The following is a 70,544-nucleotide window of genomic DNA, read 5'->3' on the forward strand; positions in this document are numbered from 1 at the left end:
AGATGTGTCTTACCTGTGCTGCAGCTCCAAGTCATCCTCAAACACACCATATGATCTCAGACTTTGGATCAGTTTTCTGGTCTGGATCAAATCAGCGTCGTCCGGCAGATCCTCACTGATAGGACCAGTGATCCCGTAAGACTTGGGCATGTATGTGGATGATGGAGGCTGGCTCTTCATCGGACTGCAAAGGGATGTTTACATGTTGGTACGCTATTCATGAAACGACCGTGAAACAAAAAGTATACACAGCACAGACACCCCAGTAGGAAGGAAAGGCTGGAAGTCTGTTAAATATGAGGTGGCTTGGGCCTGTCATTGTTAAGAAATCTGAAATCAGTTTTGTCAGCTACACGTACACTACTCCCATCATAAGGCAAAACATTCACGAAATCACAAGTTAAGCTACAGGAAATATAACAAGTGTGAGCTGCAGATATTCTGCACCGCTCATTTACCTGTTTTACCTTCGCTACATCTGTGAATAAACAAGAAAAAACAAGATATAAGTACTTACCGTGACATTGTCGCGACAGTTACTCACTTCTTTCTTCAGGTCAAGTCAAAAATGTTTTCTTTTCACTGGGTAGAAACGCAGGGAAACTAATGCAATCCACACACTCCGGGTGTCGAGATGTACACTGAATGTTAGAACGCGCGCTCTCGAAGTTGCAGAAATTCCATTGGTCAATTCCCGAATCCAACGCAAGAGGGTGACACGTGAGCGGGGGGGGGAATAACACGTGACGCCGAGGTGTGTGGGTTTTCATGCTGCGCTCACCTCATATCGGCACAGTTTCTTTTGATAAAATGTAGAGATGCTACCCAGGGAAATATCTTTGTCTAAATATTTGTTATTTCGATTCTACTCGTGCTATATTTGTAAAATATATTAATAAATATTTGAACGTTTGTTTTGGGATTACACTTAAGAGTAAAATATTTCGGAGTGATATGATTAACTTTTTTTTTTTTCCAATGAAAAAAGTTTATCTGTTGATTTGAAATATAATGTTTGAAGTAGGAAGCGATGATCTCAAAGACATCCATACTAAAACATTTTAAACCAAAATCCAGAATGAGCCCATTTATACCTGTGGTTTAGTCTAGACTCAGTTGCAAATCACCCACCAGATGTTTTAAAGTTAAACTTTCTGCACACATGGGTTTGAAGAAAAAAAAACAACAACAAAAAAAAAAACGTCATAACTGTAATTCCAGTTTCCAAGACATTTCAAGCAATTGCTTGGAAGTAGACTTATCTCAAGAAAAAAATATTTTGTTTTCTCAAAATGATTAAGCCATAATCAAATATGTTATACTGAGATAATGAGTTACCTAGTTTGTGATATGAAACATGATACAAAAAACATGACTCCCACCATTACAATATTGCAAGCAGCAAATCTATTTCACTATTTTCTCTATGGTGAATACAGAAGTGGATATTTAAAGAAAATGAAAATACTGAATGACAACATCATTATGTGGCCTTCCTCTGGATCAGCTGCACACGGTGGATTTTAAAGCTTCTCTGATCAATATTTGTATGTGAACAATTGATCAGATGACTATATGTAATGTGACGAACCTACAGGAAACTATCACCTAACTCCGCAGTTCCCCTCAGCTCCAAAAAGAGTTTTTAGCGTCTTTCAATTCTTTATTGATTTAATTTACATCCTGCAACTTTACAGCTTTGGTTCACTCTCAGCGCTCTTATCAGTGTCGTCTTCATTTCCGGCCACAGCTTATTGCATAATTCTTTCATTAGCCATTGTTAATACATACAAACTGGATCAAGAATCTTAAAGACTTAAAGACAGCTGCAAATGTCTTAGAGGTAGGGGCCGTCATACAGTGATGAAAAAAATGGATTCTGGGCTGAGAAGATACATGTTTGTTCTGTATGTGTTCATAATATATCTGCGCCTAACACACTGCAGTTGTCCTCGTTCTTTGCATTTCTGGAGGACTGCAGCAAGTTCCTCATGGTCTCTACAGTACAGTAGCCTTTTGTTGCATCTAAAACCACTAGCATTGGAAATGTTTATTCCCGTTTCACCCTGACAAGTTTCTTCTGTTTTTTTGGAAAGAGGAGATTCCCTTTTGCATATTGTTGTGCAAACTTACACTGCAGATAGGGCACCAGTTTCCTGTGCTGATCCCTTTCTGTGTAATTCTGTCAGTTATAACAATGACCATATCCTATAAGAAGGCCTGAGGCTTTGTATATACCAGGAATGGGTGTTTTATGTTTTCGTATTATTATCATCCTCTGAGTCAACCTTTGTGATTATGAGAAAAAAAACATTTAACAATGGGCCTTATTTGTGCCCATGCCATACTTTATTTAATAAAAAAAGTAATGTAGCTACAATATGGCACACTTGAGCGATGTCAGTCAATTTCAAATGGCATGGTAATGTGTTTTAGTTATACAAAGCATGCTTGTACATTAAACACTTAATAAATACAGTTTTTCCTCTTTTTGTGGTGAACACTTAAAAAAAAAAAAAAAATCAACTTCTCTGGGGCAAATTGTAAAACAAGTCTTAAAAACATAATGTGGTAGAGGGGTGGACACCAGTATTCTCCAGACCAAACACTAAGAAATACAAAACTGTTTTACAAACAAACAGGTAGACAGCATGCATACAAAAATAGACAACTATTCTGATCATTCTTTTGTAATTTACAATACTACTTCATTATTGCCAAGCGCTATATTTTTGTGCCTGTTTTGAGGAAGAGCCTGCTTTCTATATTTATCCTCCCTCGTCTGTCTTGGAACAGTACAATGTACATTCACAATCACTGAGGCACAGCACTTGATTTAAAATTGTACACTGTAAGTACCCCAAAACATTGTGTAGTCACTATTGTATGTAATATGTTGTAATGTAATATTAAATATATATATGTTTAACACCCTGTACACTCATAGAAGAAACATACCCATTAATCATAAACGCATGCATAACAAAATGTTGTGTACATCCAAAATAGCTTTGCTTTTAATTCCTCCCTTAAAGCTTACTGAGTGGCTGTACACAACTCCAGCATAATGTTCAAAATGATTCAGCAGAAGCGAAGGGAGGTGGCCATGCGTGTGAACGATGAATTACATAGCTCTCCGACAAGTCTCTGACATAGACGCAAAGTGCTTATTCTGTCGGCCAGAAACCCTGTGAGTCTACAAGTTCCTTTATCGAACCAGACATCTTTTTTGCCTTTTGTGACAGCCCTCAATTGAAAGAGCGAGTTCGGGCAGAGGAGGACACCAAGTCTTCGTGCTCCTGCACAGTGAGCGAGGTTGAAGGAGCAGTAAAAGGAGAGGAGATGGAGAGCTGAGCAGGGAAAAGATGGTTTTTGGTGCCTTTGACCTCCAGCAAGGGGATGCCGGCTGTGGGAGGCACAGTCAGAGGCAATATGGTCAAGGTTTTATCAACACACTGATCCTCACAGGCTACCCTAGAAAACCCAATGACCGGTTTGTGTCTTGAAGAGGGACATTCTGCAAGGAAATTAAGGTACTAATTAGTAGTTGGCAAATATAACACATATATGGAAATAAGTAAATGTTTAAAACATATTGTTATACCTTCAGTGAGCTATGGAGGATGCGGAGGCGATGAAGCTTGTCATTTAGCAGGGGGTCATTAACTCGGCGGACAAATGAGCGCTTATACTCCAGGCGGCTGGTTGATCTGTGGTCAGCTGAAGTGGACAGACTTGTCTGCTCCAGAGCCCGGTACAAATCCCCCAGAGAGTCTGCCTGCATCCTGCAGTCCCGTCCATGGCCTGGTAGGAAGGACAAGCATTGATTAACATAGATTTTACCTTAAACTGAACTTCTTTTTTACAGCAAAACACAAGTAAACAGTTTCCACGCTGAGAATTCTTCTTCATTCTCTACTTTTTTAAACTGAATAAACACACTTCAGAGATATAGACTTTATCAAAACAATTTTAGCAGTGAATCTCTCACCATTCAATCACATGAAACTGTGACCTTTTCATGCTGTGACAATAAAAAAAAAGAAAGAAAAATAACAGAACCACATTCAACCCTGGGGCAGTTTTAGCGATTTGAGGGCCAGAAGCAAAGACTGAGATGAAGATGTGTCTGTGTGTTGCATACAATGGTGGAGGAAGTATCCAGATTGTTTTCTTAAGTAAAAGTACTAACGCCACTGTGTAAAAATACACCTTTGCAAGTAAAACTCCTGCACTGAAGGTGTTAAAGCATGTACAAGTAAAGGTATGTAAGTAAAATCTGGAAAATTTAGTTGGTTGACATGCAGCTAATGTTTAACCATTTTATACAGGACTGCAATTATTGATTACTTTTCTTATAGATTAATCTTCTGATTATTTTCTTGAATAGTTAATTGACTGTTCGGTTTTTGAAACTTCAGAAAATAGGGAGAAATGCTCATCATAGTTGCTAAGAACCAAAGTGACACCTTCACATTGCTTGTTTTTTCTGACATTAAAAAGATCTCAAAATGATTTAGTTTATTGTAATTTAAGACAAAGAAAAGCAGCTAATCATCATTTTTGAGATGCTGGAACCATGAAGTCTTTGGCATGTTTTCTGAATTTGATTAATCCATTATTAAAATAGTTTTCATTTTCTATTGATCGACTAATCAATCAACTGACTTTTCATTTCAGCTCTAAGTTTATATACTGGGTAGTATATACTATATACTGGGTGGGGTAGTGTAATCTGTAAAAATTCAATTTTAAAAATTTCATAAGCTTTCATATATGAAATAACTAGTAACTACAGTTGTCAACTAATTGCAATGGAATAAAAAGTACAATATTTCCACCCGAATTGTAAAGGTATAAAGTTGCATAAAATACCCAAGTAAAGTACCTCAAATTTGTAGTTAAACACAGTACTTAAGTAAATGTCCAATAATACTATATGAGTAAATACACAGTATATTCTACCATTGGCTGCATAACACTGCTTGCTAAAGTGACAAAGATGGGAATGAGTTTTTATTTTTTAGTATTTAGTCATGCTGCCCAGAACAATAGAGATCTCAAAACCTCCGCGAATAAAACCAAAACAATCGGCAAAATGAAATCTGCCTCACAGACTCTCAGGACGCACATTTCTGTTCTTTTTATCATTATTCTGTGGTACGTCTCTTCTTTATGGTCTTTTCTTCACGATAAGTAATAAGGGAAGAAATTTGACCTCAAACCTACAAAACAAGGTGCACAGCTCATACATCATTCTAATGAACTACCAAGACCCTACTTGTCTCTCCCGTTTACATACACTGCCCTCTCCTGGCATGATACTAACATTACAATAGAGCTCTGAATCTGTTCGTCGTCACTCTATTTTGTGTTTTGGAAGTAGGGTGGCACGTTCCCGAAGCTTTGGGGCTGTGCTTTGAAATGTATCATGCTTTATTTGCCGCCTGTTTTGTGTTTGTCTCTCGTCTTTACAGGCAGTGCTGGAGAGAGTGAGCAGTAGAGCAGTAGATAAATGAGGACAAGAAGGAGGACCCTTGGGCGTGTTTCTTTATCCTGTTCGGAATTCAACATTAACACGGGCTGAAAGGATTCCTCCTCGCTTCACCATCCAAACCGTGCCAAGAGGCACCATGACAAGAGAGAGAGAAAAAAGAGGGAGAAAGAAAAAGAGTGAGCATGAGTGTGTGTGTGTGTGTGTGTGTGTGAGAGGGTGAACTGCCAAGATAAATCAGTATCAAATAAGACACTAAATTTCATCTCACTTAGACAAGTGCCCTGGAGGTCGTTGAGGGACGGCAAATGGGCTGGCTTCAAATCCAATCCAATAAAGCAATAATAGTCAGTATTCAACCTCTGACATTTGCTGGCTCTGACTGCCCGTTAGCAGCTTTGATAAAATAACTGACGACAAATGAGTACACTCGCTCAACACCATGCAGATGAAAAGACTTATCTACAAATAACAGTAAGCAGGTCATTACATCAGGACAAGTCAGGATGAGCTCAGGGATATTGTTAGTGTGATACCTTGATCCTCTCTAATTGTCCACTGCAGTGCTTGCCAACCTTTCTTGTCCGACCTTTCAATGTTTGAAATGTGCTCATTTGAAGTGAGTTTAAAATGGATGTCATTTAACACTGATGATCATATAAAAGTTTCTATTGTTGCACTTATTTTTTTCATACCACACCCAGCGATCCTCGAATTCTAACGGTTCATCCAATACTCCTAGCAATCTGTTTTGACTTCTCTGCTCACTTGCAAATGAGTTTTCACACAGTCTCAATCGCAGCACGTGGTGTTTTTTTTTTAACCAAATCATAATTTCTAACTTTTCAGTTGAACTGAGCTTTTGTTGCAACTGCAGGAGTACCACTTGAGTTACATGTATGAACAAATGAAGGGTCTAATGTGAGCATATTTCTGAACTAAAAAAGAAAAAAAGCTTCATTATTATGTGTGTAATGTAGGGTTTGCAACTAATAATTATTTTTATAGTTTTTCTCTTCTGTTGGTTATTTTTTGCAATTAATCAATGTATCCTGTAGTCAAAAAATTGTGAAAATGTCCATTACAATTTCCCAAAGTGACCAAATTTTTTTCATTAATGACTTAAATGTATAACTGACTATCAAAACTGTTGTTCTTTAATTTTCTGTCGATTAACTTACTGATTAGTCGGCTGATTTTTTTAGTTCTAGTATGATGCAATATTATCTCAAACTTGGTTATAATTTTAAATGTCTATACTTTTGGTACATGTGAGTCTGACCTGTGTCTCTTGGCTGGTCCAGCTGGTAGTGCTGGGTCTCTCTCGGAGCTGATACAGAGGCAGTGGCGGCCAGGATAGCGTGGAGCCCACTGTCCCTGGGTAGCGTGAAACTGCGGGGTTTCCCTCCCACCTCTGAATCAATACTGGCTCTGAGGGGCAGAGGCAGGGCTCTGTATTGTTCTTGCAGCAGGCTGCGTGGTGCAGGCAGGGTGGACTGCCTGCGGTACTCCATCGCCAGTTGGTCTCTGTCTTCAGATAGCAGGGATTCCTCCATGGGAAACGTCTGGAGGTAGTGCATCCTCACGTTGCTCTCCATATGGTCCTGCCACGAGTTTCGATGGCTGCTCGTCTTCTGCCTGGGGGAGACGCTGTTGTTGCTGCTGCTACCTTCATGAGGCTCAGAGTGGAACTCTTCGTGAGAAGAGCGGGACTGGAACGTGTCGGAGGAGGAGAGATGGCCACGTTTTGGTTCCAGGTATGGACTCACCTACATACAAACAGAAGGTTAGTAAGTAAAAAAAAAGAGACGTCTGCCATGTAACATGATATCTACTGTATCTATTCAACTACAGGCTGACAGACTCACTGAGGATGCTCTGGGATAGGTGTCATAAGGTGGTGGTGGACTGTCCTGTTTTGGCATTGAGGGCATCTCCATGTCCTCATGATCACTCTCACTCCAGTAATCTGTCATGAAGGAACAGGACTGTGTCATGTTTTATTTCTATAACAGAGGCAAAACCAAGCTATTTAAATGCTTCAGAAAGGACTATGAGACTATAGTACAGATTTTTATAGCTGGTACAAACCATAAACACATACAATTTCTGACTGAAATTAAAATTGAACTGTTGTGTCAATTCAAAATTATCAATCCCGCACGTGGATAAGCGTTCTGAAAGGTGTAGCTGCGGTGTCGGTGTAAAGTAGGTGTGATGTAGTCCGAGCCTGAGTGCTGTTGAGGGTGAGGATGAATCAAAGATGCGAGAACTTCCTGTTAAGTCTTCTAGAGGTGTTAAGGGGGTCTAATTTAGCAGTTGTCTTTGAAGGAAGAAGCCCCCTCTTCATAAAACTAATGATAAACCTGCTCTCACCCACCCACCTTTGCTAGGTTTCTACATAGGCTCCTCTAAATAACCCAGGGGTGTGACAGGGTTGTTAATTCCTGTCCATTTGTAAGAAGCCAAAGAACACCAGCGTATGAGAATAAAAAGCATGCCTTCTACCCCTGAAATCAGCATTTCTGTACAGCACAAAGAAGAGATGCTTGAATCAGATGTGAAGTGAAAGTGAAACCAGAGAAAGGTGTTAAAAGCCTCTACAAACAAAATCTATTTGTTGAGTCCTCTACATCAGGACTTGTTTTGCCAGGTTATTGCATCAAATCACACAGTACGCCCAAAGGTTATAATTTAAGCAATTCCATTCCATATTTATTTCCTTATAACCCCTCTAACTTTGACAGTCAACTCACAACAGAGAGGAGACGATATTCTTTAAACCTGAAGTCGAAAAAAGAGTGAGAGTTTGTCTGTCAATGGAAAGATTCAGGACAAAAAGTAGCTCCTCACTTTAAATTAAATGTGCAAAATGAAAGAAGCAACAAACGCAGCTAAAACACATGCACACTTGATATGCTGACTTTTACAGACCTGACATGATATTAAATATTCACAGCAATTTGGTCATGTACCAGATTTAATATTTGTGTATCAACCATTATTTAGGGAACAGTGCTTTCTAGAGACATATTAAGCGGTAAAATGTACTAATTGGCAGATTTAATTGTTTTGGTTGGGTGTTAAAGTCATGAAGCCTGTAGCTCTGAGCTGCTTGTTTGCAGCCTGAATAAGATTGAGCTGAAGGTGCAGATCCACTGTGATGGAAATCACTGCTGTGAACCTGTGGTAGAAAATTCAAACCTCACCAAGTGAAGACTAGGCAAAATAATTGTCCATGCTTTCATCAATACTTATTTCTGTATGATTCCTTGATCTGAAACTAACAGCGTGATGTCTCACTGCTTAATGTCAACAGTGTTATTTAACCGATGAGACCAGCGACCTGTAACAGACGAAGAAGCGTTCGCAGCGCCATGAGCAGAGCCTGTGACTAATCTCACCTTGGTCCTGGCGAATTTTCTCCTGCTCGGAGTAGCCTGCCACTGCCATACTGAGACGACTCAGCCACCTGTGTGGGAGAATAACAGTCATGACGCACAGCAGCTTGACATCCATTAAAACATCTTGTGCTTGTGCCTGTGTGTGTGGATGTGTGTGTTTGTGTATCTGCCTGTTTGACCAATCACATTACAAAACTGCTCAGTTTCAAGGAGAGTGGGCAGTCCCGTAGGGGGAATTCAATTTCAGGCCAACGGGGGTTTAAAGGTGGTACAGATGTGAGATTGGGAGTTTACAGCATGACTATCACAGCCTCATAAACTCACCGGGACATATCGTCTACATTTTCTGCAGCAAAGTAGAAGGTCTTTATCTTCGGATGGCAAGCCTTGAAAGCACTGAAAGGGAACCGAGGGTATATTTGATCAAATGTAAGCACAACCAAAGGGACATATAGCACACATTAACATATGAATACAGACAACTGCAAAGATAAACTAGCACATGATTACACACATACTTGTTCATAGTAAGACAAAACAACAAGACTTTGCATCATAAGATAAACAGCTCTCTTTATTTTTGGCATGTTTGAAACATGTATACCATAACGTATACATAACTATGAAACCTAACGCTCTCATAATAATTTTCCAAAATCCCGTATTTGCTGGCATTTAACCTATTAATGAACAATAAAGCCACTAAATGTGCTAACAGCTATTTTCCACCAAGTACACTGTATACAGTAGCAGATGGTTTTTATTTGAGCCACACTGAGCTTTTTATACTTACTGACCATTGATCTTTTGTTTTATCCTTATAGTGGCAATACACAACCCCCCCCCAATACCTGGAGAAAGCTATCGATAGCTACTGGGAAAAACAGAAGTGCTGTCCTCTTCCTTTTTTGGTTGCACAGTGGCAGAGGAATTTTCTTTGTTCCCCAGGAGTTTTCATACCCGGTGGCAGACAGAATTGCATAATGAAAGCGAGGCTTATAAGGAACCAAACTAAACAACGGCCATGTTATTATTCTATAACCATTAATAATAAGTTGAAGCAAAATAATTGTCTACTGCCACTTTAAAAACTAACGCCTGCTAGCTTTAATTCAACCATGAGGCCACTACAGAAGAGCCAGGGAGGGTAGGTATGCACCATTTTTCCCCATTTAGTCCAAGTAGTCTGTCTCTTTCCTCAGTAGCAAAGGGATTTGTGTCAAATTGATAAAGATTTATGTTTCTTGCAAAACATAAAAACCCATCCATGCAAATATATACACACACACACACACACACACACACACACACACACACACACACACACACACACACACACCCAACCACTCCTGGTCAAAATTTCTGTTACTGTGAATCTGTGTATAGCTTAGCAAATAAAAGATGAATTAATTTCCAAAAGACATGAAGTAAAGATGACATTTTTTTTTCATATTTTAAGCAGGATTACTTTTTATTTCGTTCTTCTACTTTTCAAAATAACTAAAAAGGAAAAGGGGCTGAAATAAAAGTTTCGGCACCCTGCATGGACAGTACTTAGTAACACTCCCTTTCACAAGTATCACATCTTGTAAACGCTTTTTGTAGCAGCTGAGAGTCTTTCAGTTCTTGTTTGGGGAATTTTTGCCCAATCTTTCTTGCAAAAGGCTTCTAGTTCTTTGAGATTCTTGGGCCGTCTTGCATGCACTGCTCTTTTGAGGTCTATCCACAGATTTTCAATGATGTTTAGATGGGGGGATTGTGATGTTGAAAAGAATATTTCATCTTTAATTTTATGCCTTTTGGAGTTCAGTTCATCTTCTACTTAACTATTCACAGTAATGGAAATTTTGACCAGGGTGCCCAATGCCCATGCCACACGTACACACTTTCATCAACCTCTCCATCCTACTAAACTCTCCATCACTAAAGGCATCAACACTCATTCTCAACAGATTTACCGCCCTCCTTCTTGACACTACGCACAGGTCTGAAAAGCACCCATGGTTGTCCTAGAATTGGTTAAAATATCACTTATAAAATGAGATCTGCATATTTCTTGTTTTAAATGTTTTAATTTTGACTCTATTTATTACTTTATTATACTATGTGCTTTTAGATCATTTCAGTCTTCAGTCAGCTACTATAATTAGTACCTCTGCTGCTTCTGCTATTATAGCTTTTTATTCTTAAACTCAGATTTAAATTCATATATTATACAAAATTGAAGACTTCGAAAACTTTGCGGGTTCATAGTGCAAATGCATACTGTTTTTGAGTCAGGCATCCTCTGCAAATTGTCTGTTTGCATAGGCAATCGAAAGGTAAAAAGGTATTAAATATATCTGCCTTTTTATTCTGCCAAGAACCAATTTGCACAAGTTTATCTCAGCGCTGATAATACATTTGTAGGACTGTATCTTCATATGCATCATGAAGTCTCTGCTGTTAGCTCTGTGAATTGTATTCAAGATTCTTGTATCTAGTTTTGTTTAATTTTGAGGCTAAATGGCTGAAAGCAAGGTAAATCTAAGAAGTATGTTGTTTGGTGTCCAGACAAAAATCATTACTCACAACTTCCTTCTGCACTCAGTGGCACGATCAATCTTGAACTCTGGGAGGCTGACAAAGCCCTCTGCCTTTTCATCCTGTGACAAGCAAAAGCAGAGTGAAAACAAAGCGCCACATAATGAACAAAGCCTCAATGCTCTGATTTGCTCTTTTGTAAAACTTATCATATTCACCTCCTCATTCATGTACCAGTACAGGCACGTATCTTTCAGGATGAACCAGTACTTCTTCCACTTCTGCGAAAAATACGTTTTAGCGTCCTTCTTTTTCCACAGCCAGCCCTCACAGTCCCCCTGACCCAAGTCCCTGCAGGAAATCCGCCGCTTACTGATTGAAGACATGGGGCTTTCAGCTGCAGGCGCCAGCAGGGGGGGCAGAACAGACGAGGGGGTCAGAAAACACTCCTCCTGAAACACCTGCTCAAGTTTGGGTTTGAGTACACGTGAACGCTCAAGTCAAACTCCTTGAAGCAGTGTGCTCCTACCTTTACTCTTTTTCTTTGATCTTGACAGCAGTGAGGACCGCTCAAACACCTGCAATGTAAAACAAAACAGAATGATGGGACGCAGAGGGAGTCAGTGCCGGTGCACGCTCTTGCTTCTACGCTAGCCCCTATCAAAAAATGAGAGTTTTCACAGACACAAGGGACTGACATGGTAGATGGATGCAGAGTCAGAGCTGGATGTGGACAGGGAGACTTCCATCTGGAGGGCGGGGACGAGCGTGTAATGGGTGGGGCTCCCTCCTCGCTCTGTCTTCCTCCTGTTCTGACTCAGGCTGCGTCCCAGCAGGAAGTCCTCTCCTGACGTTTTATCCTCACTTGCAAAACGCAGCAGGGAATTCTCTGCAGGGACACAACAGAGGCAAACTCAGTACTGCACACACTTTATGAAATTAAATTATTCTTTAAATATATACAATTTCAATACTAAGTGCTTTGTTCCATAGACTACATCTGTATCATAATGCTGCACCATTTCAGTAGCCTCAAGAAGCAGCTGAATTTTCTATCCAAACCGGGACCTTTCACCACATATGAGTTGCTACAATAGTTTATGTGGAAGAACTGATAAGGCTTTGTCTATTTAATCAACTGTAAGAGCAGTCAGCTACCTGTGATCAGTGGATGCCTACATTTCAAAAGAGTTCCACTACAGTATTTGAAAGGCATTAAAAAAATCTACAGAGGAAGGCTGTTGTCAGGCAGAAAGGCCTCAAAATTCCTAAATACTGTCTCTACTGTAGATAAAAATAGCACCATCACTTATTTGAAAAGCCCAAAGGAGCAACATATCAATACCATCCCCAGAGGAAACAAACACATCACTCAAGACCCTCCTTGAGACTGAAATAAAGCAATTCAGTCTCCTCCCACTCCATTTACCACCTAGCTCAACAGTCACCAACAAAATGTGAAAATCTCAGGAAAATATTTCTACCGTTGCCAAAGCAACAGTGTACCTTATATACCTAAACAAAGAGAAACAGCAAAACTGAGCGCAAGAAAGAGAGAAACAGGGAGAGAGGGATGAAGGGGAAAAAAGGAGCAGTGATAGATTAAGAAGACACGGATGAGATGGAGGCAGGAACTGATACCCAGCATGTTATCAATTTTGACAGGCCAGCTCATCCTTCTACTTTTTGGCTCGGAGATCTGAGGGTGAGGATATTATGAGATATCTACCCACTCACCTCAGTTCCCTCTGTCCCTCTCTGTCCTCCTTCTTTCTGTACCTCCCTTTCTTTTTTTCTCTCCCTCTCCCACTGCCTCCCACTCACCTCTCCGGCTCTCTCTCTTCAGCTTGGCCAGGTCTTCGTTTTCTCCCACCCAGTTGTATTCCACTGGCATTGAGACGGGCCTCAGCCTGCCTGGAGCACAGGGAACGTCAATATTACACAGCTGCCCCCACACACACACACACACACGCACGCACGCACGCACACACACATCAAACAGCTGCAGACGTCTCAAAAACAAACAGACGTCATATTGACGGGGCTTTGAGCTCTAGGCTGTCACGATAACAGCAGTGAGTCCTCAGAGTGGGGAGTGGGATGGGGTGTGTGGGTGGGTGGTGGTGGTGGTGGAGGTGGGAGGGTGTGTGTTTGTGTGTGGGGGGGGGGGCAAAGTCTTACCATAGGTGGGTGTGCTCCCCCTGCGGACTGATGACACCTCTTGGTTCTGGTCATACTCGTAACAGTACAGTATAGCATCCTCCTCCACCAGAGGAAATCGCCGCCGACACTCCTGGTCCAGATAGGAGTTGGGTGACTCAGACCCCTCTGCGACATGAATGTCCAATTGAGGATCGTCACCTGGGAGATTTCCCTTGTCATCTCTGCCGTAACATAAAGTAGGAAGTAATTTTTATGTCAGCCAAGATCTGGACTAATATGACAGAAAAGAACAAAGCAATGGCACTATCATAATGTACTGTAGGGTGAACACCTAACATCCTCAGCATCTAAACTGTAAAAAAACAGCCAAGTTTTTATTTTAAAGGATAGAGCCAATTATGTCCTATATATTAGTTGTCATTATTTTTTTTTAAGGGCTAAATGATCTCCGAAAAAACATGGGCACTTTAGTTTTTAGCAAACATTACTCGAACAGAACCACATAGTGCATTTGTTGGGGTTTTGAGCTGCAAATTAATACACATTTGGTGCTCTAGTGAATGGTTACGGCAGCAGGACAGTGTCTGTGGTATATGTGCATTTACTCAAAATGATTATAGATTATCTGATTTATCTGTATAAAATTTCATGCCAATCCATTGTCAAGATATTTTAGTCTGCACCAAAGTGGTGGACCGACTGAGAAGTTGATGTTTACACACAATGTGCCTTATGGAAGTTTCTTAGTTAGTATCTATAGTTTATATTGTTTAAATTCAGTATTTCTCACCTAAATGCACTGTTTGTATCCACGAGGCCTGACAAATTTGATGAATGTATTTCCCTCCTCATATAACACCTACAAAGCCGATTTTTAAAATACTTTAAATCGTGCATTGTTTACATCCATGTTTGCGCACTGCAGCATCTGTCTTCTTCACTGCCTTTGTGGGTGCATTGTTCCACTTCTTCGTGAGTTACTGCCAACACCTTTCAACCAGTGGAATAATATGAAAGTGGTGGCAGGAATGTGTATCAAGCTGCCCGTGTGCTTGCTCTTGTGCATCCGTGTCCTTGTGCAAGTGTACAATACAAACAAAAGGGGGATCCACTAGTAAAAAACATGGTGCCATAGTGCTGCGAGTGGTCAAAAACTCCACAGAACACCTTTAATATCTGGTAAAGCGAGCACTATGTGTGAACTTCTATGTGTTTTACGTGTGCCAGTGTGTTCACCTGGGGGTGTATGGCTCCGGTGGAGGGGGGGGTATGTAGAGGTCCTGCAGGGCACAGCTACTCCTCCTGGATGGAGTGCTTAAAGTGCTGGTGGGCGTGGCGACACTACTGCCGGGGCTCTGAGGGAAGATTGGCTGTGTGTGAGTGAGTGATTGTGTGTGTGTGTGTGTGTGTGTGTGTGTGTGTGTGTGTGTGTGTGTGTGTATGTGTGAGCATGAGTGAAAGAGAGACAGAGAGAGACAGGCAGACAGAGAGAAGGAAGAAGAGGAACGGTTACAGCGATTGACACATTGAAAGTTGGGAGTTCACAGCAGTTCAGTCAGTCAGTTAGTCAGTCAGGCGCCGTTGCTGCGGTTCAGACTGTGCTGCTGAGTATCTCAACCATGAAATGAGCAGTGTACTGTATGTTTCCTCTGATGCTCCAGTTCTAACTGGTGCACACAAGAGGACATGTTGGTGTGCAGTCTAGTCATCCCTCTCATTCAGGTCAAGGAAAATCTGGTCATAGCCTAAATAGTCTTTTAAACACATTGCATGGAGATAGATTGGTTCTTGTTTATTTACGATACCTTTGTTACAAAATATGTATGTAATATTTTTTTGATCACCTTCTTGTCACATTTATTATATCAAAACAGGGGGCTGAAAAATCATTAACCTAACTTGAATATACTGAGTTGTCACTGCTCAAACTATGCTAATATGTTGCGTAACTCGCAGCAGACTAACATCAGAGATGTATAATCAGGAGATGTGCTCCATCATAAAGACACTATGCATGTCAGAGTTACTACAGGGCTTCAGTAGCACAATGTTCTTCTCAATAACTTAACGGTTTACCTTGGCATTCTTAATTTTAGTTAGTTTCCATGTTTTTTTTTTCCCTTTCTGTCTTTAAAAATGCCAGCAGGACAGAATATTCGATTTAGGTGGAGAAGAAGAATGTGAGAATGTGATGGGGGAGGAGGCTGCGCAGGACTGCGCTTCAGGGCCTCAGGGGGACAAAACATTTTCTCTGGCCTGGGACTCAAAGAAAAGCTGGGCTACTTTAATACACATCCCTCTCATTTCCAACCATTCTGGCTCAGGCAAATGCTCCTAAGTAGGACAGCAGATGCCACTTAAAGCTGAAATGTCAAACTTGTGAAGGAATGATGCTGGAACTTTCAACCAATTAGTCACAAGTTTTGGTACAAAAAAAGAGGGGGATGCAGAAAAAGCAATACCTGTACAATACAGTGCAGTTCCCATTGCTACGGCGTAATAGCCCTAAATTGTCTGTATGAAAATGGTTTAAGAGAAATTCAGTTTTACAATACTAATATTTGTTTCAGGGCTCTAGTTTTAGATTGCATGCTATTATAAAAGCCAATTTTCACTTTGTACTCTTCTGTTAATTTTGTATCTTGGCCATTTATAGAATGACCTAGGATTTTGGCGGCTAGCGCCAGGAGTCTGTAGAGTCTTATTTTTAACATGAGCAGTGACATGAGCACAAAGATATACACTAACAAGAAACAGAGTTGATATTCACAGAGAAACAGGCAATGGACCAACATATCTGTGGAGCATGAAAGCAGTCATCATACTTGCAGAGCCAGCGGTTTCCATCTCATGTTTTTGAGCAGAGCAGGGGTTGAGGTGAGCGTGCTCTGTGGGCGTTTCTTCAGCGTCAGGGTCACACCTGCAGGGTCGCCGCGCAACAAGTTCACCAAGTTCTTCAACTGCCAGCCCACCTAACAAGCAGTAACAGCAGCATGATAGGGTCTTCCTCAACCCACAAACACAGGCAGCAGAAATAATAAGCTGATATTTCAATATTAACTTCTATTTAGTGACTAGAACAGGGATTCAACGTACATCCAGTTCATAAAAATGTTACATTTGCTCTTCTTAATACTCGGGTGTTTGTTTTTCACATAGTTTTCTTTCACACATGATTTGGACGACTTTTCGTTGTGCCTAACCCACTTTAGCCTGAGGTTCAGCTCGCCAAGCAGCCATTTAGTTCAAGGTGCTGTGGTGGTCTTTTTTTTTTTTTTTTTTCATGATACATGTGGTTCCTGATGGTTAGGAACCGAGGCACATCCCGCAGCCTCTGCACTTCATGTTTATGGGGACATTGAATTCAAAGCTGGGTGTCTAAGGGCATCTTGTGCAACACCTCCTGTCACATCAGTCTACAGGCGCTTTCATAATGTGGTAAGCTCCGAAGTTTTGGGTTGTGAGCAGCTGCACGCCTTTTAAATAGTCTTTAACCCAGATTTGATGACATTTGGCACAAAAAACATCCCGCCCAGAGAAACACATTCTGCTGCTGAACCAAATATGCCAGGTCCAGTTTGGGGAGAAAATATCTTCTCTTGCTTGGCTGGCTCCTCTTAATTTCAGTACATCTTGCGTACTCCAATGCAGCCTGAGAAACCGGGCATTTTTCAGGCTCTGACCTCCCAATTGCTTTGTAGCTTTCCAAGTAATTTTTCACCTTGACAGCCACTACACAGAAATTCTTCAAACAGAAAGTGCATTAAAGAGACAGACAGGCTGAAACAGACACTTTTAGAATCCCACGCCTGCTTTATTCCATGATAAAAAGGATGGTTTCGCTATGTCTGGCTAAAACAATGTGTTTATTTAAAGCACTAAAACCCCTGATTTTTGTCATCGTGTCACTGTTTTTTTCTTTCTGTTTCATTTCCCTTAGTGAATTCTGTTAACACTCTCCAGTGTTAAGATTTACTGTCCTGCATGGAGCCTTTTTCTGTGTTTCAAGGCTTCCCCATTCATTGACCATCCCTGGACCAGAAATTAAATCAATCATTGCTGCCTGGAATTATTTATTTCCGTCATGCTGTCTCTATTTTTTATAGCCTTCCAATCTTGTGCTCAAATATTGTTCAAATATCTTCAGCTTGTTATACACGTTATAACATTTTCAAAGCTTTTGTCTCAGAGGATTTTTCCCTCATTCATTTCCTTTGGTCAGTGTAACTCCTTTGCCTCAGCAAACGTTCTTATGTCTGCTTCCCATGGAAAGGGATGCTCAAATCCAGTTAACATTGGTCTGTGTCTTACTGCTGGACTATTCCCTGTTGCCCTAATTATAAATCCCTGAATAGTTTCTCCCAAGCCTCAACATTTTTTCCCTTGCTTTACTTTTAAGTACTTGTCTTCTGCTTTGTTATATTCTTGTGAGAAGAGATGGTGCAAGAAATCCTGGGCCGCCACAGACACATCTACTGTCCAGTGCATTTATCCCCTTGTTTCTCCAAAGGTTTCACCTAGGCTAATAAGAATTTCCTATTACCTATGGGTCACATTAAATTAAATGAATTAACAGTAATCAAGCTGGTTGTGGCAGCTATTATGACTGACAGAGCAGTTTTGGATCAGCAGAAATGTCAGCTGAGTTTGCAGATTGACATCACCTACTTAAGCTGTCAAACTCACTCAGCTGCTGCTCCTTTCAGCAACAGCCGCAGCAGGACAACTTGCCTTCACCTACAACCCCTCCGGCATCCTCCTCTGAACACTTGTGACGCAGTTCCATACTAATACTAATTAGTAAATAAAATATAATAATCTTCATCTATTCCAGCTAGTATACAAGAAGTTAATGTGGAAAGAACAGGTTTAATAATAACATAAATCATAGGTCTGTTCCATTTAGGCCTTTCATTTCCAGTGTGCATGCATGGTCTACTGAGCCATCATAATTTTATTAATTCCACGTGTGCTTTTCTCTCAGTGACATGTCAAAATGACTGCTGTGAAAAAGGTCTGCAGGAATACAGTATATTTCTTTTGTTTTCCCATGAGGAGCACGTCCTGACGCCTCCCTGCTCTAACTATTGCCAGCCTTTAAACTATGCTTTACATTGACCTCGACTAGTCTGACTGAAATGAGCTGTGTAATTATCATATATTTCCCACACAAATAGCAATTATTTAAGAAAAAAGGGTGCTATATTTATTTCTGCACCACAGGAAGTTTTTGCTTTCATTCCCACTGAACTTATACTATGCTATGTACACCCTCAGGAACAGGCGGTTTGTGCAGTTTTGTCGTACTGGCAAAACCAGTGTGAGGACATTTATTTGGGATTACACCTCTGCTCAAGTTGAAGTTGCCATGCTGAGAGTAATATAAGGTCTCCAGACCCCTAAATTGAAATTAGAAGGATAAATGTGGGGTGCCCTGGTGGCTAAAGGCTTAAGGCACCAACCATGGACCTTTGTTGCATGTTGTTCCCAATCCCTCTTCGCTTTGTTTCCTGTTATCCCTCAACTGTGTATCTCCACTAAAGGCATTAAAAATGCCCCAAGAACACAACAAAAAATGAGGGCAAAGATTTTAACTTGTCCTACTCTATCAGGTGCAGCAGAACTAACTGGAGTGGCCACGAGAGAGCAAAAAATATGGTCTTACCACTGTCTGATGATTAACCTGAATGACTTCATCTCCAGCATGGATTTTCTTACAGCGGTCTGCCAGGGACTGATGGATAGACAGAGAGGCAGAGTCATTAACGGCTGCTCCATTTCACTGTCATGACAGAGATTACTGTGGTACAACCGTAAGTAACACACCTCACTGAAGATTTACATAGGTGAACACAAAGAGGCTTGTACTTACTCCCTCTGTCGTCCCGGTGATTACATGCAAACCATCATATGTTGATTTGATATACATGCCCTGTGGGAAGACAGTAGGAATATAAATTTACATTTGCATTTTAAAGCAAACTCAAACACAAGGCCCACTAAACACAATGAATCTCAGCTCAGCAAGACAGCCATTTGCAGAACAGACCAGGGTCATGGCATATTTGCAAATCTTAGCATTTGTTTTAATCTGCTTGTTGTGCAGAATGAATAGGAATTTGGATTTATCTCAATTATTTTCTAGCAGCAGGGAAAGATGTATATTTTTATATTGATCTTAGATTTGCCTTATCAGAAAAAAAATGTTTAAATTGCTACAGGAACGTCCTTATATGCACTATGGTGCACTTTTTTTAAACATACCCGGTACAGTCTGAATTAATGTCATGAAGAGAGTCCCACTCAAATGCTCCTCCAAGCAGATTGAATCAAACATGGAGGATTATTTATCTGCAAATACTGTTTGTCTGTTGCAAAAAAAAAAAAGCTAAAACTCAAAGCTTCCACTAAAAGGGGTCTAAAGTGCACAACAAACACACACCCAGACACACATTTGCACGCAGGTGTGCATGAGTACACAATCTCTCTATCTCTCTCACACACACACACACACACACACACACACACACACACACACACACACACACACACACACACGCACATACACACACACACACACACACACACACTAAAGTAGAATGCCAGTCTTCAAGATCAGAGTAAGAGGTTTATTTTTAGGCCACTTGGCCCACTGTTGTGTTCAGGTTTCACTGAACGGATGAGAGAACTTCCATGCCCCCTGCTAGCATTTGTGTGGGGGGTGGGGCTCTTATTGTGGCCCCAAGCAGGGAGCTCATGCCAGAGTATAGGCAAGTGCGAAGACGGAGTCCAACAAAGCGCTGATGGATAGACAGTGGCAGCAAAAATAAGTGTGTTCTTTTCTATGTAACAGAGTATCTACAGTTTGTCCCAAAAGTAAGTGCATACAAAGTAGGTTGTTGAATTGCAATTTGCACATTTTAATTTGCTCGTTTTAACATCCACAACACGCTCACTTCATGTTGCTTTTTATCAGCTGACTCATATGCCCACCAGCTCAGCAAAACCCAGTTCTGGGACAGCTTCAGTGGCTTCCAAGCGATACTAGAAAGCAGCCACAGTGTATTTGTTTTACCTCAATATTCCTACTACTTTGAAATATGAAATAATACCATGACTGATGTTTAAAGTGCCAGGTTAAAAATTCAAAAGCCCCTTGTCTTTTCAGAAACAACATACTGGATACTCTGGATAACCTGATGAAAACAGTTAACAGGAAGGTCTTTGGATGAACCCTAGCAACAGGGACACTGTTTCTGGAAAGAGATGTTTCTGTTTTTTTCATGCATTTTTTTCAATGCTGTGAGCACCTCAAATGCAATTCAGTTCACCTGCATTGAACTGGGGTTAAGGCCGAAATCTCAGAGAAGTACATCTGAAAACCTGCAGAATAAAACCAAAAACTACTTGCACAGCGTGATACGACTAGAGGCAGATGAGCAAATTTCTTTGTTTTTTGTAATTTGGGTCAACCGCCCCTTTGTCCCTTTGAGACCCTTTGAAACATTGTGTACTTGGTCGTTTCTGGGTCCCAAAAAACCTATGTACATGAGTTGTTTGAATCTTACAAGAGAGAGTCAAACAATTGTAATATTGATAAAGTTTTTCACAAATCAGAAAAAGAAGCAAATCAAGCAAAGTTAGTATTAGTGATTGAGCAACTGAATTTGCTGTTTTTGCAGTGAGATACATGCTACAAAATAATTTGCACATGCCATATTTGAATCAAACAGAATTCAATATGCTGTCAAGAGTCATGCTGTTGTGATTTCTGTAATTAGTAGCTTTCACCATCATCCAGCATTATTAGTAGTTGTGTACTTTACTTTTTTGGCACAGTAGCTTTTTCCTGCGTTCATTTCATCAAACCTGGAAAACAATTTAACATCTTGATATTATAAGTTTATTAAACCGTATTCCTGTATAATGAAAAATATACTGAAAGCCTGCTCATGTGCATTTACCACATAGTGTAATGGGCTTATATGCTTCTTACAGATTGTTTTCTTTACTGTGAGAGAGTGCAGTCTGGGCAGTCTGATGCTGTTAAGTAATTGAAACCTAACACTAACAATTTTTTTTTTTTTTGGTCCACGGTTAGCTACCCATCATGTGATTGGATGTTTGACTCCATATCTGAAGATGTCAGTCTTGATCATTAGTATGAGTTCGTTAGCTACATAGCTAAATTCGGATGACCTCTTAATCTACTGGCTGCTCAATCACATACATACTGCAATGTCATGAGAGGGAATTTGCAATTTCGTAGTATTTACCTTTTCATTCATTATATGGAAACTAACAGTATATTTCTTTTAAACAGGACACGCTACACTTTACAGGCCACAGGAAGGCAATTACAGTGAAATGTCTACACATTTACTGAGTCCTCTTTTTTATGTGGCACTTGCCGGTTTATGTCAAAGAAACAATGGTAATTGTGGGTTAGTTATAGTGAAAGTTGTAAATAGTTGTAGTAACAGTACTCACCTATATTATGGAAGCTGTGGTGCCGACCTTGTACTGGCCAGCACTTAAATTCAATACACTTCAATACACAAAGTTTTTCTGTTTAAATTTTACTCTTAATTACTGATTAATTCCTCAGTTATTGCACTACAACCATTTCCTGTTACACTGATATTACCGTGTAATTGTTTCGTTATTTCTTGCAATTACTACGTAATTAAGCAGCCTGTACTTTAAGGTGTCTGTTAACCTAAACAAAACCTTACTGAAATCTTCTAAAAAGAGTGCTCTTCTGCCATTTAAGCTTATTTTTACTGACATATTTTAGCAGGTTTGGATGCATCAGTAACACCAACTAACCACACAATCTCGGAGCTGCAGTGCGTTCTTTCATCTTTCGAACAAAGCCAATAATAACTTCACGTGTGTATGGTGCTTGTACTCTATATAGCAAAAACAGAGCTCCAGAGCTCCAGGAACACCACAGAAACACACAGAGCATCTACTGGGTAGGATGGCAAATTAGACTCCCAAAAAAAGAGTGTGGTTCTTTAAGTCTGACTGAGGGATAGTCTTACCAATCCTTCAGTGGATTTTATGTTGGCTAGCTGCACAACCTCCAAATGTGCAGCCTGGGACACCATGGGATCCGAGGACAGAGAGATAATGTGGTCGCACACTCCAGACAGAGTTTTACACTGGGGATGACATATTAGGGATGATTACAACCTCAAAAGTGTGTGCATTATAGCTTCAATTTCATTAGATACAGTAGAATAAAGTCAGCAACTCACCACATGCAGGATTTTGTTTTCTGTTTCGTACACAGAGCAGTCCTGGGGAACATTCAGAGAGCACTGTTACCTCAAGAGAATGTGTCAAAATGGAGTTATTATTGGTATTTCTGCTGTAGGTGGATGTAAGCAAAAACTGAGCTGCTTGGCACCTATAACCCCCAACACTCCCACACAGGCATGCACAAACACAAAACAAATGAATCACCAATGCGGAGGCATGTCTCTCTCTCTTTCTCTCTCTCTCTGCCAGTTTTCCTCTCTCGGCCTTCAACTCTTTCCTTTTTGCCCTCTTTCACGCCCACTTTTAATTTTGCCCACTTAAACTTTTCTCTTAACTCCATATAAACATTATCCTCCAACGTGATCATGCTAAAAATGATTAGGTATCACTTCTCCCATTATTTACTGATCATTCAGGGTTTTACAGATTGTGAGTGTCATCATTTACAGGCCTGCTTGCAAAGAGAAATACACTGACATTAAAATCATTATAATCTGTGATACCTTTCCAACATTTGATCTGACCTGCCTGTGTCTTCACTTTTGAAAATATTTTTACATGCCATTCAACTGCAGTCGAATGAGTTGAAGCTTTATATGGCAGCATATCTGACAGGTGGGAAACAAGTCATGATTTTTTTTTTAGCAAAGTCAAACTTAAATACTTGCATTTCTTATAAGCACTGATATTTTTTAAATACACAGAATTAAGTTAATTCCTTCTCATGTCAGTGATTAGCTAACCTGAAATACCTATATATGCATATGTAGATGACATTTTAACAGTTAAATGGATTGGAGAACTTCACTGTATGTCTTCTGTTGTTTAAACCTTTCATTTTTACTGTTTGAATATGTATATGGATGCAATGTGTGCAAAAAATAAGAGCTGTGTTAGGGTACTACATGCTCTAGACCTGATGTTTATACAAGGAATTAAGTGAAATGCTTTGAACTTCAGCTTTTAAAAAACATAAGCACATATACAGTACTGTCTCTGTATCATGTACAGATATTTCTAAAACTATCAAATACATAAAAACATTTTTGGACACTTGTGCACAATCGTATTTCACAACTGAGACAAGGTATAGTGCATTTTGGCATCACCATATTACTGTCATGTGGGGAATGAGATTACTCTTATATTTTGATCTAAAATTAAATTGGGATAAAAAAACTTTACAGGGCTTGAGCTGGATATTATATTATAAATTATACCATTTATTTACCTGTTGTACAATTGTGGTGAGCTCAAGACACAGCTGGATCACATTGTTTCTGGTCACGGAGTAATCTGCCACCGCAGCAAATGGAGACCTGAAAAAGAAGGAGCACCTGGAATGAACCATTAGATCATTCTTCCTTTGAGACTAAATCATTGGTAAATCTGTGGGAACATTTCCAAGCACACAATCATGTGCGTCACTGCGCATACAAATACACAAACATTAGGAATCTTTCATTTCTATCCATGTTATAGAGTTTTCTATGGGACATAAACTCAGATTTTAGAGACAAAAACAACATTAAGTGTTTAATATACATACAGTATATAAAAATAGCATCCTTACTCATCATATGTTAAAAAGGCCAACAATAGCTGACACTGTATAAAGATGTTAAGTTAACTTATTCCCTAAACACCCTTGGTATGAATACCAAATATGAGAGCTAATGGACTAAAACAAATTTTTATTTTAATTTCCACCTTTAAAAATCCATATTTTTTCTCTGCACTCCATAGCACAACCCTATCATATTTAAACTGCGAAGTGTCTTTTAGTCAACAATTATGCATTTTCAAATGAAAGTGAAGCATAGATTATTAAATTTTAATTTGAATAGATGCTGTAGAATGTGGCTGCCTGTATTGGAAAAGAAAGAGCATATCACTTTATTTCTGTTGAATGTTGTCTGCTTTGAACTTCCAAATTCATCAAACACACGCAGACACAAAAAGAAACAAACAAGCACACTGGCACGATCCCATAGAGAAGCAAGGGGATATATAAAGCCACATAAAAATAGACCTCCTCAGTGCCTTTTTGGCCACCCTGTCAAAATCTACTTATATAAGGCCTTTACTCATCTTTTCTTGTCAGCTGACTGGTCGTGGACATAACATAAAAAACAAAACTGGTCTGTGTGTGGTAAGAATTGGAGTCTCCACAAAGCACAAGAAGAATCAATGCATCATGCCAGATAAACAAGATTGTCTCATCCTTTTGGAAGCAAGTTTATCTATATTTAATCAGCTGCATTACAGCAGCACAGCTGGTGTTTTTTTTTTTTTTTCAACCAACGTATAATGTAAAGAAACCCAGAGTTTCTATATTTGCTTAATGTCCAAGGATCAAATTTTCAATAAACAAGGTTCAAAATCTGAGACAAAACCGGCGCTGCTACTGTAAAAGCAAACTAAAGGGATACTCTGTTTGTGCATGAATGTATCAGTGTGTGTACATGGACATGGAATTATGTGTGTATCTAAGTGTCTGCACATACCTTTTAACATGTTTAAATGTATAACAGTGGTACCTTTTTGCAAATCTCACCTGTCCAGCCATGCCAGAAGGCTTTTGGCTGCAGCGATCAGGTCCACCACAGAGGTAAGAAAGTCATTGGGTAGCTTACGGGTGGCTCGCCCATCGTAATGGCCGCTGCGCCGCCTGCCTGTGATGAAGTTCTGCAGGTTCTTGGCAGATGCATTGAGCTTATGAGAAAGTGTCTTCAGATTCTCAGTCTCCAGCCCGTAATTCTAGAGGAGAGATGAAAGTAAATTTCCTTTTTTTTGACCAGTTTGTCAGCGTTTGTTTTAACTGTGACGCATTCCAAGAATGTCTCCAGTGTGGAGACTGAAATGCAATTGTTGTAGTGACACTGCTCTGTAAATAAAAAGACCCCTCGCAGACCAGCCCACCTTGCTGCGCTACCAAAGATGCTGCTCATATGACGAACATGTGAGGAATAAAACCAGTGACCCATCCACCCAGCCCTGCTCTCCTCCAGCTGTCACTTTGCATGTCTAGGGATAACAGAACACTCATTACCCTGAACACCAAACTGCACGTGAGGGCCTGTGGGCATCAGAGTTTCTTGGGAGAAGAGAGCGCGGCAGGAGGGCCACTAATCATATTTAATACAGCAGTGCCTGAGAGACTTAAAACTAAATCCCAGTTACGTAAGGAGCTTTGGGGCTGAAGCAGGGCCCCCCGTTTAGCAATGCGGGATGAGAGGACTTTAGATTCAGATTGCATCTGTGACCTCAGTCCACTAAATCTCCATCCAGCCTCTCTGTGTGTCTCTCGGGCTAACACATACCCATGTTCATCTCTACCCCACCCTCTCTCCTTCATTCCTACTTCTCATTCATCCTTTCCCATCCTCTCATTTTATATTCCTTCAGTGCGTCACACCTTTCACACCACTATAGACTTTGGTTTATTTTTTTATTCAAATTATTAAAACATTGTCTACTTTCTGATTGTTCCACTGATTGTCCTTTCAGTGCACTAATTAAAATAGGATCTGACAAGGAAGGAAATAATAGCATCTTAAGAAATGATTCAGTAGGGTGCTACAGGTGGATGTTACACTTACAAACAATTCAACTAATATGCTTCTTATACTAAAGAGAGGTTTATCAGTTTACATTTACATGGAAATCCAGGTAAGCTGCACTTGTTAAAAGCTGTGAAGGACTAAATTCCTTAACTGGTGGAAAGTTAATGGACAGCATAGCAGGAGCTGGCAATTAGATGCAGAGCATTAGATGTAGAGTAAGGCCCTAAATGTATATGTAGCCATGGAGTCTATTAATTGTTCAAAAAATGATTCAGGAACTATTTCGACAAACAATTAATCATACGAGTAATTTTTTAAGCATAGATACCAAATATTGCCTAGTTTTAGCTTCTCAGATGTGAGGATGTGGTGCTTCTCTCTGTTTCACACCTTTGTAAGCTTAATGTATCTTTGGGGTTTAGACTGTTTTGTCTAACAAAATTCTTTTGAAGTATTTGAAGACGTTATCTTGGGCTCTGGGAAATTGCAACGGGCATTTTCCCCTGTTTTCTGACATTTTATGTTCCAAACGATGAATCGTGTAATTGACAAAACAATCTGCAAATGAACCTATAATGAAAACAATCTTGATTTGCAGGCCAACTTAGATGACATGTGAGTTTTGAACGTTTGTGAGTTAACAGATACCTAAATCAACCAACAAAGATCCCGACCTGCAATATGAACAAAGAAGAACAAAGAAATATAACACCCCAATGAAAAACTGGAAAACTAATGACAGAAAACTTTTCCAGAGTTACATTCTTCTATCAAGAACTAATGGGTTCCACACGCTTAATATTATGCTCTCACTACTTCAGCAGCACGTTAGCCCAATCAGCAGAACAGCAGTCTGTCGTGCTGAGACACACAAAACGTGTGTTTCTGAGATGAAGAGCAGAAATCACTTCAAGAGGAGGCTGTAATCCATTTCAGTGCTAATGACAGCTGTAAGATTTGCCTGTGGAGGATATTTTGGCTAGATTACCAACTGGATTTGTTGATGTTTAAAAAAAATTTGAGGCCTTAAGCAATTTCCCTGTTGTGAAGTCTAAAGAATATTGCGTTTCTTTTGATAAAGCAACCAAAATTAAATTATTCCTGGAGTGACTGACATTGCTCGCTGATTAGCAGACTTCATGGATGATAACTTTATGCAAAAAATACAACTAACAGATGATAACTATCAGTTGAAATCTTAGATATACAAAATGTCAACTTTTCAGGACTGAAAAAACAACCTTATTTTCTAGCTTGATGACAACACTTCAAATTATTTGATAAACTGAGGAGGCACAAAATGTGCCACAAAACTTCGACAGCAGTGGTCCGCAACTCTTTCAAGTGACAGTACAAAGTAGTGGGTAGACAGCGTGGGAAGCTTGGACTCACCAGAGCGCAGAGTAAGTCCACAGCCTCCAGTATAAGCTCCTGGTGGCCGATTCGGGACACTCCCAAATCCTCCAGCTCCTGGTGGGTGATACGCAGCAGTTGGTCCCCCCCTACTTTCTCCTTTTCGAAGGTCTTGATGTACTGCTGCAGGCAGTCGTCCAAGCCTGAGGGAACCACACAGAATGACAAGAAAACTTTCAGTACAGCACGACAAGGTGACAATTTTGTTCGCTGGCAGTAAAAGACTTCCTGATTTCTTGTGAAACCTCTATTTGCATTACGTGTTCTAATAGGGCTTGATATTGCTTTCCTTGTCAGAATCTGTGCTGTAAATCTATAACGTGTGAGCACAGGTTGTGTTTTGTTGTGTCCTATGAAACAGTCGATGTCAGACAAGACATCTGACAGATTCCTCCTCGTCAACAGTCCAAAGGTGCATTTTCAGATTAAAACTCGGAAAGGGTTTGAACTAAAAAGGGGCTGTTTGTCTTTCACTGCTGTAGAAGGTGTAAAGTCTTTCAGCGAAGCAGTTAATGAGGTGCAGCTGACTAAACCATACTTACTGATTCTGCATCTCCTGTCAGCATCAGCCTTACGGTGCCTTATAATCTGAGTTTTATAAATGGAGACTGTTTTAACACATGTATAGATATAATATACAAGAACTGCCACAGACTTCAATGAAACCTCGCTCTGACATAGAAGTCAACAAAAATTGCATGGTGGTATTGATTTCAGGAACATAGTATTGAACTGCATTTTGGGTGTTAATGATATAGCATTTACTCTCTGTACTCAGCCCTAATCATGTAGAATTACATTGAAACCAGGTACATTGGGTGATGTTACAAAACACTCAGGAGCAAATAGATATTTGCTCTGTAAATACATTCTGAGTTGATAATTGATATATCTGCATCGGGGTTTCTTGACTTTAGGAATGTATTTACAGTTTTATCCACTCTCATATCAAGCAAACACACTAATTAGCTGGAAAAACTCACACTAATTTTTACATATGTCATAGCTGGATGTCACTAGAAAGTGCTCTGCATGCTAGATGGCTATCCTTTTACCAGTGGGGACACAGAGAGTAGCCTTTGTAAGGCTTTTTTCTACACACTCGGTCTGTTTTCATTTTCTCAGTGAGTTAGGGACACACACATACACACACACACACACACACACACACACACACACACACACACACACACTCACAACTCTTCGCTCATCTTGTCTTTTCATCGCTGTGGACCAATCATATACATGTGACTCGGTGCTGTGCCTAAACCTGATCAAGCATTCACATCGGCTTTAGCTGGCGGCTAAACGGTGGAGAGGAAACATAGGGAGTTTCATGGTTTTGCATAAAATTTAAAGGCTTAACTAATCAGCCTCTTTAGCAAGTTAATTGAGACTCATTATGTCAATGAAGCATTCCCCACGTTGCCATAGAAACCATGAAGTAGGGTTTTGGCAGGGATTCTCCTCGACCATGGGATAAATAAAAGAAAAAAGTGAAGAGAGGGCATGATGCTTTCCAAAAAGTGTCTACATTATAGCATGAGACATCCAGCTAAGTTAGCTCTCCGCTAATTTCATTAGCACTAATTCAAAAGCTCCCACAGGATTTTACATTTTTAAACGTCATTGCAAAGCCTCAAGTTTCACTACTTTGATGGCTGCTGTATAAATAAAGGTTATTACTATAACTGAAATGGAAGCGTTAAGTCTCACATCAGAGAGTGACACAAAAAGTAAGATTCACATACTGTTCATGAATGCTAAAGTTTGGTGGTTTTAACTGAACTGCTATATCTTGTTACATGATTCTCCTCTGCTGAAAGGAGAATTGTGCAATAGAAAGCCCCTCTAGGATGAAGCATACTTTGCTGATTGCACTACATAATCTCGACCACATCAATTTCCCTGTCCATTTCATTCACGGGCCAGATTATCAGGCACGTTGAGGAGAAATTAAATGCACAGCACTGACACATCCTGATCTCCATTCTAGATAATCTGCTGGTAATGGGAGGTAAGAGATCTATTTAAGGCTGTTAGCATTGTTATAATGGATTTGTGTTAATCTGACTTGTCATTGATGACTGTCATTGTGTGTGTCAGACAAGGAGGGAGTGAGTGTGCAAGAAAGACTGAAAGAGCATAAAGATAAAACTGATATACCTCACAAAACATGAATTGTACTAATGCAGACTGTCAGGAGTAAAGAGATTATACTAAGCCTGCATTAGGTCTGTGCCTCAAAACACATAAAAACAATACTAAAATGGACATATCATATGTGTTTGAATAGCTACTGTGCACTTGTCATGAACAAATTCTCAGTCAAAGCTTTGATTCTTTTCTCTTTTGTGATGAGAATCTCTTCTTTTAAAGCGGCTTTGTCACAGCTGGGAATAGAGCGTCTTCCTCACAAAAAACACTAACTGGGCGGTGGGGCTGGGGGGGCTGGGGAGGGAGTGCAGTGTGGTATTGTGGGAAGGTCACAGGGTGCCCCTGTTTGGCCCCCAGTGACATCACAGAGCGGAAAGCTAATAATGGAACCTGTGAATGCATACGACAAAGTGCTGCCGTTCCTCTGGAGCTGAGAATGGAGACAAGAATTAAACCCCCCCTCCTCTCCGCTTCCTCTTTCTCGGCATCTCTCAGTGCCACTCTGTCCCTCACTTTAAATTACCATTACAGGGCTCAGGGCACAAGAATTGTCTCTGCTCCACTTGTCAGATGTGGGACACTGAAGAGCCCTTGCTCATATCCAATATCCGCTTCTTGCTCCCTACATTTCTCACTTGTGCTATCAGCTTATTTACACATCTTCTTAGACCTCATTGTAACTGTTGTGGTTTTTAACCAAGTCCTATCATCTCTGTGTCTGTATCAATCCTCCGTGAAGCGAAACTCTTGCATTTTGTGTCTTTACCGAGCCAGCACACTCTGTTCAAAAGGCAGCATCAGATTCAGGTACAATTTGTAATAAACATCTCATACTGAGAGAGGTCTGATCCTTGCAATCATAATATATCTGAGCTAGCAGAAAAAGGCCTACAGGCTTAGAATTATGACTAAGTGTGTGTGTTTGTGAGTGTGTGTGTGTGTGTGTGTGTGTGTATGTTGAGGCAGTAAAGATGCATGTATATATGTGTATGTTTCATCTGGAGCATCCCCGAAGGGCTTTGGCCTGACACGTGAGCACGTGGCTCCGCAAAACAACACAAAACATTACTGAAACAATTTACAGTGCTAACAGACAAATGCCCAGACTTGGATAGCACCCTCCTGCTGAGTTTAACATTCCCTCTTACATTTTGTACATTGTTGATAGTAACAGGCTGCCAGTGGTAATAATTTTGCAATGCAAACAGACAAAAAGCAGCAAAGCTACTGAGTAATCTGTGCCCTGAAAGTCTCCTGACGGGCTTGCGCGGGCCATTTATAAGTCACTGGAGACTGAGTAAGCAGACAGTTCTCCTCTGAGGAACTTCTCATCCAACACAGCTACCTCTATCTGTAAGATGACTTCATCCTAATGGCTGTACTTTAATCTATCCAAGTTAGCAGTTTAGCTGACCGCCCGGACCTTCATTAATTACAGTACAAACATCACTTTCGCTCTCAGCGGCGGCTGGCCTCAGGAGTGCTTCATTATCAAACTGAATCCTATGTGTGCATGTGTTTTTGAACCTCATCATTCTGCTGGACGTTTCCCTAATTTGAAGGGATGTTCCAATTTACGCTGAAATGCTCTCGTGCCTGAATAGATGTCTGACCTCAGAGCTATTGTACTCTCAAGTACTAATGGAAGAGCCTGTCCTTAGGTTCCAGTGCACCAAGAGGTTTTGAAACTACTTGTCTATCTTGTTTTAGGCCTGCATGATGCTCTTCTTAGTCAGCTGTGACTTCTTAATGACTTGGAGCATCCGTGGATCACCATTTCGCTCAGATGGCTGTACAAAGCTGTGATGTTGTACCACTGCGATGGCCTTTATTCTATGCATGCACACATAAAGCTTGAACCTTCCCTCTAAATACAGAATCTGACCCCCAGCTCCAGTGAGAAGGGGTTCGTTATTTGTGTGTGATTGCCGGGTCTCCGCTATGTTTCCCAGGCTCCTGCGAGGCAGCCCCTCGTTAACAATGCCCACCGCAGGACACAATAGAGGTTTTAACGCGTTTGGTGCTATGTGAGTGCGCGAGGCTCTGGGGAACATGTTGGTCTGTGAGGACAAGTCGTCTCCACATTGAAACTGAAGAAAAAAAACGACAACAACAACAACAACAACAACAAATCGATCAGACGAATTAAGGCTGTAATCGAAGAGCCTCTGGAAGGCGCGTGCCGATGAGGCGAAAACCCGAGGCTCAGCAGGTGTTTTGTTCTCTCTTGGCATCTCCCGTGCATCGGTGCGGGGATGCATTTCGACTAAGAGCGCAACACTCGCAGCACTCGTCGCGATACAGCAGCCCGGAGACATCCGTTTGTGTTTGGCTTCCGTCGCCTTACCTTTCATCCAGTCAACCACTTGACCGGAGCTCCACTTGCTCACGGGCTCCATAACCAGTGCCATGGCAAGAAGTTTGTCGTGCTCACGCTTGACAAAAGAAAAACGCTCCAAACAATCCCGCTCCCCACGCTCGAGAATTTAACAAATAGAAGAAGAATTAAAACAAAAACAAAAAAAATTAAAATCAACTAGGGGGTTGTCTCAAATCTTTCTCTGCTGGGTTTAGAAACAAAAAGAGGTAGGTCCAAAAGGTCCAAAATGTCGCTCTGAGAAGCCTGAGCGCAGCCCAGCAGACTTGTGCACATTCCTGTGCTGTTTGCTCGCTTGAAAGAGCTCCGTTACTTGTCATTCACGTCAGGCTCGGTGGTGGTGACGGTGGTGGCTCGCCGCCGCCCGGCCCCCCTTCCAAAATACATCCCAGCACCATCCGGAGCAGAGGAGAACAACGAGCAGACTGTCGGACATGCTGGTGTCTGGGAAGGTTGGGCTCGCTCTGAGCATCCCCCCCCCACACACACACACACACAGACATGGAGTCATGGCCCTCATCATGCAAAGTATGGCGGTATGAGGGGCGATTCATGCCGCAAGCGTGGGGGTGGGTGTCTGGGGGAGGAAATGTGAATTAATGACCTCAATTATGCTGAATTTTGGTGGGAATAAGTGGCGGAGGAAAGGAGAGGCGGGTTGAGTGACAGAACTTCGCACTGGAGCGCAGGCTTTAATAAGTAGAGAGGCGAGTTTAGGAGAGCTGAGCGTTTAAAAAAAAAAAAAAAAAAAAGGTTTACAGGACCAAAGGTAAGGAGAGGAAATCTTTACAGTTTATGAAAATTCTTATTATATTCCAGTGGTTTTAAGGGTACCTGCGACCAAACAAACAAAAACGGCTTGTGTTTTACAGCTTCAAACTGGCTTACTTACAGCATAACAGCAGTTTATCTACGTTCATATGATTTTATGTCCTCGTGCGTCAGAGATGCTATTGTGATTGTCCGACTTGTAAAATCCAAGTTGTCTGCACATGCGTGCATGATGTGCATGAGTGTGTGCACATCTCAAGGTAAGACGGGCCCACAAAAAAAGTCTTGCAGCTCACGTCACTGCGCCAGACGCTTCTTTTCAGTTGTTTGATGCCTTCCGGGCGCGTGCTCAGGGGCCCGCTGTACCTCCACAGAGGAGCCCCAACCGACCGCATGGAGTCACGAGTGCCACCAGATAGGACGTGATCCGTCACTGGATTCCGACCCAGGGCCCCCGTGAATTGGCCGGGCTGGAAGCACTGCAGCCATGGATTGAGCCCTGATCTAAGTAGCTGCCGGTGAATTGTTTCAGTATTTTTCACAAGGCACAAGCAGTTGCATAAGTTCGGCTTTGCTAATGCAAGGAATAATCTATTTATTCTTCTGCATAGTGCAACAATGTGGACCCAACTAAAGCCGCTAATGAATCCATTCAACACAACAGCAACTCTGACAACGGTTCCGCCGGTCCTCCGCCCCGTCCCCGCGGGCACTAATCGCCCCTCATACCCACCACTGTTTCCTCCCGGCGTCTTCGTCGCTGTTCACGCCTCCATCACACAAAGCTCGGCGTAGTGGAAAGTCGTCGGTGTGTCGGTCGCCGACGAGACGAGGAGCCTGGCGTGCGCCTCGCTCTTTATCTTCATGGTAAACAGTATGCACTGCAGGGGCACTCATTAAACAGTAAGGACTGCATTTAAACTGAACGCCATAGCCTATAGGTAAAAACAAGAAACGCACTGCATCCTGTTCGTTTCTACATGTTTGCTGTCATTTAGAGATACTACTGTATTTGTTTCTGTATTACATTTCTTTTTTTTTAATCAGGCTGAGTAAATGGTTTTGGTTTTTTTTTTTTTAGGTCCAACAACTCCCGTCAGTCAGCATAAAGTAAACACATATTCGCCAGCGTAAATAAACCATGAAAATCTACATGAGAGAAAGGAGAAAAGCACCAGCTCATACAACTCACATCAAATCATCAGGCTACGTTAGAATTACAAACTCCCCAGAGAGTGAGAAAAGAGCACGATGTGACAAAAGCAAGACGAGACGTGACCCTAACCAACAGTTTGGGGAAATATAGAGTTGGCTGCAATAAACAAGCAGCTGTATGGGGCCAGTGCAGCAGAAAGCCCAGCAGTGTTAGCACTGACATTCAACACAGTCAATAATCATAAATAAATACAGAGACACAGAGCCCTGCAGTGTGAAGCTGGAAAATACTGTATGTTTTTGCTTAGTAGTGGACATGAAAAGAACATATACAGTAATGATATATGCGCAAAAATAGACGGCATTTATAGCAGCTGCAGAGCCTTTTTTAACCTTTATGAATCATGTTTCGCAGCAGCCGGGAGAAAAATGCCAGCACTGCACCGGCCATGCACACAAACACTCACAGGGGTTGCAGTGACATTTTTGACATACAGCATCTTTCGTGTATAACAATAATAATGACATAAATTTAGATGAAAAGATTTGCCTTTTTAAGGGATGCAATAAGCAATGATTTACCTAAGACAGGCTGAACCATAATAGCCAATACTCAATGCTCCTCATTAACGTTGAAAAGACTTTGGTTAAATCTTCATTAGCTGCCATCCAGACCACCTCCCTAGTTATAAAGAATGTTAAAGAGGAGCTCTGCTTTTTTCACATCCAAGTGTGTTTACAGGTGTTGGGGACTACTACTGAATATGTGAAATAGTTGTATAAAGAAAGCCATTTGTGGATTCAGAGGGGGCACAAGTGATGTCAACTGTCTGATGCCTCAGTGTCCGTTTGGGACTGAAGACTATAAGTCTGAAAACAACCAAAAATCTGGAGGTGTGGAGCTGGAAAGAAGTGAGCTTACCAGACCTCTTTAGGCCTGCACCTCGTCTCTGCTTTACGCTAGGGGTTTGAGGCTACATTAGTCGCTACTGGCATAACACACCTGAATCTCTGACCGAACTGTTGGCAGTCGAGCTGCATTGTTGGTGATGCAGGCGCCAGGTTTTGGTTAAGGAAGAAAAAGGCATGGGATTAAAAAAAAAAAAAAGGATGATTTGTTTGGTTCTGCTGCATCGATTTAGTTTTTTTTTTTTTTTTAGGTCCAACAACTCCCGTCAGTCAGCATAAAGTAAACACATATTCGCCAGCGTAAATAAACCATGAAAATCTACATGAGAGAAAGGAGAAAAGCACCAGCTCATACAACTCACATCAAATCATCAGGCTACGTTAGAATTACAAACTCTCCAGCGAGTGAGAAAAGAGCACGATGTGACAAAAGCAAGACGAGACGTGACCCTAACCAACAGTTTGGGGAAATATAGAGTTGGCTGCAATAAACAAGCAGCTGTATGGGGCCAGTGCAGCAGAAAGCCCAGCAGTGTTAGCACTGACATTCAACACAGTCAATAATCATAAATAAATACAGAGACACAGAGCCCTGCAGTGTGAAGCTGGAAAATACTGTATGTTTTTGCTTAGTAGTGGACATGAAAACAACATATACAGTAATGATATATGCGCAAAATAGACGGCATTTATAGCAGCTGCAGAGCCTTTTTTAACCTTTATGAATCATGTTTCGCAGCAGCCGGGAGAAAAATGCCAGCACTGCACCGGCCATGCACACAAACACTCACAGGGGTTGCAGTGACATTTTTGACATACAGCATCTTTCTTGTATAACAATAATAATGACATAAATTTAGATGAAAAGATTTGCCTTTTTAAGGGATGCAATAAGCAATGATTTACCTAAGACGGGCTGAACCATAATAGCCAATACTCAATGCTCCTCATTAACGTTGAAAAGACTTTGATTAAATCTTCATTAGCTGCCATCCAGACCACCTCCCTAGTTATAAAGAATGTTAAAGAGGAGCTCTGCTTTTTTCACATCCAAGTGTGTTTACAGGTGTTGGGGACTACTACTGAATATGTGAAATAGTTGTATAAAGAAAGCCATTTGTGGATTCAGAGGGGGCACAAGTGATGTCAACTGTCTGATGCCTCAGTGTCCGTTTGGGACTGAAGACTATAAGTCTGAAAACGACCAAAAATCTGGAGGTGTGGAGCTGGAAAGAAGTGAGCTTACCAGACCTCTTTAGGCCTGCACCTCGTCTCTGCTTTACGCTAGGGGTTTGAGGCTACATTAGTCGCTACTGGCATAACACACCTGAATCTCTGACCGAACTGTTGGCAGTCGAGCTGCATTGTTGGTGATGCAGGCGCCAGGTTTTGGTTAAGGAAGAAAAAGGCATGGGATTAAAAAAAAAAAAAAAAGATGATTTCTTTGGTTCTGCTGCATCGATTTAGTTTTTTTTTTTTTTGTTTAACTTATTTCTAAGCTGAAGCAGGATAAACACTCAGAAAATGATGTGGGAAAACAGAGGGTGCACAGCTGGTCCACATCAGGCCTAAACAGTGAGCAAAGAGCTTGGACAGCTTACCTCGAAAGACTTTTCCACCCATTTATGCCTGTAACACAGTTGGACTCACGATGGACGGTTTCAAAAGTAAACATTTTTCGTGTTCCTTAGTATAATTATCGTCTATATTATTATTATTAGAAGGATAACAATAATCATCATCATCATCATCATAAGAAATATTAGCTGGAAAACAGATTCAATCAGAGCTGGCTGGGGACTTCCGCTTTAAACTATAACAACTCTGCCATCCCAGACATAGTAAGAGTCAGTCAAAATGTCTTTCCCGTGAAAAGGCCTATTGCTGTCACTCCTCAAACATTTGGTGCGGTAAACGGATGGTGACGTCCTACATGAAATTTTGTTTGTTGCCGTACTTTGAAACGTTGCTCATTGTGGGCCTAAGATACAGCATTTGCCCATTTAGAATAACAACCTTCTTCATGTCAGCTAAGTTGGGTCAGACATTTTTCACAGAACAAAATCACACACAAGGTCACTCACTCCCAGTGGTGGACAGTAACTAAGTACATTTACTCAGGTACTGTTCCTTGTGTGCAGTTTTGAGGTACTTGTGCTTACCATACTTAATACTTAAACTCCTCTATACAGCTGAAACAATTAGTCGATTAATGAATTAGTCAATTGTCAGAAAAATTATCGCCAACTATTTTGATAATGGATTAATTGTTTGAGTCATTTTTCAAGCCAAAAATTTCTAAAAAATGCCAAATATTGGCAGATTCCAGCCTCTCAAAGGAGAAGATTTGCTCAATTTCTTCATAATATATCACCTTAAACTGAATATTTGGTGGTTTTTAGGGCTTTTGGACTTTTGGTGAACAAAATATTACAAAAATATCTTTCTTTATTCCTGTCTTTATTTCTATATAATCAAACTGGATACTTTATGTGTCAGTAGTCAACATAGTTAAAGGAAATTCATGTTAAACTGTAAGAAGTCATGACAATGTAAGCAAATGTAAAGCTGGAACACTGTTGTTTAACTAAAAGCAAAACGAATTTGTCCCTTTCTCTGTTTGCTCTCATCATATCCACTTTCTACTGTCATAGTATGTAAATGTTGTTTTTACATGCTGATCTCTGCTGCCCCCAAATACTCCAAACAATCAGTTCCTGCAGGTTTAAAATCATCTGAGTCGACAGTACTTTACTTTAAGCCATCAGCAGTATAAATATCGTGTGAAGTGAGATGGGTGCACAATGACTGACAGAATGGCAGCCTTATCGTTCCAAAAGAGCCTTTCATGTGTCAGTATGCTCACCATGAGGTTCGCATGCCAACAACTTCCACATCTCACCAGGACCTCTTTTTACTGTCCAGTAGACATTCAGCAATAACACAATAACCACTGATGTGATAGGCTTTCAACAGTCACATAGTACACTGTACGCAAGTTTAAGTTGATGTGATTTACTTTAACCAGACTTTAAACAAAATACATGTATATTTTGTTAAGCTTGGTTTCCTGTGTATTCCTCTTCTTCATTGCTAACTTCTTCTGTCTTTCTGAAAACCTTCCACCAACGTTTCCTTCAAAATACAACTGTACTCTGTGCTGTGCTAAATTAAAGTCTGATTGTTACCCGTGCTGCCATCCAGTACTGTTCATACAAGAAACAAAGTGCTTTATTTCCTACACTGAACACCTCAGTCATTTTATGTGCAACGTATCCACCTGCTCTAACTCTGTTTAATCTTATGCTTCACTGATTAAATATTCAAAATGGATCCATGCAGGATTGAACGGTACATGACTTGACCCTCTGTGAGTTTTCTACACATTGGTGAGCTATACCATACACATTTAACATGGATCCAGTCAGATCATTTGAGGTATGGGGGCCATCCTCAAGGATGTTTCCTGAACTTTATCAAAGATCTCGAGGCTTTTAAAGCAAATCTTCAAACCCCGTATCTGGATAATCCAAATCAATTCTATGATGTCACCAAGATTACTACGAGCAGTTCTCACTTTAAACATCATGTCAGCAGAGGGATTACAGACAGCATTTACAGCAGGGGCAGTATTGTGCACAGCATGAAAATGCAAACATCTTGGTTTGTAGCCCACAGATATGACTGTCTACTGAAACCTGTGCACACTGCGTCCACTGACAGGAATTTCAGTGTTTCCTGAAAATCAAATTGTACTCTGCCCCTTAAAGCAGACAGGGCATGCTATATGACAAATGTAGCATGCTGAATTCATATTTATTAAACTAAGATTTAACTGTATAACTTTGCCTTTGGAAGAAAGTTCCTTGCTGAAGTATTGGCAAAGTAAGTAAGAGATCTAAGTACTTCTTCCACCACTATTCAATCCCGCTCCTTGAAAAAAGCTGTCTCATGTTTGAGTGCTTGTTTTTCACTCATCCGGCCAGTAGGCGGCAGAATCCGCTTTGTGGTGTTTTGCTCCTCAAATGTTTGGAGAAGACAAGAAGAAGAACCTTTAGCTTCCCGAATCCATCGGATACGAAGGTAGGTTGACAGCTGATTGCATATATTCATAAAATGAAGTTATTACCAATGCATTTCATTTACTTTTATGGCCATTGTGAAAGCAATGTTGTGGTTCTGCGTAAAGCTCACTTGCCTTATTCCCGGTTTGAGCCTTCCTCGAGCGTCAGTCTGTGTTTATTGCCAAATTCAAAGTTATGAGCTAACTTCAGTTAGAACTCAAGTTACAAATCCCGTTGACATTATTTGGCAGGTTGAGAGGCTGGTGTTGTTGAGAGAACTGACACAGTCTCAAGTGTCGTGTGGAGAAGTCAAGGTGGAAGAGTGAAGTTGAAATGTCAAAAACTAGGTCGTGTAACAGTTAGCTAAGTTGCTACCACTGTTCCCGATAAGAAAGAAAAACAAGTATAGCTGCACACAACTAGGATTACAGTTCCCCTTTCCCAAACACTTCCTTAAGATGGTCCGTGTGATAAAGTGCATGTGTTAACATCTTATAACTGATGTGGCTCAAAATTCCCAACAGAGCCAACTGTCATTTAAAAAATGATCATGCATCAAGTTTATAACAGCGTCACAACATTGTAAATGTCCATGTAGCAAAGAGGAACCAACACAATAGCAACACACAATAACAAGAAAACGTGTATCCCATGGTAAGACTTTACTCTAAATCCGTAAAAGGCAAAGTGATATTTATGTTTGTGCTGTATTGCATTAGTTTATCTTTCTGTTTTGTATCTACCATAAAGTCTGTGACACTAAACCTTTGTTATTTAAATCAATCGTAAGTTTAGCAATCAAAAGCGCAGCAAGCTTTAATGATCAAAAGCCTAAAAACAGTAAACCACAATATACACTAACAGAAATTGAGTACATGACAACAATTTAGGGAACTGTAATTGTTATATTAATTAATATATAACTATATATACTATAATTGTTATAATGTTGCTATGTTTGCAAACATGTTCAGCTGATTTACCGATCCTTATATCCTATATCCTTATACTGATCCTAGTGACATTGAACTTGCTGACCATGTGGTTTATTTGTTTGCATATCGATTGTAAGCATGGGATTTTGTATTTAAAAGTAATAATTTAGCAATTTAGTTTTGTACATTCAAACTCTGAAAACTGAGCCTAAGCGATCATAACATACTGAAATAGCGTATTTCAAAATGGAGTAAAAATACCTTTTTTTAATATCGTCATATTTCACTGCGATAAAAATTAAAGGAAATTTAATGGACATTTATTGTACCTTGCATGTATGTTTTGGCAAGGTAATGCAGTATCAGGTATTAGGGCAGATACAGGCCGAATAAGCTTCCAGCAGTGGAAACCTGAAAATCTTGTTGGGTGTAAAGTGTAAAGTTCTTTAAACACCCCGATAGAGAAAATGAGAGATGATACACTGTTTTTTTTTCCATGTTTGTTCTTCTGCAGGTACAGACAGGTTATGGCCAGAGACCATCCCTGGAAATAAAGTGTTCACATGCTTGTTTTCGGTCACGTTAGTCATTGTCTGACCCTCTGTGACATGATGGATGACACAGAAATGGACGTGTCAGGCAACTCTTCCCTTGGGGATGCAGTGTCTGGTAGAGGACAACAGAGTGTGTCTAATGAAGGTGACGACCTCTACTACATCCCGGAGAGAAGACCATCTCTGGACTTAGGACCAGGTCTAATGGATACCAGCCACTGGTACTGAGAGATTTTTCAAGTACTAGCCCAAGGGTCCTCTCTACCTCTAATTCTGGGTAGTATTTTTATGGCGAGTAGTAAATATATATCTTAAGTAGAAAAATAAAAAATAGTCCTCCTGATGATAAAGAGACCATAGATTGTATGTCTATGGCAGATACCACACGGTTATCATTTATTGTCTGCAGAGGGTAAAGTACAAAGTGAAACAAATATCACTTACATCTCATATGTAACAACAAGGATGTCTCCCCTGGCAGACTGAATAAAGAGCTTAACGTCTATAGCTTCATCAAGTCTGTTTTCACGTTGAAATAATTAAATATATGGGTGTTATATACTTGGATCTAATTTGATGAATGCATCAAAATAAATCTCTTTCCTTACAATTGGACTTTTTTAATACAGAAGTCAATTTTCTTCAAACAGCAAAGCTTAAAATGGAGTAATTATCTGACATGTGCTATGTAAGCCTGTGATTGCTTGCTATGTGGTCACCTAGCAATTAAAAAACTCTCATTCTGCCATCCTTCTTTTTTTCTAGGCATTATGTGGACCAGGCCCTGTCTCCAGCTCTGAGCTACATGTCATTGGCAAGTGCAGAGAGCTCAGTCAAAATGGATGACTTCACGAGGTACAAACAAGACATAGTATTCAGCAAAGCTTAAATCAGTCTATACAGTAATGCATTCACCACATTAAATCCAGGAAGCAGCTGTGCCTACAAATACATTGTAAATTGTTGTTACTCTTATTCTATCCAAGGAGAACTATAATGAAGTCTTGAAGTTACACTGAGAACAATAAAAGTCCTCTTGTTTGCCTGATTTATAGGGTCAAGCTGGACAGAACAGATTCATACTCTAGCTTGTACTCCTTTGACAGCGATGACTGTGAAAAGAGAATACCCAAGTAAGAAATACACCCATGGCAAGACACTAATACATTTGTGTAAGCGATTACATACTAGATTACGCTAAAATATGTTTGAATCTCTCCACCGTGGCCTCACCAGGGTTAAAAGGAGAGACGATATTGTCTCAGAGCTTTCTGACACACCTGAGCCAATCCAAACCACGAATGAGTTTAGGCATCCTTCTCTCACAGTTAGATTCGTTTTCAAGGTCAGTTTGTGTTCCCATATCATTTGCATGAGTTTGAAAGAAATTAAGTACAAAACACCCTTCAGTTCACAGCAACAGCACTGAATTTCACCCTTCTTTTGGAATCAGGCTATCAGTAATACCCTTTGGAAGCTGTCAGGGGAAAATCTTAAGAGATTCAAATTGATGCTGTGGAAGCATTACCCACAGTCATTCAACGCTCCTTCCCAAAGCATGGACGTGGTGGACCTTGTGGACCGGTTGCTTGAGTGTTACAGCCTTGAAGTATCTTTGCAGATCACCAAAACCCTTCTTGAGAAGATAGGGCAGAACAAGATGGTTGACTATCTCCATACTTTGTGCATCAGAAGTAAGTGCCATCCCTTCTTAATGTCTTATTACTATTAATTTAATCTTAATGAAAGGGATGGATGATTATATTTACATATATATATATATATATATATATACACACATTTTCCTTTTTTTCAGATGAAGTACGTTCTGATTTAAGTGAGACTCTGAAGAGGACATACATGGAAGTATGTGAGGATTTGGCCATGCAGGATGAGAGGAAGCCTTTTGACAATGTCTTTACTAATCTCTACATAACCTCACCATGTGATAATGGCCCAAATATTGAACATGAGGTCATGACCATTGAAAAACTGGACAGCAACCGGGAAGCAGGGAAGCTTCTTTATACCAAGGATATTTTGAGCGCTGAAAGGTTGGAGCGCGCCAACATAAAGTTTGTATTGATCACTGGAGTGGCTGGGTCGGGTAAGTCAATGGCAGTCAGAAGGTTAGTCCTCGATTGGATTGAAGAGCGGTCCCACCAACACGTGTCTTTTTTGTTTCCATTGCCGTTCAGAGAACTCAAACAGTTTAAGGATTCCAAGGTCTCCCTGTTGGAAATAATACAAACACTCTACCCAGAAACAAAAAAACTTAGAGATGAAGATTATAGATGCGAAGATTGCAAAATAATGTTCGTCTTTGACGGTCTTGATGAGTACAATGGGAAGCTTGACTTTGAAAACACTGAGCTTCTTGGTGACCACACAGATCCCACCACCCTGAACATCATTGTGGTCAACCTCCTCAGAGGGAGGCTGTTCTACCGCGGCCTATTCCTGGTCACTTCTCGGCCGCAAGTAAAGCGCTGCATTCCTTGGGATATGCATTATGATGAGATGGAGGTGCGTGGATTCTGTGACCCTGAAAAGGATGAGTACTTTAAGAAGAGATTTAAGGACCCAGATCAAGCAGCCCAAGTTATTGCGTATATCAACTCTCTCAAAACCCTCCGCATCATGTGCCACCTTCCCTTGTTCTGCTCACTGATTGCTGATGAGTGCCATCGCATATTTAGGGAACAGGGGGCACGGGCAGAGCTGCCCAGGAGCATCACTTACATGTACACAAAGCTTGTGCTAGCACTCACACGTCAGCATCGCACATTTAGAGCTCCAAATCGTAGCCCAGATGAAGAAAGAGACTTCCTTATGAAGCTTGGAAAGTTGGCCTTCAAGATGTTGGAACAAGGCCAGTTCAAGATTACCAGGTCCGACTGGAAAGACATCGGAATCAACGAGGAGGAGGCAGTGATTAACTCTGGCCTGTGCACACAATACACCACAAAGCCATACATCTTGATTCATGAGAAAGTCTTCAGCTTTATCCACCCCACCATGCAGGAGTACCTGGCTGCCCTTTATGTCTTTCTCTCCTTTATAAACCAGGGGAAGAACATTTTTGAGCAGCAACTTAAAGACAAGTTCAAGGGGATGTTCAAAGGACAAAAAACTATGGAGCTGTACAAAAGCGCTGTGGACAGAAGCCTGAGCTGTGAGGATGGCAAACTGGACATTTTCCTACGTTTCCTGTTTGGAATGGCACTTAAGACCAACCTGGAACTCCTCCAGCCATTCTGCACCTCTTCTGTAAAGTGGCCAACAGTGATCGCAGATGCTGCTGCCCTCATCAGGAAGAGGATGAGAGAAAATAATTATTCTGGCAGGAGCATCAATTTGCAGCTCTGCTTGGTGGAGCTGGGTGTGTTAGAATCAGAGGCAGAAACCTCTTGATCTGACTCTTTTAAAACACTGATCACTGCACAAAATCATTTCACTATAAAATGACGACTATGTTTGTTTCCTATTCAACCAGAATATGCATTAATGGAGCTTTTAATGCATTTAAGAGCCAAACATAAAGTAATCACTTCTTTAGTTCCACAGTTACAAAGCTGAAGAAAAACCATCTTTTAAGGAAATGGGAATGGTGTGATTTAATGTCTCTAAATATGGATTTACAGAAGCTGTGTGTTTTTTGTCCCATTTTTATAGAATGCATATATGATCCAAGATGTTTGATGTACATAATTAATTATTGCTGGTGTTGCCAGCCAATCTTCTGTTGTGCAAACTATGACTTAGTATTAAAATTCTTTTAAATGCTTTTTAACTGCACTCTTAACACAATATCATGAGGAATAGGACTATTGTCTGAGCCCAAGTACGATTGGTAAATTGTTATAGGTAAAGTGGCTGTGACATTCATGTTTTGGTATATAAGGCAGTAATCACATTGAAGAGCTGTAGTTCTGTAATTTTTTATGCAACACAGCTAAAAAGCATCTTTACTCTGATCCCTGTAGTTTACATCACTGCCAAAGTGTTGGTCTCAGTGCATGTAATACGGGTTATTAAAGTACTGAGAGTGATACCCATTGGACAAAAGTTACCTGTTTGAAATAAATGGTACAATCAACAATAAAAAACCACAGGGTTCCATCAGCACTGCACACTTGAGTTTGAGTGAATTGGCTGATTCAGCTTTGTCGTTATGGAGTATATTTTCATATGCTTCAACAGTATACAAATTTCAGATGGCTTATCGCCAGCAAACAGACACCGGAATGAGACACAAACATAGCATAAAAACTTAAAATATTCTCTCTATATTCTGCAGTTAAAAGATAGTACCGTTGTGTGGTAGAGTCAACCAAATTACAGCAATTTAGACAGTTTACCACAATAGTATCAAGGGTGCATTCGGTTCCACATAAAATGTTGCCTCTGGAAGTTGTTTCCTTGGAAACAGAGGGGGATCCTCAAAATGCTACATCAGATTTATATTGGGAGAGGGTAATAACATCCTCCAGGTGCTGTTCAATTGCCCTTGTTTCCCTGTACTTTACTTTCCCTGTACTTACTACTAGTCTCACTGAAGGGAGGCCATCAAAGGAAAATGATTTGCTATTGTGGAACCAAATGTGCCCCAAGTTTTGTACATTTGCTCATCCAACTCTTCTTTGGTAAAGTTCTCCCACCTAACCTATAATATTAAATTCACATAACATTGATTCTTACCAAAATGAATTATTTCGCAAGATAAAACATGGCTCAGAGAAATCCACTTTTTACAGCAGTAACATTCAGTGTTTTTGTCCTTTTCCTACATTAAAACCACCACTTTTTGTGGCTAGTTTTATGTTCTTTTGGGCCATTCCAACAGCGCTTGTCACAAGACAGGTGAAGGTGGATTTGAAGTCCTCTGATGTGACATTCTTCAACAGCAAACTCCTCTGTATGATTGCACCCTCTTCCAAAGTTGATCTAAAACAAACAGTCATTACAGTCTACATGCAGGTTTGTTACAATAATCATTTACTACATTGCTTTCTAAAAACAGTTTGCAGACCTAAATTTGAAGCCAAGGATACACTACAGCTTGATATCGAGTAAAGTGAGTATGGATTATTGTACTTATATGGGTAATAAGCTGTGTTATGGTAATTTCCATTCAAATGTTAATATCAAAGTCATAATACTCACTCCTCTGATTCTACTATTGTGTCACTGCTGGATATTTCCTCAGGGAAAGACTCATTGACAAGCCAATAGATAAGTGTCACACCATCTTCACAATTTGTAAATGCATCACAGTGAAGAACCAGCGGCTCACCTGTAAGGCAGAACACACCCAGACCACAAACACAGCTTCAATATATGTACAGAAACCCTTATAAAGAGCTTCATAATAAAGATCCCCTTGAGCTGCCAGCTAACAACAGGGCCTGAAAGCTGTAAATATCAGAAAACACTTCATGTAATTTGTATGCGTACAAATGTTACCTGGATGAGCTTCTATTATGACTTGATCTGCACCAATGATCTCTGGAGATCCATCCTCAGAAACTGGAAAAGGACAAATTTAGGTGGGCACAAAAATTTGAATCACATAAAAATAAAACTTTGTCACCCACAAAATATACCGTACCTGGAAATCCATCTGCAAGCAGCAGACATATAGATCCCAAGGCTGTCACATTGACACAACATGTTAACATCGAATGCCATAATACAGTGAAAATGAATAGGTTGGTTCTTATTAAATATTACCTTTGACAACAGATGACAGCTTCATATTGACTCCTCTGCTGAGAGGTTTGTGCTGTTCACTGCCGTTTGGAATTACTATATATACACCAACAGAATTCACTTCCCCTACACCCACTCAAAACACATAATGCATGGAAAGAGAGCACATGGGGATTTCCTCACAAACTAGCCCACTACTGTTCTTAGGGGGTTGCTGACTCATACTTCATAGTTACATAAATCAAGCATTTTGATTAAATCATAGCTCTTAGTCATGTGATTCCAGTTATGTCAATATGTGTCATCAGTAAACAAGTAGTTGGTTTTAAATTTTGGAAACATAAACCTCAAGGATGCATGGATAAAACATAAATCGTACACAAAAATCTAAACCAATGTGACATTTATTAACAGATCTTGATCAAAACATTGACAACAAAACAAAATGATCATGTTGGCCTTGTTGTACACAGTCCTTTTGGGACCTCAGATTGATCTGATCACATTAAAATAAGACTGGCACCATCAACACTCTCACTGAGTTAAAGGATCGTTCTAGTATGTTTTCTGTCCTCCTGATGTCAGACTTTGTTTCAATAGTTTTAGTCCAGTTTCTAGCTGGTATCTTAGCTTTGGTGCTTACTAGGTTTCACCACTTTCAAAACTGTTAAAGATCACTTAAATTTCAGAAAAATATTTTCTCACCTCTAGCAGTATCTAGTCATGCAGATATATTTTCTCCTCTATCTGGCCAGACTCTCTGCTGCCACCCCAATAAAATGGAGGTAAATAAAATGTAGGTAGTAGTGCCAACAGCATAGAAAAAGATTTAAAAATTGCAGCAACGTGTCTTCCCTGAAACTCTGAATAATACACAGAACATAATGTCATCAGTTTAATAGGGACTATTTCTTTGGTAGAAAGTAGTTCCGAAGAAAACAGCTGACAGAAATGAACCAATGCATGGCTAGATACAGCTACAGTTAGAAAAAGTTTTTTTCTGAGCTGAACTGAGCTTTTAATAAAAATAACGTGTGAGCAAAAACAGATGACTTTGTTTGGTAGACAGTGACATTCTTCCAAATCATACAAACATAATGAAGTGAGATATTGCACAAAGGGTATCAGTCAAAGCAAAGACTGTTGTGCCGAGTTGGTAAGGGTGAGTGTCCATGGAACAATGGGGACATTTTGAAATTCAGTAACAGAAAGTTACATCTTAACAATTACTGTATGAGGAATCCTTTGTTTATGTGCAACTGGTGCTTTTTTTTTCTCATGACGACGAGGCTTCCGCCCACATGGTGCATGACTGTCAGCACTTAGGAAACCTTCATCCATGTCACTTCAGTTCAAAATATGGACTCAGGGTCAAGCAGATCAAACAACTATATGAGTGATTACATTAAGTGATGCAGTTGCACAATGACTCCACAGGAAGTCTGTGGATACTAGGTTCATGTATTTAAGAGCCAAAGGGAGAAATGATTTATGCTGATTTCCATTCAATATTTATTACTCATATGTGATCGACATGAGGGTGAAAAACTCGAGTATGATCCTTTAACTAAGTATTAACAAACACTTAAGACATAAATTAGTAAAAAGCACCTCTCTAATGATTTCGAGAAACCGATGGACTAGACTGTAGGATGCACAAACCAATTATTAAGGTGTAATGCTGTGTGAAGCAAATCCTGGGAAATTGACATAGACATCCAAATTCAGATTACTAGTAAAATTCAAATAAACCGTAAATACAGATAATATGTGCCTATAAATATGTACAAAAAGTATAGACACTTTTTTACTGGTGTTTTAGTTCAACATTAGGCCCTCAGTCTTTTGAGCCAGTGCATATCTTCTCTTAAAGGTGTTTATGTCCATTTCTGCCAGTCGCAGGTCACTCCAGACCAAGGACATAGTTGATACCTTGCACAAATCCAATAATAACAGGCTGCCAAGCAACCAAGTACCGAAGCCAGTCTAAAAGTTGTCCATACATGACATGCGGTCTCTCCCAGCTAAGAATAGGTTAAGGAAAAAAGAAAAAACAGTAAGAAATAGTTAATAAATGGTGAGAATTTGTGCAAATGTAAAGCCTCAGTAACATACAACTGATGGCACAAGATGGACCAAGAGGACCCCTTTTTAATTTCTGTGAAAGCATTATTAAGTGTATGGAGTTGCACAGTTGTGTTGCACAGCCTGAAGTGTGAATTCTGAAGCACAAAAAAGGAACAGGAACTTGATATACAACTCATAAACCTATAAATGTCTCATCTCTTGTTCCCAGTGGCCTGCAATAGGCTTTCCAGAAAAAAATCACCTAAACTTTAGTGTCATAATTTTCTTGCTGTGAAAAGAAAGACATCCCTCTGCTGTAACTTGGCATGACTGGGTTTCCCGAATGTTGATTAGATGTCTGTGGCTGAAAGTTCCCAATTCAGGTTTAGATCTGAAGGTACTTTCAGAATGTTTGTCCTACATAAAGGTATTTGTTTTGCCAATCCTCTGCCAACAGTCTGTGCATGAACATCACTTATTATTTTATATGATCTCTGACATAACACCAATCAACTCAGAAATTAAGATATTCAGTAAAAAAAAAAAACTAAAAAAAAAACTGAAGTAATGCAGTTCAGGAAAAAAAAGGGTAAAGTTCATGCATGAGAATTACAGAATAAGGATACGGGTTACTAAACATCCTCTTCAGATCCACCTTCTCTTTGCAGTACGGGCACATCTGCTTCTTTCCGACAATACACCATCCTCTTATGCAGAACTCATGGAACCTGGATATGGAGTTAAGGCTCGGCACAGTAGTATGTGAGCAACAGTTTAAACCAATACAAAGGCCTAAGATTCAATTCTTTGGAAGTGCTTTTTGTTGAAATATGAAAACATATCATATTTGTAGAGATTGTTCAACAACCTTAATGGCCTTATATAACCAAAAGCAAAAAGTCAAGATGTTGAAGTAAAAATAAGTTTCAATTAATATGTAAATTTAAAAAAGAAAAAAAACTCCATAACAACAACCATATAAGTAAATTTAACGGGGAAGTTCAATTACTATAAAGAATAAATCAGACAAAATATATCAAACTTAAATTTACTCATTGGGCAGATGCTTTTAGCCAAAGCGGCTTACAACTAAGGCAACATATAGGATAGGAAGAGCCTGGGATCGAACTGCCAACCCTAGAATCAGTGTACAACCCGCTGTACCACCTGAGCCAGAGCCATCCACAAATGTGAAAGCTGTCAAATTTGCAGAGAATTCAGCCTGTAAAATTTTAATGCACTGTAAATTCTTTTTGCATATCTCCCAGCATACACTCACTGAGCACTTTATTGGGTACACCTGCTTATTCGTGCAATTATCCTGTGAGCCAATCATGTGGCAGAAATGCAGTGCATAAAATCCTGCAGATACAGGTCAGGAGCTCCAGTTAATGTTCACATCAAACATCAGTTTGGGAAAAAATGTGATCTCATTGACTGTGACCGTGGCATGTTTGTTGGTGCCAGATAGGCTGGCTTGAGTATTTCTGAAAACTGCTGATCTCCTCGGATTTTCATGCACAACAGTCTCTACAGTTTACTGAGAATGGAGCAAAAAACCAAAAACATCCAGTGAGCAGCAGTTCTGTGGATGGAAACACCTTGTCAATGAGAAAGGTCAGAGAGAAGAATGACCAGACTGGTTGGAGCTGACAGAAAGGCTTCGGTGACTCAGATAACCACTCTTAACAACTGTGGTGAGCAGAAAAGCATCTCAGAATGCACAACACATCGAACCTTTAGGCAGATGGACTACAACAGCAGAAGACCACGTTGGGTTCCACTCATGTCAGCCAAGAACAGAAATCTGAGGCTACAGAGGGCACAGGCTCAGCAGACCTGGACAGTTGAAGACTGGAAAAATGCAGCCTGATCTGGATTTCTGCTGAGGCAGCAGATGGTAGGGTCAGAATTTCCCTTCAACAGCATGAATCCATTGACCCAACCTGCCATGTGTTTACAGCCCAGGCTTGTGGCAGTGTAAAGGTGTGGGAAAAACACTTTGGGCTCCTTAATACCAATCAGTCATGGATTGAATCCCACAGCCTCTCTGAGTATCGTTGCTGACCATTTGTGTCCCTTTATCGCCACAATTTACCATCTTCTAATGGCTACTTCCAAGTCTATGCACCAAGTCACAAAGCAAAAGTCATCTCAAACTGGTTTCATGAACATGACAGTGAGTTCAGTAAATTCAGTGGCCTCCCCAGTCACCTCATCTGAATCCAATAGAAAAACCTTTGGGTTGGGGTAGAACGGGAGATTGGCAGCATGAATGTGCAGCTGACAGATCTGCAGAAATTATGATCATGTCAACATGGACCAGAATCTCAAAGGAATTTGGAATCCCTGTTATGAAGAACTGCAGCTGAGCTGAGAGCAAAGGGAGGAACTAACCCAGTAGTAGTATGGTGTTCCTAATAAAGTGCTCAGTGAGTGTATTTGTAAATAATATTATAACTGTGATTATCCAGTATTGACCAATAACATTGGCTTAGTGATATATGAACTGTTCCCTAATTATTAATCACAACATGCATTCTCTATGTAAATGGGGATTTCTTTCTTGTTTAATTTGACATTTTTCTATTCGACCTTACAAGAGGCAGGTTGGAAAGCACCAAAGTAATTTTACAAGGTTTATAATAAGTTGTAAATAAATAAAAAAATTAGATATGAAAATTACCCACACAAAACCACCCTGACACTAGATAAGGGTTGCATGTTATTCACAGTGTACAAGCAGCAGAAGATAATAGTTGGGGAAGTAATGTAAGTTCAGATGAACAGACAGTCATAACATCAACAGTCTGACATAAAGGTCAAGTTAACTCTGTCAATTCCTCTTTGGGCCGCTACTTTGATGCATGGTATAATTCTGACACAAACCCATGACTACACCTTTTATAGAAATGAAATTCTCCATAGTGTGGGTTAACTTCTCTTTCACTGATATAAGAGATAAAGGCATGAAAAGTCTGTAACTGACAAGCAGGATACACATGGTTGCAGGATAATCTGTACGTGTTCTCAATAATCCCTTCCTCACTGACATCTACAAGGATGGGCTGACCACACACAGCACAGATATTGTCAGAGAGGTGCTTGGTTGGCATGCCGGATGCACTGTAATACTAAAAAAGAGAGAGAGAGAGAAAGACAACTTACAGTCATTACCTTCAACAGGGCACAGAAACATACAGTGTCTGCAATCAGTCCACTTACCCCAACGGTTGAAGCCATGAAGTCTGCACACATTTCAGCAAAGTCCCTTCCTAGGACCCCATAGTACAGACCATAGAAAAGTAGTGAAACACCAAAGTCCATTGCATCCTCTGGCTTTATCCTGGACAGAGAAAGCACTGTGTGGAAATCATGGCTCTGACTAATCTTTCTGCAGTTGTGTTCAACAGACATGTTCTATTTGCTGTTCATATCATGCTAAGATAGGGGTCCAAAACACCCTAAAATGCTTTGAACTTATTTTTAAACATATTTGACCATGCCTACAAAAGCTAAATCAGATATTCCAGAGAATTAAGAAATCTAAGACAAAGGCTCTGTCTGAAAGGCAAGGAAGTATCCAAATTATGTGATGCCTCTGGGTAGGAAGTGGAACATCTTTAGACCATGTCATTCATGTTTGTTATGGTTTTTTTTTTTAAAAAGAGCATTGTTCTTTAGTTAAAATAGACAATTCCACTGCCCACTGTGACATCAACTAAGAAGTTGATAATGATCAGAATAAGTCCCTATTTTTACTGTAAAAAATGACAAATATGTAATTTAAGTGTAGTAAGTGATGTCTGGAAAGCTACAATTTGTATCAGTTAGAAGGTGCATCCTGGTGCATCCTCATTAAACTAATGCAACCATAACAGATCTTGTTGAGGATTCTTTGTCAATAAATGAACTGACTGCTCAGTATCTACATTATCTGTAAAACCAACAGGACAAGTTTAGTCTAAATAGTCAACAGTACTAAAAAAGCAGGTGCGATGGCATGATGCTGCCCTGGGAAGTTGTCTCAGGTTCTCACAGTTCCAGTCCTGAACTATGAGCTACAGTTCAAGACCGGAAACTCAGGAGAAAGTCTCCTAGTTAGGGAGGTACAACCAGGGTAGTCAGGAGCTTTCTTGCATTTGGAACACAGCTACGGTTTCCTGTTTACACAGCTCTTTGTTAATTCAGGAGCCCTAATGAGTGGACTTGCTTTTGTGTGTCTTCCACAGCTTCGTTTAAAGCTCTACCAATACACTGAAGACAGTCGATTTTAATTTTATCACAGATAGAATACATATATATTGGCATATATATTGCCCAAAGCTATGCTTGAAATTAGGGCTGTAACTACCTATTATTTTCCTTACTTAATAATCTGTTAATTAGTTTTTTTTCCGTAAATGTATTATTCATTTGATCTATAAAATGTCAGAAAATGGTGTTGTCCATCACATTTTTCCAAAGCCCAAGGTTACATCTTTAAAAGGCTTGTTTTGACTGAGTTATAGTCCAAAATCCAAAGATATTCAGTTTACTATCACAGAAGATGAGGAAAATCCAGATCATATTCACCTTTGAGAACCTGGAACCACAGAATATTTTTTCTTTCAAAAATAATTTGAATTAATCTATTATCGAACTAGTTGCAGATTAATTTTCTGTCTGACAATTAACTTACAAATTTTTCCAGCTGTGCTTGAAATGGCGAAGATTTGTTTTTATCTACCCTTCATTTTAACAGAGAGCCTCCTTTTTGAAGTAAGACCCGGCCAAGACAGCAGCATAAAAGTGATGGACAATGCAATACTAAACCAGAGACAAGTACATACAGACTACCAAGCAGTAAATTAAAAAAATTCTGAAATTACTGTTTTTACCCAAAACAATTACAAATCTCTGTCCAAGTATTGGGACAGGATAGCATTTGTCATTTCATCATCTAAATGGAAGTTTCTGTAACAACTACGTGTGTTAGTACGTGGTTGCGAATTATAATTTCATACAGTGACAATGTATTTTTAAACTTGTCATATGATGTTTACTTTACTTTCCATTTGATCAAGGTTTACCTTTAAATACATATTTCTTTGATAAATTCAGTCAAATTCTATAATCCTAGTGGGTGATAGATTTTGTACAGATTTTCATTGTTTATATAGCGCTTCAATGCATAAATCAGCAAGCGAGCACAGAGACAAATTAAAAGAAAGAAAATGATGGAAAAAAGGCGAGTAAAACACCTATTTTATATTCAGATGAATGTTGAATTTTGTGGGAGTAGTGATCACAAAGGCTGTTAAAAAAAGTTTTAAATTTAAATTGAAAATAAAATATCAAATGGGATAAGATCGCAAAATTTCAGTTATTTAACAGTTAACATCCACTGAAAGTTTTGAACAGTTATGGAGTTGAATTGAGGTAAAAAAAAAAGAGGTTCATTTAGCACCAATGAAATTTTGTGGAAATGACAATACATACCTGAATATTAGGTTAATACCAAAAAGTGTAAACATGACAACACTGTAGCCAACTATTCCTGTGGCATAGCTGATCTTGTAGAGGAGGAGGAACCATTTATACACCAACCTACAGAAGGCAAAGAAAAGGAATTTGCCAGAACGTGTCAAAATATGTTGTGGACAGTTCAATCCTCTTTAAAGGAAAGTAAGATCTCTTAAAATACAGAGTAGGGTAAAGTTTAAAAGATGGTAATACCTTGGTGTGGTGCAGGCCAGCGGCTTGCGAGTTGCACGGTAGGAGATGTATGCTGTGATGACAGAGAAGATAAACCACGTGGTCAGGAACCTCCACCAGTGAAGTTTGGTAGTAAAGTAGAGAGGAACTACCCACATCTGGAACAGAGTCACCAGCTACACGACAGCAGAGCGTACATGTTAGAAGATGCACGTACATCAGAGATAAAAAGTTACCACCATCAGACATTGTGTAAACACTACTGACAACGTTTCATATTTGGATAGCATGGGACAAGACTGAAAATACCATATTTGCAGACTGACAGACAATGCAGACTTGTAAGGGACAACGCTGTGTCAGTACATGTTCTCTTACCCCTTCCTTGCCCATCAATGCAAATGCACATGTACACAAACCCCACTAGCTCACACTTAAATTTTTTTCTGTATCCAAAACATAAAAATTATTTTAATTATGTTTCCTCACATGATGGTATTTTCAAACTTGCCATATAAAACTTTTTATTGGAAAAATAATTTGCGTGTTTTTTGTGTCTTACATTGTATGACTTTGGATGTCTCTGTTTCCACTGCACAAGGACTAGCTGGGCGACAACCAAGGTGACTATGAGGATGAGCACCATTTCTGCGTGCATGGCCTCATGGCCTTTGTGTTTGGCATGCATTCGTGCGTGCTCCACCCTGTAGAAAAAGAAGAACATACTCAACTCATGTTATGTAGCCAAGCACCACACGATTGGATGATTCATAGCAATGCAGGATAGGCATGTATTTAAAGCTGCATCAAACATCTTTAGACACTGGTGTCTCCCAATGGCAATGACTGGCAACTGTTTGAAACATGTGAACTTTAATCCCCAGAAATCATGAAATGTTATTTCACCTGGTCAAACTATGTGTTATACACAAAAACGGGACAGTTAATAGATTTAAAGTAGGTGATACCAGCTTCTCTGGACGGAGTGCTTTTTTCACAGTTCACTGTATTTCCTGATTCACTGTTATTTAGTAAGGAGTAAGTGCAAAAAGTTTCTATACCTAATCTAAAATTTTTCGATTAGGATGTATGGAGGTCTTTTCCTTTACCAAACCTTGTGTATTAATGAATGAATATCTTGACCAGGAAAAGACAGAAAACAAGCAGATTATGTATGTTACAAAAATAAATGCAAGATCCATTAAAAGTGTTTTAAAGACACTAACCTCCACTTTTCTTCTGGTGAGAGCTTGGATACATCAAACTGAAGACAGAAAAAGACAAACTAATGAATATTTCTGTCAACACTTTACCAAAATAAGCAGCTAAACAATCACAAATTCACACACTTTAAACTTAAGGAGGGGATACTGCTGTATACTACTGCAGAGTACACTGTATAAACCTCATTTGAACACAGAAACTATATATGTCCTTTTGAGTCAGTGGGCTTTAAGCTCCTAGATATTACAACACATGCCAATTAACTGAGCAGCTAAAAGAACAATCTGAACTATAAGATTTAACTTGGGTTGGACGGGAAGCTGAATTGCTTGTGTGTCAAAGCTGGTTTCACAACAATTTATTGCTCAAATCACTCATCCTGCTGTGTTACCTGGCAACTGTTTTCGTCATTAAAATGATTTAAAATACCGGTGAACAATAGTGGGAGTAGCTACCTATCCATGGATCCATGGTACACTGCTGAAATGTGTGTGAGAAACACAAAAAGTCTCTTCACACTTAATTAAAAATAATCAGTCTCACTCATCAGGTTAGAAAGTTTTTGAGCGCTTGTACGTTCTCTTATGACATTAGATACTAAGATGCAGGAAAAAATGTAGGCCAAATCTGGGCAAATTACGTCCCCTACTTACAGATATACATCAGTGTGTATTTGTGTATTTTATCTGCCTATTGTGATGCCAGCCATGCAGCTATTCTGCCTCTGCTGCACATTTAATAACTACACCTCACATGACAGACTGACAGCTTTAAACACTGGTTTCGATACATTTTTTAGCATCTTGCACTTTGTTACCACCTACTCTAAAATCAGTTTGACATATTGGTTTGGTGTGACCCTAAGATTGAAATCTTAAGGAAGTGGTTTGGTTGTCTCCCCTGACACTGATAAAACCACTTGGCCCTTAGCACAGAAGAGGGCAATAGGTGATCTTTGACCCGACTGGCCACATCAACTTTATTTGTAGAGTTAATAATTAGAGGTATCAGACATTTTTTTATATACGCAAAGGTGTGTACGGGGGTAGTCTAATAAGCTCTAATAAATGCAAATTTTATTTTGAAAAATAACTTCTCAGCTACGCCAACCAGATAAAAGCATGACTTGAACGTTAGTCGTCTAGCTAGCTTAGCATTGCTACTTTGCTCTCACGGCGTTTCTCGCTTGCACTAGTGTTTTTGTTGACAGAAGAGCAACCAGTTATGTTCAATGTACAATACACCTATCTAGGCACCATACCTCTGATTGGTAACAGATGGCTGTGTAAGGGTGGCTAGCTGCTTACATTATGCTAAGCCCGTGAGTAGCAGCTAACACAAGAGTTCCTTGTTGCCAGCTAGTACCCAAGTATAAATTCAACCCCATCTGCTTTCTCCGTCATAATACCTCGGTGAGGCCCACTGCTCTCACCTGGTTCGGTTCATCGTGATGTTCCAGTCCATGGTCGTGCTCTACACCATCAACCTCCACCTCAAACACCCCGGCCATCTTCAGAGTGTTGCTTTACCGTTCCGGGTCCATTAGCATTAGCAGCAAACCTAAGACGTTCACTTCCGGTCTTTTTTCGCTCTTTTTCGCTTCAAAATAAAGTTCGGAGATAATGTAGGTCAAATAGTGAGCCTGTGGCTTTCTGTGTCAATCAAGATGTCTGAAATCAAGTCATAGTTTTTAAGTTACGCTTAGAGTTGGACAATCTACTGACTTTCCCCGTTAATCAAGTTTAATGTGTCTGTGAAGGGGTAAAACTGAATGGTGATTGAAAATTGGGTGCTGACATTGATGGACGAAGAAATCTGATCGTTTACAAAAGAATAATAGAATTACAACATTGTGGAAATACTCTGTTACAAGCAAAAATCATGCATTTGAAATCTATTATTAAAATACTCCTAAAGTGCTAATAGTAAAAGTAATCAATAAAAGTACATTAGATGTATATCAATGTATAATTTTAAAAACTTTCGATAGTGCTGGGGTAGCTTAATCCATAACAATACATCATAAACCCTTTGTTAAATATATTATGTATTTATATCTGAAGCTGCAAAATAACTAGTTACTAAAACTGTCAAAAATGTAATGGAGTAAAAAGTACAATATTTCCAGAAGGAATGTAATAGGGAGTAAGAATAAAGTAGCACAAAACAGAAATACTCAAGTACTTGAGTAAATGTACTGAGTTACTTTCTACTACCGGATGCTGGGTGTGAAAATCACTCCAACTAAAACTTTTCAAAGATGTAATATTCCTAATTACGAAAAAAAAAAACCCAAAACAAAAACCTTGCAGTATTTCCGTAAGTTTTGCCTGTGATAGTGAATCTCTTAAGTATAACTCATTATCACACTTGCTGTAGTTACAGTGTCACTGAAACTGGCTGATGATTATCATTGTTATAGATGTCACCTCAGTGGTATTACTGACGTACACCTGATTTATAGACTCGCCATGGTATTCGTGTTATAGATTTTGTTTCTTTGTTAGATTTAAAACGAATGACCGTAGTTACTTCGTGTAAGGAAGGAAATGCATCAAATACTGTGAATCACACCTTGTTTATAACTCCAGCTACACTCATGTGTGGTTGTTGTAGCCTTGCTATAACTTCTATGCTGCAACAAACAGCACATACGAATCAGTCCTGCTGCTGACATAGAGCAAAAAAAAATATATGTTACCAGAAGATCTGTTGTTTGGAAATATCCCGCCACATTTCGCCTGGAAAAGGCGAACGGATGTTGTAAAAGGTCTGAGCGATGGATTGTGATTGGTTTATTATATCGCCGGAGTCTTCTGTGATTGGCTGAGCCGCTGACACAAAGCGGTGTAACTGGCCTGTGGGTTGTTGGCGCTCTTAGTTTGAGATTCAACTGTGCTGGCCGATTGTTCTCTCGGTTTCATAACCTGCTGCAGCCGCACATCGTTTTATTCGTTTCCAGTGTCCAGCCGAAAGGAGAACCGCAACAGCGACTGTCCGAGGAAGCCAGCTGGTGTGTTGCCAACATGCATGTGATTAAGCGAGGTATAGTAGCCAACTCGACCTTTTCGCGCTGTCAGATAATGCAGTGTTAGGATGCGGGAGATGTGCAGATGTGCGGATGTGCTTCCAGAGTTCCTAAAAGTCCACGTTGAGTGTTAATACTACAAAGAAACGCCACACTTTAGCTAGTCTTCAGCTCAGTTTTGTTCATGGTAAAATGTGATTTTTTTTGTTTGTTTTGTTTCTTGGCGCGGTGTGTTTCCGTCGAGACATCAGACAAAGAGCAGTCAAAGAGTTATGAAAAGACAGAAGCCGTATTTATATTTCTCATTTTGTGCGGCGTTGCCTGCTTTATTTTCATCTCGAACAACTTAACGTTGAGCACACTTTTCAAATAGCAGCGACACAGCCGAGACTTTAAGCAACTTTTGCTCTCCGGCCATTGATGCAAAGTAAAGGCGTTCACAAACTTCCCTCTATAAGTAATGTGTCAGAAGAGGGTTATTGTCCTTAGATATTGGCATCTGTTGTAATGGCGCGAAGCAGCAAGGTGTCTTCCTTTTTGTTGCCATAACTGGTTGGACAGGTGTTCATTGCTGGCTCCATCTGAGTTCACTGAACAGTCCAGAGAATCCAGTTAACAGCTGATGGTTCTGGTGTGTTTACCACTGCAAGTATATACACCAGCTACCCTGGAAATTTACTGTACTTCAGAAAATGACCACATGAGAGGAGGATTACAAATTAATTGCTAATTTTATTTTTCAGATGGCCGCCAGGAGGGAGTTACTTTTGATAAAATCACCTCTCGCATTCAGAAGCTTTGCTATGGACTCAATTCTGACTTTGTGGACCCCGTAAGTTCAAACCACTGTGAAGCCGTCTTTACAAAAATCCTGTGATTGTTTAAAAAAAGGAAGAAAGAAAGAAACATCACGTTTCGGAACGGGGGTGCTATCCCATGTGTAGCCTAACCCTTTATCTCGCTTTCTGCAGACCCAGATTACGATGAAGGTGATCCAGGGTCTCTACAGTGGAGTCACCACTGTGGAGCTGGACACTCTGGCAGCAGAGACTGCTGCCACTCTCACCACCAAACATCCTGACTATGCAATCCTGGCGGCACGAATAGCTGTGTCTAACCTGCACAAAGAGACCAAGAAAGTCTTCAGTGGTGAGGAAAAGTGTTAAATTACCGTCAAAAAAAATCTACGCCTCTAAGACAATTTGTATGATTTGTGTCATAATTACATCTAAATAATTAACACTATTAAGAATTATAACATTTAAATAAATAACACTATTGATGCACTGTACATTAATTTAGGCTTTATGACGCTCTCTGGTGCAACATTTTTGGTAACTGCTAGTGCAGCACATTGTAGTGTTATGGTGTCCCTCAGGAAAATGCCTAGCCTGGGCAGTTAGCCATCCAGATCTTGACTGATCTCATCTTGTAATCACTTTAATTAGTAGATGACAGCCTTAACAATAGTCACACTCATTTAATACATCACATTGGCTGTGTGTAAAATTTATTATTTTTCTTACAATGTTGGTGGTCTTTGTCTTCTGCTATAGAACAGTGCAGGAAATGCTGGCATGATTAGTTGTCGAATGTTAAAGTGATGAAATTATTTTTACTGATATTACACTTTTTTTCCTTTTTCGCTTTTGTAGATGTGATGGAAGACCTGTACAACTATGTCAACCCATTAAATAAACAACATTCTCCTATGATCTCCAAGGAGACACTCGACATTGTCCGTGAAAACAAGGCTGTACGTCACCTTCGATGATATATTTTGTTCATGTTTTCCAATGTGAAGTCACTGTAATAACGTTTTGCATTTCTTAACCTAGTGTCCTCTATTCTTTGCAGCGCCTCAACTCAGCCATCATTTACGACAGAGACTTCTCTTACAACTTCTTTGGTTTTAAGGTAATTACTACTTTTCACTGGTCATACATTTGATATCTCACCCAGATTCTTGGTGTATATATCTTTTTTGCCCTTTTGCTCTAATAGACACTTGAGCGGTCGTACTTGTTGAAGATTAATGGCAAAGGTGAGAGTCATTCATTCATTCAAAAAAAAATTATCTTTTTATTTTTATTTATTTATTTATTTTTTGCTACAACCTGTTGAGGAGCATGTCTTTTGTTGTTTGGATGTTTTTTTTTTATTGTTTGTCTGATTGCTAATTAACCTCTGTTTCTGCAGTTGCTGAGAGACCCCAGCACATGCTAATGAGAGTGGCTGTTGGGATTCATAAAGGAGAAATTGATGCAGCCATTGAGAGCTACAACTTGCTGTCAGAGAAGTGGTTCACCCATGCTTCACCTACACTGTTCAATGCTGGCACCAACAGGCCACAGCTGTCCAGGTAAGAACTACAAAAATGTTGCCATTTGTAGGCCCTGAGCAAAATTATGATGCTCCCACCCCCCCCACCCTAATCTACTTTGTTTGGGTCTTTGCAGTTGTTTCTTGCTATCCATGAAGGATGACAGCATCGATGGTATTTACGACACACTGAAGCAGTGTGCCCTCATCTCCAAATCAGCTGGAGGTATTGGATTGGCAGTTAGCGGTATCAGAGCAACAGGCAGCTATATTGCTGGGGTGAGCAAAATACACATTACAGAGTAAAATCAAGGAGATATAGAGGAGCTTTAAATTTACACCATGTCATTTTTCTATTACTTAAAGTGGTTTGTGTATTTCAGACAAATGGCACTTCCAATGGGCTGGTTCCTATGCTTCGAGTGTACAACAACACAGCCCGTTATGTTGACCAGGGTGGCAACAAGGTAAAGACTAAGATTTACAATACACACAAAAATGTTGCTTGACAGTGTTGCTCTAGAGACACCTCTAGTAGTAAGTTTAATCACCTTACTCTCTGTGTTTGCCTGTTCAGAGACCCGGGGCCTTCGCTGTGTACCTGGAGCCGTGGCATTTTGATGTATTTGAGTTCTTAGAGTTGAAGAAGAACACAGGTAAAGAGGAGCAGAGGGCCAGAGACCTGTTCTTCGCCTTGTGGATCCCAGACCTCTTTATGAAACGAGTGGAAAGCAATCAGGTGACTACTGGACGAATTCACCACCCTAACTTAGATCCCACATAGGTTAAAGTTTGGATTGCGCTATATATATTCTATAATCTACTGCATGTTTTCTGCTGGCTTTGATATCTTGAGGCTCCTGTTGAACATTACAGTTTGGGGAAAAGTCTTATGGTTCCTCTGCTATTCTTGTAGGACTGGTCTCTGATGTGCCCTAGTGAATGTCCTGGATTAGAGGAGTGCTGGGGAGAGGATTTCGAGGAGCTCTACACTCGGTAAGATCAGCACACCAAGCCCTGTTCTCAACAAACGGCTCCGTTCTCAGTCCTAACTTGTCCCATGACTCCTGTTTGTCCTCAGGTATGAGAAGGAGGGGAGAGCTAAGCGTGTGGTGAAGGCTCAGCAGCTGTGGTATGCCATCATTGAGTCACAGACAGAAACCGGTACGCCGTACATGCTCTACAAGGACGCCTGCAACAGGAAGAGCAACCAACAGAATCTGGGCACCATCAAATCCAGCAATCTGTGCACAGAGATAGTAGAGTACACAAGCAAAGACGAGGTGAGGGGATAAAGATATAATATCAGTAGCTACAAATTTTGCTTTTTGTTTCTGTAAACTTTATTTGAGCCACAACATTAGTTTTTCAGTACTATTTTTAAAATGTATTTGATCTTCCTTCAACTCAGGTTGCAGTGTGTAACCTGGCATCCATTGCCCTCAACATGTATGTCACCCCAGAAAGGACCTTTGATTTCAAAAAGCTCGCATCTGTTACCAAAGTCATCGTCAAAAACCTGAACAAGATCATTGACATCAACTACTACCCAGTGCCTGAGGTAAGCTTTCTTGTCTAATGCTGCTTCTCTATCAACCATGCAGCCGGGCCTTGTGTGCTCAGCGTTAACAAATGGCTCTTCTGTCCTGCTTTACAGGCTGAAAGGTCCAACAAGCGTCACAGGCCAATTGGAATCGGCGTGCAGGGTCTGGCTGATGCCTTCATCCTTATGCGTTATCCATTTGAAAGCCCAGAGGCCCAGTTGCTCAACATTCAGATATTTGAGACCATCTACTACGCTTCCCTGGAGGCCAGCTGTGAGCTGGCAGAGGAGCTCGGCACTTATGAAACCTACGCTGGCTCTCCTGTCAGCAAGGGGGTCAGTAGCTTTCACAATGTCTCAAACCATCCTTGGATACAGTTCAGCAGTTTGGGCTCAGTTCCTAACTGATTTTGTTTTCTAGATCCTTCAGTATGACATGTGGGGTAAAACCCCAACAGATTTGTGGGACTGGAACGCATTGAAGGAGAAAATTGCCAAGTAAGTCTTCCTGAATGACATTTATCATCTCATATCTACTGAATGCGGAGATTGTAGCTCGTCCCTGACTTGCACCCTCCTCCGGCCCGGTGTGTTCTCAGGCATGGTGTGAGGAACAGTCTGCTCTTGGCCCCCATGCCCACAGCTTCCACTGCCCAAATCCTGGGTAACAATGAGTCCATTGAGGCGTACACTAGCAACATCTACACCCGCAGGGTCCTCTCAGGAGAGTTTCAGGTCGGCACTGAATGCATTTGCTGTTTTCTGCCTCCAAAGTCATGTCCAAAGAGGGGAGGGTTGCTAAGTGTAGTCTCTGCCACTCCTATAGATTGTGAATCCTCACCTGCTGAAGGACCTCACGGAAAGAGGACTGTGGAGTGACGAAATGAAGAACCAGCTGATTGCTCAGAATGGGTCAATCCAGGTAAAAGGTCACACTTAATAAAATGTTAACTGATTAAATTATTCTTATCACTGCTCTAAGTTTTTTTTTTTTTAATAATTGAAACCTTTTTTTAATGTCTAACTTGTCCACAGGATATTGAAGAGATCCCTGATGACCTGAAGCAGCTGTATAAAACTGTGTGGGAAATCTCCCAGAGGACTGTCCTCAAGATGGCAGCAGATCGCGGTGCTTACATTGACCAGAGCCAGTCCCTTAACATCCATATTGCTGAGCCAAACTATGGCAAACTTACCAGCATGCACTTTTATGGTTGGAAGTTGGTAAGTCAGGACTGAGGGGATGCAGGCTCGATGCATGCTGTATTGTAAGGCCAGGAAACATCTTAAAGCTTGTATTCTTTTCTCTGCAGGGCCTGAAAACTGGAATGTACTACCTGCGGACAAAGCCTGCTGCCAACCCCATTCAGTTCACCCTGAACAAGGAGAAATTAAAGGAGGCCCAGTCCGCCAAGAGCGTGGAGGAGGAGACCAAAGAGCGCAACACTGCTGCTATGGTCTGTTCCTTAGCGAACAAAGACGAATGCCTGATGTGTGGGTCCTGAGGGAAGTGTTCTGTCAGACAAGCACACTTCCAGTTACCCTGGTCAAAATGTAGTTTTTGAAACACCAGGTGCTTTTAATTTGTATATGATGTGGTAACAAGTGTTTTACATATGCCGCTGTCGTCAACTCACAAATCGTTGCAGTTTTTATTTAATATTTGCTGAATTTTAAATATGAAGTGTACGCTGTATATATAGAATTAATAGGGTCCAATGAATGAAGTAACCCTTAGTTTGTTTGTTTGTTTTTTAATTAAATATACTTTTGTAATAAGTGGGTCATATTAATGAACTCCATGTTGTATGTTAGGTGTGTGGAAAATTAAACTTGTAGGCAATGGTCATAATTGAAGTCTCACTATTACATTATTGTCAAGAATATGTAAAATCTTGGAGCATATATACAGTACGTGCTTATGTTTTTATCCATATTTAGACCTGCATTTATTGAAGCAAGAACTAAGGTTTTAAAAAAATGTACGTAGATAATTTGCAAGATAAGAATGTGTAAATAGTCAGCATGCTGATCTTAGTATTTCTTGTTTATTAGGAACAGCTGCTCTAACAGGATGGTAATTGTGATTGGCTGGTGATACAACATGCCAATAAAACATGAATTCATTTCATCTGGTGAATAATGTTGGAGTGTGGTTTAACCTTCTGTGCTGAACTCAGGTGGCAGATCAGGACAAAAGAACAGGCTCACGGCACCCAAAATGAAAGTGGAAATGGTGATGACATCAGTTGTGCAATACTGCAACAAAGGGCTACATGCCAAGGTTTTTTTTCCAGTGGAAAAGTTTGGATATAGTGTGCCTTGGGGCAGCAGATGCTGCAGGTGAGGAATTAATGAGCCGATGTGTTCATGGATGCAGCCTCAGGGGGACAGTATGTGTAAAGCAAGCTGAGACCTTCACTGTTGCGCTGCGGCATCAAATGTAGGACTGCCGCCTACCAAAAAGAAACACTAAGGCAACATTAATTCATAACCTCAGAACACAGCAGTAACATTCCCCTACACTACACTAGGTTCATGAAATACAGAGACAAAAGCCAAATGTCATTTTAAAGTATTCCATTGTTTTACAAAGAAACTTTATTGTGCAAAACTTTAATGGAAAAAATGGCTATTTTCATGTGATATCTGAATATCATACAGCGAGAAACCAGACTGACTGACAGAATCTTTGCTATTAAACAGTGAACTTAGTAAATGGCAGTGAGGAGGACAGGGACACCCAGTGTAAATGAGCAGAGCAACTAGCTGTGACAGGCTTGCCGTAATCTGACAAATGAACCCCTCCCCCCTAGTTTGCAGTTTTAGGTGGTCACTACTTTCAGTGGCCTAATTAGCACTGTAACCCCAACTTACTGCCACTGATGCTTATCGAGGTGTGCTGGTGTACATGGTCTGCTATGGTAAACTAATCTCTTCAGGCTGCTGAATTTAAGGTGTACACTGACTTTTTGGGTGTTAAAACCATCGGTCATTTTAACATGTGATAAGAGGACTGGCAACAAAATGATCTCTTTCTTGGTATGTAATTGCAAGAGACAAGCATTATTTCCAAAAATGAGAAAATTGCAATTTAGCTAGCTGAATGGATATGATACTTTCATGATTAAGTCTAAATGTGACTTGTTTAGAGGATAAGGCGTTAGATTTTACAAAAAAAAGAAAAAAATACTTAAAGATTTTTTTTTCAAAACTGTTAACAGTCCTTAAAAATCTGCTAGCAACCCCAAGAGGCAGCAATATTCCTTATTACCTCACAATATGAAAGTGGATTATTATAATCAAATCTCTTGGGAGCATGATGGTGCTCAACAAATTTTATGACTATAAAATATGCTGTATGCAAACTGACATTTCTTTTGCTGGCACTCACGTCTTTGACAAGGTATCTTGAAAGCTAAGTTTTGGTTGAGGGGAAATTTTGACCAATCTAGACAATTCTAGACTGGAGGGGTAAAAATATTTTTATGTCTGTAGCCATTGAAATATGTACTGTAGCTTTGGAACATTTCACCAACTTTAGCCCTGTCACTAGCAGGGCCTAAATTATGAAGCTGTAGGCCATGGGGAAACCCAAACCATTGCTGTCCGCTGAAATCACGTATATCCAAGTAGTCAAGTAGTCAGCAGTGATTATTTGTGCAGCCGTAGCACAAACCCTCTTCCCAAATATTGGAAAAGATGACCAAAGGACCAAACCCTGAAAAAGTCAGTGTGATCTTTTAAACGGGACATTGGTATGGTTACGGCCTCACTAGTGACCCATCGATCGATCCCTCCCCTTCCTGTGAACCAAAGCCCGTGTCCTGGGAGCTGCTGCTGCCCGTTGGGGAGGGAATGGTTTTCTTGGCTCCAGGTTTTCCGTTGCTCTCACGGACACCAGACTCCTCTGCTACATTATGCTCGAACTTTGTACCCTTCATCCATCTTGCCTCCACTTTGTTTTCTTGCAGCTCTATGTCTTTGAACTTGTTTGCTAATTTTTTTGTATCCGTCTTTTCACTGCTGACTTTGACGCTCTCAGCTTCTTCAGTAGTTGCCTCTCTGTGTTTTCCACCCACCTTCCCCGCCACGAGTATCTCTTCTTCCGTTATTTTTTCCGCCTCATCCTGTGCGGCCTCGGCTTTCGGCTTTTCTTCCACATTATCAAAACTTGTTCCTGCTGCCCCCTCCGCTTTCACTTTATTGTCAGTATTTTCAGTTTTGTCTGCTTCCACCTGCTCTTTTTTCTCAGTTTTCTTCTCACCTCCTGCCTCTGCTTTAGCTCTGCCTTCCTCCATCTTCACCACATCATAGTCTGTTACCTGCTTTGATCCCTCTGTTCCACAATCACCCACCTGATACTGTTGTGTGTCTGACTCATGCTTTGTATCTGAGTCAATGTTTTCTTTATCCACCTCCTCCTCTTCATGGTGCACTGTCACTTTAAGTGATGCGTTTTTGCCCTCTTGTCTGCTGTTAAAACCTCTGAAATTGTTCTTTGCACCAATGATGTATTTCCCCAGTATGGAGGAAAAACATCCTCCATCCTTGGTCAATGCATCACTTGCAATGTGTCCATCATCCAAAAGAAGCTGCTGGACCACTTTCATATCACTGTGCATTCTGGAGACCGCTTTGCTCAGCTCAGTGATGCGATTACCGATATCTGAGGGAAGACAAGACTCCAATCACAACACCGCATTCAGACATTTGAATGATGAAATGATAATTGTCATCATCCTGCTCAACATGCATTTGAATGATAAAAGTGTCTGGTTCAAATGCCATAATTACAGGAGGCACACTGGAGGGCTGGACACTGCTGCTGTGAGCAATGTGAACAAAAGTTGTTTCTTTTGTCAAGTTAACGATTCTTTCCAAAATTGCAAAGCGCCCCAAAGTGATCAGTATTAAATAAATAAATATTTATAAAATTAAATAATCACAAAGTTAATATGTGAAATAATCTAAGAAATTTTTGTTTAATTTCCTTTTTATTTCATGCCCTTTTTTGAAAATGTTTTTTTTCTTAATAAGAACATTTTTTCTAAATGACACTGATTTCACGACACTTTTTTTTTATATCATGTCACTTTTCATGACAGCAAATATCATTCCAAATCACTCAAAAGCATAACATTTCTATCATTTAGAATTTTAGACTTTTTTTTATTTAGCAGGAAAAAAGAACTAGATAAATGGAAGAGAGAAGGGGGCTGCCATGCACAAGTAAGCTAGCTGTGTGAACCAGCTGGACTTTCTAATTCATGGCTGTATGAGTGTTACTGGTACCAGTGTCAGTTACCTTTTCTCTTTGTCTCCTCGAACTCCCTGCGAGCTGACTCAATGTAGCGCTGCACCAGAGCCCTGATCACTTGCTGTCGGTAAGGCAACTGGCTGTCTTCAGATCCCTTATCGTTGGACTTAATACAGATAACATAAAACATGTCTAATATCATACACTGCAGCGTGGGGTATAATTAGCAAAGAATATGTAGATTGAAACAATCATTGACTCCCACAAGCGAGCATTAAACAAACACTTACCATAGAGGCTATAGGGGGATATTTTTGCTCAGAATTACAAGAGCAGCAGCCGCAGATTCGTCTGAAGAAGCCCCTGGAACAGAATTTTTATTGAATGAATGAAAAAACTACAAAAAGAATGACGTGTCTTTGCAAGTTCAAAGTGTTTTGAAGTTTTAGAGCTCACCTTAAGATGTAAAAGATTGCTTTGGGTGAAGGGATGATGTTGAAAGGCACAGGCATGGTGAGGCCCTCTCTGAAGTAACTGAGGTACAGCTTTGACCGAGCAAATTTCCACTCAACATCGGCATCATCCTAAAATAAAATTGTGGAGATGTTAGTGATCATCAGTGGGGTTTCTACTTCTATTGCAGGTGGGACATAAAAATATCTCTTTACCTCAATTTTCTGAAAGGAGTTGGTGATCATAGCAATAAGCATGTTGAGCAGGACGATGACAATGACGAGCGTGAAGATGCCATACAGAATCCTTCCTACAAACTCTGCTAACACAAACTGTGGCATGTCCACATAATCCTGGTTTGCCACGCCAAACATGGTCCAGAATAAGAAGTGGAAGGTCTCATTAAACCTGCAGCAGTGCATTGGAGAGTGTTGTCATGATGAGACTGTTTTCATACCATTATATAACCAACCATATATAGAAGAGGAGCATACTGTACCCCACAGAGCACTTGTCACAGTTTTCACACCAAGATGCCAAATGCTTATTTTTTAAGATCCAATTTCTGTACGTCATTGAAATCAGTATGATTAAATTGATTTGCGGACTGCAGAAAGTCTCAAAAACAATAAGTATAAACAGTCAAAAGAGAAAGATATTCATCAAATTACTTTCAACATCAATGTATTTGCAATTTGTGCACCAATTAATAACTAATCCGGTCTAGGGACAAACATTACATGGAATAGAGCCTGACCAATAATGGATTTCTGAGACTGATATTGATTGATCTGATAACGATATATCAGCTGATTATCTTGTAACATAAAATCATAATATACAGAAATATGTCTCCAATGGTTGCCTGGAAACCTTACAATGACAACAAGTTTCCAGGAAATCAAAAATTAATGATTTACATTTCATTTTGTACAGATTAAACAAACAAATATTATGTGCATGTTAATTAGTGGAAGGTGGTTTCTGTTAGCTTTGGACTGAGCCAGGCTAGCTGTTTCCTCCTGCTTCCAGTGTTTGTGCTAAGCTAGGCCCATCACCTGCTGGCTCCACCTTCATATTTACCATACAGAGATGAGAGTGGCAATCAATCCTCTGATCTTACTCTTGGATATAGGCGTATATCCAAAAATGTCAAACTACTCCTTTAAAAATGCTTCTGCAGCTGTCCGAATTGTGGCCAGGTGAACTCATATATTCGTAGTGACAGCACAGATTCCTACCTGCCAAGATGCGGAGAGATGACATAAGGAACGTAGACATTGTTGATCCCACAGAGGAAGGCTGTTCCAATGATCATCAATATAAACATGAATCTAAAAAAACAAACAAGGGCTCTGTCACGTGCCCTGAATTCCCTTCCAGGCAATGACCAATATTCAGATATGCATATGTATGATGCAGGAGGCAAACTGAAAAGTGCTTCTACCTCATCATATCGTCAATCATCTTTCCTATGGAGATCTGCAGAGTTCCCAGAGACTCTTGGGCTGGCAGGATGTACGCCAGCCGTGTGAAGCTCAACATGCTGGTCACTGCAAACAGCACCTCCGCAATCAGCTGCGGGTCCTCCTGATGCCAGTCCTCACGCACTGCAGGACAATTTCACACAACAACAGACCTGTTGAGCATTCAGAACTTGAAAATACTTCCAACAGTCAATTTGGACAAATTATGGGACATAATTTTCTCACCAGTCTGGGTGAAATAAACGCACTCCTCTGTGCCTTTATGATCATGGCAGAGGAAGTAACCTTTGAGCATGATGAGCACACGCAATGCAAATGATGCCAGGTACATGCTGAGCACCATCATGTCCAAGCAGTTCCACCAGTCCAGGAAGTAACTCCGTAGCCCCTCGATCCACACTTCCTTGCACTCATACCAGAAGAATCCTACATTCGACAGCATACTATGAGCCTGATTTAAAGGCTGATTTCAGGCGTGAGATTTCTGTGTGCCAATTAGAGAACGGAATTAAAACAGAACAGAGAGAGTGAACCTACCAACAACCCACACCATGTGGAAGGAGCTGTGCAGGATGTTCTGCTGCCGGGAAGCAAATTTGTCTCGATACAACTCCATTGTTATTGATTCTCCAAGTAATGTAATGAGAAACCACAGATAGGAGGCTGAGTGAAGAAGAAACTTGATCACAGGAATCTTTAGGATCTTTCCTACCTGGTGAAAACATAAACATACATTGTTGGCTTCTTTTTTTCTTAACTGAATCTCTCTCATGACAGTTTGTGACACTTTTAAATTGTTTCAAAATACTACCCAGCTGTCGCAGTTTACCAGAAAGTATTTTTGGGCATTGTGACCTTTGACTTTGGCGCGATCCAGTAGATGAGGCAGAGGAGGGGCATGGTGAGAAAGATCCCCACAGAGACAAACAGCTTCCAGGCCGTCCTGCTGCCTCTCCAGCCTGCCAGGGTCCCGCACCAGATTGATGAAAGTACCTGCTG

The 70,544-nt window shown here is 40.3% G+C and overlaps 6 protein-coding genes across 6 annotated transcripts in view; 2 read left to right on the forward strand and 4 right to left on the reverse strand.

The window, feature by feature from the left end:
- The window catches only part of LOC120802892 (poly(A) polymerase alpha-like), a 5,957-nt gene extending 5,322 nt beyond the window's left edge, over positions 1-635 (reverse strand). Inside the window, exons 1-2 of the mRNA XM_040151074.1 lie at positions 518-635; positions 14-184 (exon numbers count right to left, since the gene is read on the reverse strand). Coding sequence (XP_040007008.1) covers positions 14-184; positions 518-525 — 179 coding nt within the window. The 5' untranslated portion in view covers positions 526-635. The remainder of the gene's footprint in view (positions 1-13; positions 185-517) is intronic.
- Positions 636-2,048: 1,413 nt separating this feature from the next.
- Positions 2,049-32,441, reverse strand: LOC120803148 (connector enhancer of kinase suppressor of ras 2-like). Its single transcript, XM_040151515.1, has 22 exons — positions 32,335-32,441; positions 27,810-27,973; positions 25,409-25,611; positions 24,083-24,170; positions 22,848-22,889; positions 22,632-22,751; positions 19,457-19,516; positions 19,250-19,318; positions 16,410-16,556; positions 14,821-14,954; positions 13,603-13,805; positions 13,246-13,335; positions 12,120-12,310; positions 11,951-11,999; positions 11,640-11,818; positions 11,470-11,543; positions 9,223-9,294; positions 8,899-8,966; positions 7,363-7,463; positions 6,777-7,263; positions 3,605-3,804; positions 2,049-3,517 (listed from the first exon to the last, which is right to left on the reverse strand). Exons 1-22 carry the CDS (start codon positions 32,396-32,398, stop codon positions 3,470-3,472), a joined length of 2,853 nt encoding a protein of 950 aa, XP_040007449.1. The 5' UTR covers positions 32,399-32,441; the 3' UTR covers positions 2,049-3,469.
- A 6,798-nt stretch (positions 32,442-39,239) lies between these two features.
- nlrc3l1 (NLR family, CARD domain containing 3-like 1) lies at positions 39,240-44,349 on the forward strand. The gene is made up of 7 exons (XM_040150174.1): positions 39,240-39,282; positions 40,713-40,973; positions 41,518-41,607; positions 41,808-41,885; positions 41,989-42,097; positions 42,206-42,446; positions 42,569-44,349. The coding sequence occupies exons 2-7, from the start codon at positions 40,762-40,764 to the stop codon at positions 44,164-44,166; spliced, it is 2,328 nt and encodes a 775-aa protein (XP_040006108.1). The 5' UTR covers positions 39,240-39,282; positions 40,713-40,761; the 3' UTR covers positions 44,167-44,349.
- Positions 44,350-46,852: 2,503 nt separating this feature from the next.
- On the reverse strand, positions 46,853-57,050 carry rnf121 (ring finger protein 121). The gene is made up of 9 exons (XM_040150175.1): positions 56,885-57,050; positions 55,455-55,492; positions 54,791-54,932; positions 54,250-54,404; positions 54,013-54,120; positions 51,757-51,877; positions 51,532-51,665; positions 49,158-49,259; positions 46,853-48,488 (listed from the first exon to the last, which is right to left on the reverse strand). Exons 1-9 carry the CDS (start codon positions 56,960-56,962, stop codon positions 48,368-48,370), a joined length of 999 nt encoding a protein of 332 aa, XP_040006109.1. The 5' UTR covers positions 56,963-57,050; the 3' UTR covers positions 46,853-48,367.
- Positions 57,051-58,339: 1,289 nt separating this feature from the next.
- LOC120802700 (ribonucleoside-diphosphate reductase large subunit-like) lies at positions 58,340-64,475 on the forward strand. The gene is made up of 19 exons (XM_040150782.1): positions 58,340-58,497; positions 59,224-59,312; positions 59,452-59,629; positions 60,136-60,236; positions 60,338-60,397; positions 60,485-60,524; positions 60,680-60,842; positions 60,940-61,081; positions 61,186-61,269; positions 61,380-61,541; positions 61,719-61,798; positions 61,884-62,085; positions 62,214-62,363; positions 62,460-62,681; positions 62,767-62,843; positions 62,945-63,080; positions 63,172-63,267; positions 63,381-63,569; positions 63,659-64,475. Exons 1-19 carry the CDS (start codon positions 58,479-58,481, stop codon positions 63,848-63,850), a joined length of 2,382 nt encoding a protein of 793 aa, XP_040006716.1. The 5' UTR covers positions 58,340-58,478; the 3' UTR covers positions 63,851-64,475.
- LOC120802699 (short transient receptor potential channel 2-like) overlaps positions 64,424-70,544 on the reverse strand; it is an 8,631-nt gene continuing 2,510 nt past the window's right edge. Inside the window, exons 4-13 of the mRNA XM_040150781.1 lie at positions 70,401-70,544; positions 70,083-70,257; positions 69,771-69,971; positions 69,506-69,668; positions 69,300-69,392; positions 68,274-68,466; positions 68,062-68,189; positions 67,896-67,968; positions 67,654-67,771; positions 64,424-67,014 (exon numbers count right to left, since the gene is read on the reverse strand). The exon at positions 70,401-70,544 is cut by the window's right edge and continues 21 nt beyond it. Coding sequence (XP_040006715.1) covers positions 66,110-67,014; positions 67,654-67,771; positions 67,896-67,968; positions 68,062-68,189; positions 68,274-68,466; positions 69,300-69,392; positions 69,506-69,668; positions 69,771-69,971; positions 70,083-70,257; positions 70,401-70,544 — 2,193 coding nt within the window. The 3' untranslated portion in view covers positions 64,424-66,109. The remainder of the gene's footprint in view (positions 67,015-67,653; positions 67,772-67,895; positions 67,969-68,061; positions 68,190-68,273; positions 68,467-69,299; positions 69,393-69,505; positions 69,669-69,770; positions 69,972-70,082; positions 70,258-70,400) is intronic.

The sequence above is a fragment of the Xiphias gladius genome, chromosome 17 (assembly GCF_016859285.1).
Source record: "Xiphias gladius isolate SHS-SW01 ecotype Sanya breed wild chromosome 17, ASM1685928v1, whole genome shotgun sequence".
Taxonomy (NCBI): domain Eukaryota; kingdom Metazoa; phylum Chordata; class Actinopteri; order Istiophoriformes; family Xiphiidae; genus Xiphias; species Xiphias gladius.

What these genes read in the sequence shown, in the direction of transcription:
- nlrc3l1 (XM_040150174.1), top strand. Translation starts at nt 40,762, where the DNA reads ATGCTTGTTTTCGGTCACGTTAGTCATTGTCTGACCCTCTGTGACATG. An exon ending in CAGTTAGATTCGTTTTCAAG is followed by an intron (nt 42,098 to 42,205) that starts GTCAGTTTGTGT and finishes TTTTGGAATCAG; the next exon opens with GCTATCAGTAATACCCTTTG. An exon ending in CCATACTTTGTGCATCAGAA is followed by an intron (nt 42,447 to 42,568) that starts GTAAGTGCCATC and finishes CCTTTTTTTCAG; the next exon opens with ATGAAGTACGTTCTGATTTA.
- rnf121 (XM_040150175.1), bottom strand. Translation starts at nt 56,962, where the DNA reads ATGGCCGGGGTGTTTGAGGTGGAGGTTGATGGTGTAGAGCACGACCAT. An exon ending in ATCACGATGAACCGAACCAG is followed by an intron (nt 55,493 to 56,884) that starts GTGAGAGCAGTG and finishes TTCTGTCTTCAG; the next exon opens with TTTGATGTATCCAAGCTCTC. An exon ending in CTGGCCTGCACCACACCAAG is followed by an intron (nt 54,121 to 54,249) that starts GTATTACCATCT and finishes TGCCTTCTGTAG; the next exon opens with GTTGGTGTATAAATGGTTCC.
- LOC120802700 (XM_040150782.1), top strand. An exon ending in GACCAAGAAAGTCTTCAGTG is followed by an intron (nt 59,630 to 60,135) that starts GTGAGGAAAAGT and finishes TCGCTTTTGTAG; the next exon opens with ATGTGATGGAAGACCTGTAC. An exon ending in GTTGAAGATTAATGGCAAAG is followed by an intron (nt 60,525 to 60,679) that starts GTGAGAGTCATT and finishes CTGTTTCTGCAG; the next exon opens with TTGCTGAGAGACCCCAGCAC.
- LOC120803148 (XM_040151515.1), bottom strand. Translation starts at nt 32,398, where the DNA reads ATGGCACTGGTTATGGAGCCCGTGAGCAAGTGGAGCTCCGGTCAAGTG. An exon ending in TGGACTTACTCTGCGCTCTG is followed by an intron (nt 25,612 to 27,809) that starts GTGAGTCCAAGC and finishes TCTCTCCTCTAG; the next exon opens with AATTACGGGCTGGAGACTGA. An exon ending in CTTCTGGCATGGCTGGACAG is followed by an intron (nt 24,171 to 25,408) that starts GTGAGATTTGCA and finishes CTTCTTTTTCAG; the next exon opens with GTCTCCATTTGCTGCGGTGG.